The sequence below is a fragment of the Balaenoptera ricei genome, chromosome 11, assembly GCF_028023285.1.
Source record: "Balaenoptera ricei isolate mBalRic1 chromosome 11, mBalRic1.hap2, whole genome shotgun sequence".
NCBI lineage: Eukaryota > Metazoa > Chordata > Mammalia > Artiodactyla > Balaenopteridae > Balaenoptera > Balaenoptera ricei.
In genome coordinates, this window is record NC_082649.1 from 25,883,103 (window position 1) to 25,954,020 (window position 70,918).

General features: G+C 44.2%; 2 protein-coding genes and 1 long non-coding RNA gene across 3 annotated transcripts; 2 read left to right on the forward strand and 1 right to left on the reverse strand.

Moving 5' to 3' along the window:
- Positions 1-1,655: 1,655 nt before the first annotated feature.
- On the reverse strand, positions 1,656-24,971 carry LOC132373952 (uncharacterized). The gene is made up of 6 exons (XR_009505566.1): positions 24,642-24,971; positions 12,996-13,692; positions 12,450-12,545; positions 5,666-5,783; positions 3,815-4,827; positions 1,656-1,726 (listed from the first exon to the last, which is right to left on the reverse strand). It is a non-coding gene; the product is annotated as an uncharacterized LOC132373952 (long non-coding RNA).
- Positions 24,972-25,326: 355 nt separating this feature from the next.
- On the forward strand, positions 25,327-43,029 carry MCM3 (minichromosome maintenance complex component 3). The gene is made up of 17 exons (XM_059937426.1): positions 25,327-25,518; positions 26,401-26,513; positions 26,942-27,150; positions 27,619-27,749; positions 30,012-30,250; positions 30,715-30,823; positions 31,518-31,671; positions 32,009-32,140; positions 32,754-32,962; positions 35,247-35,421; positions 35,763-35,889; positions 36,685-36,835; positions 39,286-39,426; positions 39,917-40,020; positions 40,525-40,610; positions 41,040-41,109; positions 42,283-43,029. The coding sequence occupies exons 1-17, from the start codon at positions 25,441-25,443 to the stop codon at positions 42,479-42,481; spliced, it is 2,427 nt and encodes an 808-aa protein (XP_059793409.1). The 5' UTR covers positions 25,327-25,440; the 3' UTR covers positions 42,482-43,029.
- A 15,665-nt stretch (positions 43,030-58,694) lies between these two features.
- IL17F (interleukin 17F) lies at positions 58,695-64,512 on the forward strand. Its single transcript, XM_059937428.1, has 3 exons — positions 58,695-58,721; positions 62,344-62,549; positions 63,722-64,512. The coding sequence occupies exons 1-3, from the start codon at positions 58,695-58,697 to the stop codon at positions 63,984-63,986; spliced, it is 498 nt and encodes a 165-aa protein (XP_059793411.1). The 3' UTR covers positions 63,987-64,512.
- The last annotated feature ends 6,406 nt before the right edge of the window (positions 64,513-70,918 follow it).

Here is a 70,918-nt window from a genome sequence, read left to right on the forward strand (position 1 = left end):
TTTTTATTTAGACAATGCCTTTTGCTTATTATCATCAGCAAGTTAGAAATGTGTAGACTGGAGGACATGGATTCATAGCGAATTGAAAATCTATTATTTTCAAATTAATAAAGAATTTAAAATTTCCTCGTTTCCAGGAAAAATGTAATTTTTTTGGTTATTTACTTTAAAAAATTGAGACAGTTGTAGATTTACATGCAGTTGTAAGAAATAAAACAGAGAGCTCCTCTGTACACTGTCCAATTTCCCCCAGTGGTTATATTTTGCAAAATTATAGTACTATTTTACAATCAGGTTATTGACACTGCTGATCTGATTCTGATTTCCCCAGTTTTACTTGTACTCATTTGTGTGTGTGTGTGTGTGTGTGTGTGTGTATTAAAATCTATATAATTTTATCACCCATGCAGTATTGCCTATCCACCACCACAATCAAGGTACTGAAGAGCTCCATGTGAAAAATAATTTTTAATGGAGCAGATGGAATTTTAAGTAAGCCTTGAAGGACAAAGGAGAGAAAAGAATATTTCAGAAGAAAGAAGAGTGAAAAAAAAAAAAACCGGGACATGGATGAATTTTGGATGTGGGGGAGGGCACTAGCTCTTTTAAAGGGAGGGATGGCTAATGAGAGAAGAGATAACCAGGTTAGTTAGATAAGATGCATAGCCACATTATAAATGGCCTGAATATCAGCGATCATATTGCTTGTATTTAAAAACGGAATTCCCTGTTGGTCCAGTGGTTAGGACTTGGTGCTTTCAATGCCATGGTCCGGCTTCAATCCCTGGTCGGGGAACTAAGATCTTGCAAGCCATGTGGCGTGGCCCCCAAAAATAAAAATAAAAATAAAAATAGTATACCTGCTAATCAGTGTTTTTGCACTTGCTGTTCCCTTTGCACAAAACACTCTTCTCCACAGATACTCAGGTCTGGCTCCATCTCATTATTCAGGTCTCAGCTTAAAGGTCACCTCCACAGGGGAGGCTTCCCTGATCACCCATCCTAGAGTGCCCAGCCTGCTCACTCTGCTCCACCTCCCTGCTTTATTTCTTTCATAGAACCTACTATTTAAAAAAAAATCTTATGTATGTGTTTAATTACTTGTTTATTATTTCTTTTCCCCCACTAGCATTTATGCTTTATGAGAAAAGAAATCTTGACTGTTTTGCTTACAGCTGTATCTGACTGCCAAGCACAGCACCACCACTCAGTAGGTGCTTAATAGTTGTGGAATGAATAAACAGGCTGCCTGTAGAAGTTGTGGCATATACAGCTTTGAAGCTTCCTTGGTCTTGCATCCCTCTTCCTATTTTCCTTCCTATTCTCTCTGACTTCGTGGGTTCAGAATGCACAAATATAAAATGGAGGGGATCATCATTACTCCTCTGTAGGCTTCCCAAATTTCACTTCAAACCATACAAAAAGCAGATGCTGAGTAGTAAGAGGATAGAAGGGTATTATTTGTTAATATGTGATCATGCCCCATAAAAGGCCATTCATTGATTTACAGATTTTGTGCCCATACTAAGTACTAGGCAGCAGCCAGAGAGACCCTACCTTCAAAGAGCTCAGAGCCTAGCGTGGGAGAGAGGTGTGGAAAGGGAATGTTGCCTGTCATTCCAGTAAACAATGAATGTTGCCCACAATCAAGCCATCAGCCACTGCAGCTGACCCTGACGGTGTGTCCTTTGGGGAATTCAGCATGGAGAAAAACAGGATACTGGCCCTACAAAGTTAAGATGAATATCAAAGGAATAATTTCAATGAGCCCAGACTCTTGCATCTTCCCACATGTAGAAAAGCACTAAAATCATTAACTTGAGATGTCTGTGTTTTTGTATTTAGCAGTGATCTTTTGATGCTTTTTTTTTTTCCCCAACAAAAACTATATACAGTGGCTCCTCCCTCACCTCTTTGGAGCAGATCCTCAGAGTAACTGAGAGGCTGTCTCCCAGGCTATAGTCCTCATTCAGGTCCCTGAATAAAACTTAACTTGAAACTCTTAGGTTGTGTTTTTCTTCTGTCAACACAGGTATGTAAAATTACAGTAATCATGAAAAGTGCAGCAATGGAGGCATGAACTAGGTGCAGTGCTGCAGCCACTTAACATCTGAATCAGAAAAGGATTCATAGAGGAGGAATCACTGAGATTAGGACTGGAAATAAGAGTAGGTATTTACCAGGTAATCAATCAGAATGAGGGCAGCTTTACATATTCCTAAAGGTAACTCTATCCCTCTCACCACCATTTTTCTTTTCTTCCCTTCTCCTTTTCTCTCCCCCCCCACCATTTCTCCTATCCTTACTTCCTATCATTTAATAGTTTCTGAGCATCTATATCTCTCTGGAGAGATACAAAAAGGCAGACTCAGTTCCCTGACCTCAGGATGTTCCAAGGCACAGACACCAGAGCTCCCAATCTGGAATCACACCCCGGGTTCAAATTCCAGCTCCACCAGTGCTCACTAGCTTTGTGGCATATGAAAGGAACTTGACCTCTCTAGGCATCAGCTTCCCCATCCACAAAATGGGGATATTAACAGTACTAACCTCACTGTTCCTTGTGTATGGTAAATATTCAATAAATAGAGCTGTAATTATTATTATTATTTTCAATAAACTTAAAAGTCATGGGACTAGAAGAGGGAAAGAATGAAGCACAGGATACCAATGTTAATCACAACCATATCCTCTCATATGTCTTCTGATAGTTTTTTATCAACTCCTTTTCGTCTATGTTGATGAAGTAAAATTTGTTTAACTGTCTATGACCATATTCACTTCCTTTTCTCATCACTCAGTTTCCAGACGTTTTATATCAACTGATGGCTTCAACCTGGCTTCCCAAAATATTTTCTCATGACTTGGCAGAGGCAGGTCAAGGTACCAGAGTCCCTGGGAGGTATGAGAGTAGGCTAAGTGCAGAAGATGAGGGTCAGCCTTCTGGGGAGGAGTGCTCCCAGAGAGCAGAGGAGTAGGGCAGAGGCCCACACTCAAATGCTCGCAGGGACCTGGCAGGAAGCAACGTGTGCATCTGCTGCAGATGCAGTAAGGACTGCATCTAACGTATCTAATAACTGTCTTTTGCTAATATGTGGGGAATAAAGGTCCAGTGGTGATGGAAAGAATGAATCTTTCTTTCCCCCCAAAGCTGAAAATTGAGATTTTTATAAGAAATCTAATATTTTAAGGTTAGCAACTAATTTTTAAAAATTAAAAGAAAACAAGTCTACAGGCATGTTGGAGACAGGAGGGAAGGCGTCAGGGCACAACCTTTAAAAGAATGACATAGGCATTGAGGATATGACATCAACTGGTTAGAATCCATTAGGCCCAAGATGGCAGCAAGATTCAACTTCCAGTAGACCTTGAGCCTCATTATACACTCGTAATATATTAACATGCTAAATGACACACCCACAGGCACCACGATGGTTCTGAGGCCAACCATAAAAGGCCAAAAAGTGGGTGGTGACCCAGTTCCTAGAAAACTCTACCCCTCCCTCCCAAATAGTTAGAATAATCCTCTTACTCATTAGCCTATGAAATTACCCAGCCCATAAAAACTAACTATCCCGTATTCCTTTGGGGTCGCTCTTGCCTTCTGAGAAGGACCACATTCTGTCTATAGAATGTGTATCTCTGCTTTCACTTTACTATGGCTCTGCTCTTGAATTCTTTCCTGCCTGAAGCCAAGGACCTCACTTGACGGCCTGTCCCAGGGACTCATCTGAGACCTGGGGCATGACCATCCTCTTGTACCCTATTTTCCTGTAACCTCTTTACAAAGGTTATTAATAAATCTATTTCTTACCTATCACTTTGCCTCTCACTGAATTCCTTCTGTGCCGAGACATGAAGAACCTGAGCTTCATTAAGTCCTGAGACAAGTTGTGTGGTTTCAGTTGGAAGACTGTGGGTTGGAGTCCCATCCGAGGTGTGCGGTTTCAGTCTGAGCCCCCGGCCCATGAGCCTGGACTCTGAGAGTGTTCAACGTCCCAGGTGCAGACAGCCTCCCAGTCGTCTACACTGGACTCTGGAAGCCACACAGCTGGTTGTAGAAGCAACAGAACTAGAACAGCGCTGACAAAACCTGAGTAATTTTGTCGTTACAGGTTGATTTAAGCCTATGTTTCTCCAACAGTCTACGTCCCCTGGTGGCCGACTTCTTGCACCAAGGACTATCACTTATGTGAATTTTGTTTTGTAGTCGCTCAGGGAAACCTTTACTGCAAAGAGAGGAAGTGGGAAGCCAGAACGTGTAGGTTTTGTTTTGTTTAGGTCTTTGTTTGTTCTTTCCTTGGAGAACTTATTTCTCTCTTCTCTCCCTGTTCTCTACTTTTTTCATTCTAGCTTTCCCTTGGTGAGCGCCAAGTTCCCAAACTGCAGAATCCAATTCAGGTGGTCCCTGCCAGGCGACACCCTCGCCCTGGACCTGTCTCTAAGGATCAACTCTTCTTTGTGCGAGGATCTGCTTTCAGCTAAGAGTCTGACTGGAAAAAAGCTGATAAACTCACTTCAAGTGTGAATAGCGGCAAAGTCAGCGGCCCAGGGTTTCGACGTCTAAAAAGGTACTCGAAGTCATCCCTCCTGAGGAGGGTTTTGCAGTTCTTTAACTTCTTTAACGTCAAAGTCAACTTCCCATCCCTGGAACTGCAGGGCCCTCAGTGGGTGGCCGGGAAAGACCTCCGGGTGGCCTGGTGGGGGAGAGAGGGCCCCTCCTACTGAGGGTAAAGGCCGGCAAATGGGGCAAAAGGAGACAATTGGCGAATTTAGGTAAACGGCAGGAGGGGATTCCTCTGACTCCTTTTGAAACCTTCCCGTTAACTGGAAATTAAAAAAAGAAAAAAAGGTACTTTAAAAAAGTGACTCAGGTAGGCCTGGAGGAAGCGAGGAGGAGGGAAACGAAGAACGAGAGGGAGGGAGAGAAGAGAACCTGAGGAGGGTCAGAGATAGTAAGGCGGGGGTGGGGGGGCGGGAGGAGGAGGAGGAGCGGAGCGGGGCGGGGCGGGGCGGGGCGGGGCGGGGCGGGGGGAGGAGGGGCGGGGCGGGGCGGGGGGAGGAGGAGCGGGGCGGGGCGAGGAGGAGGAGGAGCGGGGCGGGGCGGGGGGAGGAGGAGGAGGAGCGGGGCAGGGAGGGGCGGGAGGAGGAGTGAGGGCGGAGCGGGGGCGGGGCGGGGACGGGAGGAGAAGGAGGAGCGGAGCGGGGCGGAGCGGGGCGGGGCGGGGCGGGGCGGGGCGGGGCGGGGCGGGGGGGGAGGAGGAGGAGGAGCGGGGCGGGGCGAGGAGGAGGAGGAGCGGGGCAGGGAGGGGCGGGAGGAAGACTGAGGGCGGAGCGGGGGCGGAGCGGGGGCGGAGCGGGGACGGGAGGAGAAGGAGGAGCGGGGCGGGGAGGAGCGGGGAGGGGCGGGAGGAGGAGGAGGAACGGGGGGTGGGGGGGCGGGAGGAGGAGCGGGGGGGTGGGGGGGCGGGAGGAGGAGCGGGGGTTGGGGGGGCGGGAGGAGGAGCTGGGGGTGTGGGGGCGGGAGTTGGAGGAGGAGCGGGTTGGTGGGCAGTCTGGGCTGCAGGGTGGGTGAGGGCTGCAAGTGGACAGCTCGCGGACCGCCGGCTTCCAGTGCCTTGGGGATGGGGGGGCTGTGGGCGGGGCGAGGACCGCAGGTTCTTACCTGCCTCCGCTTGGAGCCTGAAGTTCAAATTCAGTGAACATAAGTCCCTCTCGAGGTGAACCAGGGAGGAGGGAAAGCGAGGCATTTTAGGTCAGTCTTTTCTGTTCATCGGTGGCACCTGCATTGCAAAGACGTAGTGCAGGTTTTCAAGTTTAACAAAACACCTTTTCCTTTAGAAACTGTGGGCGGCGGGGTACGGGGAGGGAGAGGAAACCTTTGGCAGAACGGAGGGATTTGAGAAAGGGGATCTGGGGACCAGCTTCTGTGAGAGAAGTTTCGAACCTAAATGGGAAAATAAAGTTCTTAAACCGTCTTCATCCATTTTTTTTTTTTAAGGTGTGGGGCGGGACCAGGTAGGAACTTTCATTTTCCTTTCTCTTTTCACCAACCAATTAGTAGAAAGCGGCTTATTAGCAGCAGAAGCACTTGCTTCGTATGTAGGCAATGGGATGGGGAGAAAATTAGCTGGAAACTCCCCTTCACCTCCATCTCTCCTCATAGGGTCTAGTGAGATCAGTCTGGGACTGCTCAGAGGAAGTTTAAATGATTTGTGAAAAGCCCTGACATCTAGGATAGTAAGGTGTTAGCAGTAACTAAGGAGGAAGCCCGGAGTTGTGAACACGTTAGGAGGAGGTATTGCGGAAGATGGGTCATGAAGACGTCTCACACCAAAGGAAATCATAAGGCAAAGAAAGCGGAAGAGAAACTCACATTTCCTCTTGATCATTGGGGGTTAGCTACATTGTCATTTCCAAGTGGAAGATGCCAAAAGTTTAGTGAGAGTAATTTTCCTGACGGGCAGGGAATATGCTATTACAGTGAGACTACAGTCAGCCCCAAGGTTGTGACAGTGACCAATAAACTCTTCCCCAGATAGAGTTTTAGGAAATATGTTTAATTACTCCATAAAAGGAATCATCTAAATCATTAAAGACTTAAGTGCCAGAATATTCAGTCCTGCCCAAGTCAAAAATTAACAGCAAGCAGACTTTTCAGTTACAAACAGCTACATAGAAGGGGATGACTAAATACTGCATATTCCTTCTCCAAGCTGCTGATCCAAAAACCAACATGAAATTTAGTATCTGTGATGGCTATTTCACTTTATCCTCTGTGCCTATTGTAATTCCTTAAACATAATAAGGCTCAATAAATATTTGTGGAATGCACTGTTCAGTTAATCATGTTTACCACATTATATTTATTAAACTACCTGGAGACAAGCTCTGAGATGTAGAGTTTCAGCCACCTTCTCAGCTGACATCGAGTGGGATCTGGACTTTGAAATGAACCTGAGGATGTTAGCGCAGCAAGGAACTTTAGGGTTAGGTGAGTTAACCTATTTGTTTTCACTTGAAAAACAGAGAGGGATGGTAACTTTCCTAAGATCACACAGCCTACAGAGCTAGGATACAAATGCATCATCTTCTGACTCCTAGTCCTGTCTAGGATGGACACTGGCTCTTAGAGAAAGAGCAGCCTAAAGGACACATAATATTATGGAAGTCAATTTTCATTAGGAGGAAAAGCATCAGGAAAGGCACTGCAGTGGTGTGAGCAGAAGTCCTTTGAAGCCTCTTAGCTCCAGCTCTAGGTAGCTCATAAGGGCATTCCATGTGAGTTGGCAATGCCAGAACTCTCAGATCTAGAAATAGCCAGTGCTAATATTAAAGTCTGTTCTTCCTTGTGGTTGTTCATCCTGAAAGCTCTAAGGAATAATTCATCTTTCCTTTTTCTGCATTCCTGTGAAGCAGGCCCTTCTTCATAATAATGAAGTCAAAATCCAGAGTTAAAATTTTAACTAAAAGCCAGGAACCTGAGATTGAAAATGATCTTGTCTTTTTGTCCAAAAAAGTACTATCTTTTCATGTGTTTCCTTGTGGGAGCACTGCATGATCAGGGCAAGTAAAACCTGTGAAACAGTCTGGTTTTTCAGGGCACTCTTTCATTTCAGTGTGTGGGAGGGGACTTTCCATAGCATTTCACCAATGTGTTTGCTTGGAGAAGAGAGTCAGAAGGCCTGGTGAAATTTAAAGTCCTTTAGAAGGAGTCATTAAGGAGAGGAAGTCTGTCTGTGAAGAAGAGAAGACAGTCTGAAATCCCCACTAAGAACCTAGTTTTATTTGCTCCGAGCTATTTTATCCTGGCTCTTTGTATTGCTGAGTCTGTAAGAAAATGGGCAGAGGATGAAGATGTGTGGTTTACACAGATGTAATTACATTCACACCCTTAGCCGGTTCATAATGGCAGGCCTAATATTCATCAGCTAACTCAGCCTTGAGCTTCCTGGTGCCCACACCCACCTGGGGGAGAAGAATGTCACTGACCATCATGAGGAAAAGCATACACACCCACACATCGCTGCTCAGCTCAGCTCAGCGATGCCCACCACTCCCAAGCACACTCGGTGATCCAGCTGGGGAGTGGCCGCATGGCTGCCACACTGTGGCTGAGGGTGGGGAGGCTGCGAGGTGGCTGCTCTGACCCCACTGAACCAAGCCATCCTCCATCCGTGGTCAGCCACGCTCTGCTTATAGAGCCACCGTATCCTGCCTCCTTGCAAGAAGAGCCCCCAGGACCAGGGCTCTCTCCACACTGCCTCATCTTTGGCAGGACCTCTGAGTGTGTAGACTAAGTCCCACAGATGGAAGCAAGCCTTCCGGATGTCTCAGGAGACATTTTACTGTATCTGCAAAAAGCTGGGCCCCCAGCTTCAAACGGAGCCCGCCCACATGAAATTGCCTCTCTCTGTGCCGCAGAAAGCAGCTGTTGGACCCTATTGGCTGGCTTCCCCGGTGCCTCTGACCGTGTGGGTAGATCTAGGGCTTGGTGTGCCTTCCATGACATCGGGGTTGCCATCTGTGCTACCTTTTGGCACCTCCAGAAAAGGTGGCTTGACCTAGAGGAGGTCATGGAGAGGGCCCGATGTGTGCTGGGGCTACTGGAAGCACATGTAAAAGGACTATCTGAACAGCTGTCGGTGCCTTTCAGTAATTCTTTATGTCGTGCTGGTCCTGACCTTCATTTCAGCCAAGTGTTTGTCAGCTGCCCGTGATCCGGCCATAATTCACATGTGTTGGAAGCAAGTCAGCTTTGCCATAGGGGAGATGCAGGCACTCTCTCATCCACCGTCCAAAAAAAGAAACAGGGGGGGGCGCCACAGGGCTTGTCCCCGTGGGTGGTGGAGCGTACCCTCTCCATCAGGGGCTGACAGCCCGGTACCAGCAACCCATCACCCCCGAGGACCTGTGTTTCAACAGGCGCTCTTGGCTGGCTGGGGCACTGTGGAGCAGGCCTTCAGGCAGCTGAGAGGCCGGGGGCAGTGTGGTCAGGGTAAGGCGCGGGGAAGCAGAGTGTATCTGTGACGTGGTCACTGGCTGTTCCTGGCTCCACAATCTGTGTATTGTCTGAGGAGAGGTCCAATGCCCAGAGCTGGACCAGAGCCTCCACCCTCGCTATGGCGTGGAGCAGAACCAGCCTGCAGAGTGGCAAAGGATGAGGCACAAAGGCCGCTCGGGTTCCAGGTGCATCAAGCCATCAGCTGGCACCTGGCATTCCAGGCCGGGCCAACTCGGGGTGCTGACTACCCATCCTGCTTTTTCACTTGAATTCCACCTTCAGGCCCTCTTTCTTCTTTCCATGTTAGCCCTCCCTCCCTTTTCCATTCCTGAGGATTATTCTGTCGTTGATGTTTGTAACGCTCCAAGGTGTTGTATCTTTTTATAAAGTGCCTGGAGAGGGCATGCAGGCTGGTCAGGGGCGTGGCTGGTTTATAGCCCAAGCAGTTGATAGTGGCCCATCTAACAACTTTAACTTTCCTGAGCACTGCTTTTATCACCCATAAAGCCATAAACATTTATCTATCTATCTATATTTACACTTGTGCACACAAACCTGCCCTTCTCTGCACCAACTCTGTTCAAAGAATAATCTTTATTAGTTTCCTGCTGCTGCTGTAACAAATTGCCACAAACTTAGCCACTTAAAACAACACAAGTGGGACTTGCAGAAGGCACAGGGGTGACACACTGTGGTCCTTTGGGAGAATGGCAGTTAGTTCTGCAGGCTGGAGGGCATGGTGGGAGTGGGAAGGGAAGTATGGGGCTGCAGAGGTAGGCAGGGGCCGCAGGCCAAGCTAAGGAGGTTGAACGTATTCCTAAGAGCCAAAGGGAATCACTGATGGAATTTAATCAGGGGATGACGTGATCACTTTGGCCTTTAAAGAAGATAACCCTTAGTAGTAAAGAGGGATGAATTGGAGAGGAAGGAGAGGGAGCTGGGGGCAGGAGGACCAGCTAGGAGGTGAGCAGGGTATGTAGGAAGGCTGGAGACTGAACTGTACAGCCATGTGTGTGGAGGGTACTCAATCAGAACACACAGAAACTTCTTCCTTGTTAAGCACCCACCCTCTTCTAGTGGTGATTGGCCATCGTAGGACTGCAGCCCAGTAACTCATTGGATGATGGGGCTGTCCGTTCTCCAGGCTGGGTTAACCTGAGGGATTACTGGGAGAGGTAGTTTCTGCAGCTGCCCTGCCCTTTCCAGCAGTTTTCAGAAGGCAAGAACCTTTCCTCTGCCCCTCTCAGCCCACCTCCCGGCCCACCGTCGCCCACCCAGTTGATGCTGAGCCGCAAGAGTGAGAGGCAAACCGCAGGCTGGAGTTCTGCAGAGCTGGACAGGAGCCTTGGCTTCCCCATCTTTAGGAATGGAGCTGGACCACCCCCAGACCCAGCTGTAATTTGATTTTGCTGTGTTTACCGTGTGCCCCTCCCCTTTTCCAGTTTTCTCTCCTTCCCTCAACACAACGTCCTAGAAGTGAAAAACCTCACTGGAGGGTGGGTGGGTGTGTGTGGAGGGAGGGTGGGAAAGTGGGTAGTGGGGTGTGGGGAGGATTACAGGGTGAAGACTATACCACAGTGAGAAAGCTCTAGGAGTTAAAAAGTGTCATTTAAAAAAAGTTTTCTTACTCTTTTTACCTCCTTTAAGGTTTATCGGTTGGGAGCGGTGGTGGTGTGGTAATAGGTGGTTTTTAATATTAACGATGAAAATAAGGCAGAGAAGGAAGCCTTTGTTTTGCTTAGGGGACACTGCTGAGATGCGGCAGGTGTTTATTTACTAATCTGGGGGTCAGAAGGAAGAGGAACAAGCCTAGGCCTGAGCTGTTTCAGGCTTGAGGTGAGAGGAAGGCTGGTCTTGGGGCCCCAGAACCCTAAGCAGCTGGAATCAGTGACCAGTGGGGAGTGGTGGTACTCAAAGCTTGATCGGGAGAGTAAAAGCACACCTCAGGCCCACGTTTCACTTGCACCCGCACTCTGCCGAGAGAATACTGCTGGGAAGATAGGAGTTGGGGGTCTGTTGAGATTAAAGTAAGCTTTGGGTGGACCCTAAACTTGGACAAGTTCTGAACTGGGAAGTCCATCTCCTAGGACCCCAAGGTCCTGGAATCTCTCCAGGCCTCAACTTCTCTCTCTGTAACATGAGCGAGCCCCACTGAGATCAGGGAGCTCTGGCACCGCTCCACTTCCCGTGCGAAAATGTTGTCACTGTGCTTGCTCACCGTAGACCCAGCAGCGTTCTCTGGAGCCTCAGGGAGTTTGGCTGATGATCAGAGTCAGTCCCAGTTCCTGGGTGGAGCTGGGTGGCAGTAGAAGGGAAGAGGGAAGGGGCCCTGCTTCTCCTGTCCCTGCCATTCTCAACCTTCTGGAACCACAGAAGGCAGGTGCCTACCTAGAGGTCTGGTCATGACCTCAGTGAGGCCTGGGCTGAGGGGGGAGTTGAACAATGGAGCAGAGGTTGAGACAGTCAAAGGCACGGAAAGAGAGAAACTCTCCCATGGCTTTACCATCATTTGGTGAGAGAGCATCACAGGTAACTGTCTTCCCTTCAGGGAGTTTGAAAATATCCACTAAAACACCTATCCCCATGGATTAGTAGTTGGAGGTGAGCATTATGAGTTATCTGTGTATTCTACTCTCTTTACTAATCACCCTAAATAAGACACCAAGGATGCTTTGAGACCTTAAGGCCTAAAATAGGCAGTATCTATGCTTACAAAGACTAAAAAAATTCATACACAAAATGCTTACCATAATATCACACAATTAAGAATGTTCTGGACTTCCCTTGTGGCGCAGTGGATAAGAATCCACCTGCCAATGCAGAGGACATGGGTTCGATCCCCGGTCCGGGAAGATCCCACATGTGTGGAGCAACTAAGCCCAAGCGCCACAACTACTGAGCCTGCGCTCTACAGCCCGCATGTCACAACTACTGAGCCCGTGTCACAACTACTGAGCCCACACGCCACAACTACGGAAGCCCACACACCTAGAGCCTCTGCTCAGCAACAAGAGAAGCCACTGCAATGAGAAGCCCGTGCACCGCAACGAAGAGTAGCCCCCGCTTGCCGCAACGAGAGAGAGCCCGCGTGCAGCAACAAAGACCTGACGCAGCCAAAAATAAATAAAAATTATATCTTTTAAGAAAAAAAGAAAAGAAAGAATGTTCCAGTGTAGGTTCAGGCAGTTAGTTGTCACCCTCAGCCCATTCTGTCCTGAAGAATGGCTACTGCCTCCTGGGGCTGGGTGTAGGTGGACCATCTGGACCAGGACGGCCATGTGGGAATTGTGCTGGTCTCAGTGGCCCTGCAGCCGGGCAGCTGATTCCCAGGCCAGTTTACTGGCCAGGCGCCTGTTCGCTGCCATATCAGTGGCAATCATGGCAACAACATTCAGGTGGCACCTAAGGGTCAGGCTCTGGGCTGGAGCTGGTGCACTTGGCCTACCTGTGCTCTAGGGGGCACTGTAGACACGCCAGGAGCTGATGACGAAGTTTCTCTCTGAGGCTGGCTTCTGTCTGGAGACTGGTCCCCTCTGGACTTCTGTTGGAGAAGAGAGAGAAATACTAGCTGTTCTCCTTATCCCATTTTTTCCAAGCCCCAGTTTTAAGACTGGAAGAGATTACCATGATGCCCCATTATAAAGTACATTGAAGGCAAGAGTCAAGTTATAAGCTGGTGGAAGGATCATTGTGCTGGGGTTCTAGTGTCAGCCTTAGCATTAACTTGTAGTGTCTGTCACCTTCTGCAAATTACTTTCCCCTGGCTTAGTTTTCTCATCTGTAAAATGTAAGAGTCAAAGATGGTCTCCCAGTGTCCTTTCCAGCTTTAATATGCAGGCTCCAACACCAGCAGTGAAACCATGCTTTCTTAAATTTTCAGGAGCCCCAGGTCCTTTGAGGGGATCTCAGCCTGGGTTTTATCACTTGTGACTTCCCTCTCCACCCAGTCCCATGGCATTAGGGCTTTGGTAGAACACATTTGGCCACTTACCTGGCCCAGTTTCTTAGGCATCCTAGCTAATCTCCATCTCGGTTGTCTTGTTGGTCTGGGTACCAGCCGGGCTTTCAAGTCGGAGGTCACTGGTCAGCTCCAACACTTCCACTTCCAGCTTAAACTGATGCTCTGTCTCCGTCTTCCACCTCTGGTTCTGGTGCCTCTGCTGCTGCTGCGGCTGAGGAGAGCACCTTTCTGGCCCATCTTTCGGCTAATGACTTTTTTTTTCTTCCCTGGGTCAGCTGGTTGTGGTGGTCAAGATCCCATGGCCGGGTCCTCTCCCTGAGGTTGGCTGGGCTGGTGCACCCAATCCATCTCTTGATCTGCAGCACCCAATCCATCTCTTCATGGAAGGGGCAGTCCTGAGGGGCTGGCCCAGAGCACAGAATAGCCATGTGGGCCTTCCTGGAGGCACCCTGAGGGCCTTGAACTTGATATGACAGTGGTGTGTATACGAGACATATTCCTGCACCGGAAGACACCCGGCCACATCTTCATAGACTGAAGTGTTGAGTTGAATCATCTTCAGGCACCTCTTGATGGCAGGCTCCTCCATGATGGCAAGCAGGTGTCAGCACTCTGCTGGGGCCCAGTGGACCCCAGATGGATCCTGCTGTGGCGCCTGGGATGTCCTGCTGGCTCCTGGCCTGGGGGTGTGAGGGCTGAAGCCATCAGTGGAAGTCCTGGACTGACCCTGTTAAAGAGAAACAGCACCAGACACTTGTTGAAGGCGTAAGACAGATTTTATTCAGACTACTGCAGTAGGGAAGCGAGACCCAAAATAAACTGGGCTCAACTCCAACTAAGACAAAGGTGGCTGAAGTTTTAAAAGGGAGAACAGAGAGGTAACTAAATGCAGCTATAGGGAAGTGAAAGCCGGGAACAAAAAGAGGCTAGGGAAATCTGTGGGAGCTAAAAAGGGGGCTATGGGGAAATGGAAAATTACAGAAGGGGGTGTGAATGGAAAATAACTGAAAACAGTTCGGCAATGTAGGTTGGGACTAAATATATCTTGTGGTTTGGCAGCACTGCATTTTCTTGAGCAAAGACAGCAAGGGGCTGGGGTCCCTTTAGCACAGGTAGAAGCCAGGCTAAAATTGGTCAATTGCTGGCTGACCAATGAGGAAGTAGGTGGGGCCAGTCACCCTCCATCATACCCTTTGCACAAACATCTTTGTTGGAAAATCCCTTCAATGGAAATCAAACAGATCAGTTCCCACGGCACAGCTGACAGAAATATCTTGCTGGGCCAGACTGCTGTCTCTGCTAAGATGCCTCCCACAGCTGTAGCACCAGCTGACTCCTCTTGAAAAGACACGACTGTTACGAAGAACAGGGCTGGCTTTGGAAGGCCAAGGCTGGGTGTGAGAAGGCTGTTGGGGGCTCCACACTTCAAGCGGGGACACAGGGGAGGAAGAGCATGAACCCTAGGTGTCAGGAACTGCCACATCCTTTTCTGCTAGCCTCTTGACCATGGCTCCCTGCCGTGGCTCCCACAATAAGACAAGTCAGGTGCAGGATTCTGTGGTGCTTCTGGGGCCCCCCAGAAAGTTCCCATTTCCAGACATTGTCCTTAGTCTGTCTCCCTTGTTTTCCTGACAAAGCTCCCCCAGAAGTTAGTCTGAGTGTCCCAGCTTAGGGCTGGAGGAAGAAAAGGCTTCAAGGTTTCAACTTTTTTTTTTGCCATGCCTCGCGGCATGCGGGATCTTAGTTCCCTGACCAGGGATCGAACAGAGCCCCCTGCAGTGGAAGTGCGGAGTCCTAACCCTGACCGCCAGGGAAGTCCCCAAGGTTTCAATTTTTGAACGTCTCAAAGAGGACCCATGAAGGCAGTGAAGCAAGAGGGAAAGGCTTGGAGGGCCTAAATGAGAGGCCAGGAGATCATTTATATAAAAGGTACTGTACATATCTTTTGGTACCTGATTTTTTCACTCGGCATTCTCTTGATTAAACTTCTGTATTCCATTATAAGAATAAACCACTTCATTTCTTATTTATTCTATAATAGTTCTTATGCTTTCTATTTACCCAGCTTTTCTTTGATTTTTTTCCCCACCTCTTTTCCTGTTTTCTGTGTATCAACAGTGTTTTCTTTATTCCTCTTTTCCTTTTATTGCTTTGGCAGTGATAAATTTTATTTCAATTTTTCTAGTCTTTACCCTTAAATTTTTAGCCTAACTGCCTTCAAAATGTCATTCTCCTTCCAAATAAATAAAGACCTTAAAATATTTAACTTTGATCAGCTCTAGCAATTTGCCATGTTACTATACCTAAAGTTGCGCTGTGTAACACGGTAACCACTAGCTACATGTGGCTACTTAAATTTAAATTAATTGGTGTTAAGTAAAGTTAACAATTCAGTTCCTTGGTTACATAGCCACATTTTAAGTGCTCAGGAGCCACAAGTGGCTAATGGTTACCATATTGAACTGAGCAGATATAGAATATTTACATCATTGTAGAAGGTCCTATTGGACAATGCTAGTTATTTCCATCTAGTTTCTGTCCCCCTCCAAATTAGTCATTATTATCAGTATTGCTTTTTATTTTTTTAAATGTATTTATTTTTAAAATTTTTATTGGAGTATAGTTGATTTACAATGTTGTGTTAGTTTCAGGTGTACAGCAAAGTGAACCAGTTATACATATACATATACCCACTCTTTTTAGATTCTTTTCCCATATAGGCCATTACAGAGTATTGAGTAGAGTTCCCTGTGCTATACAGTAGGTCCTTATTAGTTATCTATTTTATATATAGTAGTGTGTATATGTCAATCCCAATATCCCAATTTATCCCTCTCCCTAATACCCCCTGGTAACCATAAGTTTGTTTTCTACATCTGCAACTCTATTTCTATTTTGTAGATAAGTTCATTTGTACCCTTATTGCTTTTTAGAGTCAATACTTCTTTAGATTTACTTTTATGTTTACCAGTTTCTTCGCTCACCGTTGTTTTTGCATCCCATTCCTTACTTCTGTATTCAATTTCTTTCTTCCTGAAATGTATCCTTTGGGAGTTGGCTGTGGGCTGAATTGTGTCCCTCCAAAATTCATATGTTGAAGCCCTTGTCCCCAGTTTGACTGTATTTAGAGATAGGTTCTTTCGGAGATAATTATGGTTAAATGAGGTCATATGGGTGAGGCCCCAATCCACTAGGACTTGTGGCCTTATGAGAAGTGTAAGACACAGAGCTCTTTCTCTCTCTGCACATGCTCAAAGGAAAGGCTATGTGAGGACTCAGCAAAAAGGTGGACATGTGCAAGCCAGGAATAGAGCTCTCACCAGAAAGCAAACCCTTCCAGATCTTGATCTGGGACTTCCAGGCTCCAGAACTGTGAGAATAAATTTCTGTTGTTTAAGCCATCCAGCCAGTGGTATTTTGCCATGGCAGTCCTAGCAGACAAATACAGAGTCCATTCAACAAGAGCCCAGAGTGTTATTCTGAAAGTATTTTGCCTCTTTGTTAATAGTTTAACAAGGTATAGGGACTTCCCTGGTGGCGCAGTGGTTAAGAATCCGCCTGCCAATGCAGGCATGGGTTCGAGCCCTGGTCTGGGAAGATCCCACATGCCACGGAGCAACTAAGCCCGTGCGCCATAACTACTGAGCCTGCGCTCTAGAGCCCACACACCTAGAGCCTGTGTTCCACAACAAGAGAAGCCACCACAATTAGAAGCCTGCGCACCGCAACAAAGAGTAGCCCCTGCTCGCTGCAACTAGAGAAAAGCCCGCATGCAGCAACAAAGACACAATGCAGCCAAAAATAAATAAATAATAAATAAATAAATTTTAAAAAATAGTTTAACAAGGTATAGAATTCTAGGTTGTCAGGTTTTTTGTTTTTTGTTTTTGGACCTTTTAAAATATTATTCCATTGTTTCTGGCCTTTGTTATTAAAGTTGGCCTTTGTTCTGGCCTTTGTTATTAAAGTTGAGAAATCTGCTGTCAGTCTAAAATGTTCCTCTTTTCTTTGGGATTGCTTTTAATATCTTCCCCATATTTCTGGGTTTCATTACAGTGTGTCTAAGTGAAGGTTTAATTTAATATTCCTTGCTTAGGATTCATTGCGATTTTTTAAACTGAAGATTCTTTGATCAATGTTGGAAAAATTTTAGCTATTATTTCCTTTGTTCTTCTCCATCTGAAATCCCCACGAGATATATTTGAACCTTTTCCTTCTATCATTCATTTCCCTTAACTTCTCTATATATTTTTCATTTTCCCCATTTTGCTGCATATGGCAATTTCCTTAGCTCCGTGTTCTAGTTTACTATTTCTCTTTTCAATGTGTCTCTTCTTTTAACCAGTCTTGATTTATTCTTTAAATAACTATACTGTTCAATTCTAAATGTTTGATTTGCTCAAATCTACCTTTCCTTCAGGGTCTTGTTGTCTCCTGAGTATTTCTTTACCTTTTAAAAAAATCTCTACTTTAAATATATTGATTTTAGAATCTAACTGGATTTCTTTGGACTTCAGTTGTCTAGATTATAAAATGAGGTTTTAGACTAAATGACCTCTAAGGTGACTTCCTGCTCTGCAATTCTAGCATACACCCTGATATTCATTTATTTTTAATGAACATTGTTGGCACACTTTGCATTTCCATTAATGAAGGTGGCATTGGAACATGGCAGTGAATAAAGGATAATTATTTTAAAAGCCACCTTCCCCAGACCTCTAGGGCTCCAAGCCAACACCTTCCAATTTCTCATATCCCCTTCCTGTATTCGCACAGAGAGAAACAGGTGGCTAACCAGATGAACACAGGCCAGGAAAAATATCCATCTGGGTTTGGTTTCAGATCAGAGATATTTTTTGGAGGCTTATCAAAGAATCCAGTGAAAGGCTTGGGAAAGAAGTAAACACTAAACCTCTCACCTTCTCAGAGATTTTTGTTTTGAGCATTGTAGCACTTAACATATAAAATTAGAGTGTTAACGGTTTTTCTACACTCCTAAAACCAACAGAATAGCGCAGGGCTGGAAAAAGGATAAAAAACGCTTGTATTTCTTTTTATCTAAAGATTCCCACAACCGAGCTAGAAGAATGTAGGAAGGTACTGGAAGTGAACTGTGGGTATGAGCTGGGGGATGGGGCATGGAGGAGGCGACCTTAGTATATTTCTGTAAAGGGCAGATGAGTGATCAGTACAACCATTTTTGAAGCTTGTATACCAGGGTTTTTCACAAACATCTTTCAAATTCTGCTCCTATGTTGTTGAATGTTCAGTGAGTAGAGAATGCAATGAGATTCAGTCTTTCCAAACCCTGGCCTCTGGTCTATCAAGCTGATTGTAAATGCTGTGGACTGGAACTGTGGGTTTTTAGGCAAATGGCATGGAGCCAATTAAAATTAATACTCAGCTTGCTTCAAAGAACACCAGCCCTTCTCCTGCCCACTAGCTGACCACACGCAGTCATGGTGCTTTTATGATTTATTTTCTTTGCTTAGATTTTTAGAATAAACTTGCTTGAGGCATAATTTATATATATTTGACTTTACTGAGGTATAGTTTATATATACCTTGTTTTAAAATTCAACAAAATAGAAATTTCCTTCCTTTTCCATACTGTCCTAGAAAAAGTTGTGGAACTAAATGTCAGAGTTGTATTCCTCTCCTGACTACTGGTGTTTTAAGGATACCTGCTTGTCTCTTAAGTTTGTTTTTCTATGTCTTAACTGCAAAATAATTATTCATTCTAAATAAAGATCATTAGCAATTGTATGCTTTTTGTAAGCCCTTGAGGCACTATGTGTGAGGCCTGTGTGTGAGAATGTATTTATTCTACATATATGTAATTTCTCTCTCTCTCTCCCCCTCATTCCCACTTCCATCCAAATAGCTTTTAGATCTGTTCTTTTTTACTCTGGAATGTCTCACTCTCATCCTCTTCTTTCTGTCCCTTCTTTGAATACGCTTTCCAGCCCTCCTTTCTTTTTATCTGATTAAAATCATCATTTCTACACATCCTCTGTCTAGATTAATCTTCCTGATGCACGACTTTAATATTGTCTCTCCTTTGCTCAAAAGCCATCCATGGCTCCCTTTTGCCTACTAACTCCAGCACAGTCTTCTTACTCTGCTGGTGAGTGTCTTCTACAGTCAGGCTCGATACACCTGATTGCTTCCAGTCCTACCCACCTGTCCCACTGACCCTTCATTCCAGCCACCTCAGTCTCTCCCAAGGAGTTGGTCATTGTTGCCTTTACATTTTGCTTAGAATGTCACTGCTGTCACATTTCCCTAGAGGAAATATTGCCCACCTTTTGATCCTCAAATCAAATACTACCCCCTTTCTTTAGCTTCCCCTCATCACTCCTGTGCAAATTTATGTCTGCAGCTTGTACCCCAAGGTACCTCACAAACATACGCATAAAAATCTGCCATTTTTATTGCATATGGCACCTTGTACCACGCCTAGAACACATGTGCCTTTTCTCATGGTTACTTATGTTTGTGCCTTATTTTCCATACTGGATTATAAACTTTTCATCTTATTCATCTCCATATCCCCCTAAATATCTTGCATACAATAAAATACCAGTAATATTATTTATAGTATGAATAAATATCAGCATCTCAAAGCTCTGTTGGACGAATAAAGACAGGCATTTAAAACATTTTGAAACTTCAAAATAATGATGTACAGTTTACTTGAAGGATAAGATAGAATAAAAACTGATTATAAATAATATCTAATTTACTGTCTCATACATAGCTCACACATAATTGATTAAATGAATGAATAAACAAATGTTACAGGACACATACAGATGCTAGCCCAACTTTTTTTTAAATTGAAGTATAGTTGATTTACAATATTGTGTGATGCTATGCCATTTTAAATTATCCATCGTATCCAGAGAAGGGTCCCTCTATACCTTCAACAGTAAAATGAATAAGAAAAACTATAATGTACTAAGGTAAAAATAAAATCCACTGTCTTTTTAACTCAAGTAAAGTATTTTAGAATATAAAATATCTGTTTGCTTAATATTTAAGTAAATTCTACTGAGTCTTTTGGGTTAGATTCTGCATTTGGATCTTAACATACTCATTTGTTCTTAAATGCTATTTGATAAAGACATATAGATTGGGGCCAAATCCTGCCTCTGTCCATTACTGGTATGGGAATCTGGGATCTTTTAAGCTGTAGTCTTCTCACCTGTAAAATGAGGATTAAAAATAACCACATCACAAGGTATTGAAAAGATTAAATAAGATTACATAGTAAAGTACTTAGCATAGTGTCTGGCATAGAGTATATGTTCAATAAATTGTTGCTATTATTTCAAGCTAAATCATAAGCTATTTCAAGAGATAGATTTTTATACTCTAAGGCTGTGCTGTCTGATATGGTAGCCACTAGCCACACGTGGTGATCGAGCCCTTGAATTGTGGTCAATCTGAATTGGGATGTGGGTAAGTATAAAAATCACACTGGATTTTTAAGAGTCAGTATAAAAAATGCAAAATACCTTATTAATACTTTTAAAACATTGATTACATGTTAAAATGATATTTTAGGTATATTGGGTTAAATAACATATTGCCAAATTAATCTCACCTGTTTCTTTTTACTTTTTAAAATGTAGGTACTAGAAAATTTTAAATTATATATGTGTCTTGCATTGTATTTCTGTTGGGCACTGCTGACCTAAAGTCTCTGGTCAAGGACAGAATTAGGTATATAGGTGCTCAACTAATATTTGATTGGTTGATTTACATGGCTAAATCTCTTCATTTCATCACATTGGCACAGTTAAAAGCTTAAAGGACTGTATTTTTTTAAAAACTGCACACAAATCTAGACAGATTTACAGAGTGGAGTTATTAATAGACAATCTCATATACTGTATTCACTCAGCAAGTTTTTGGTAATTTCTCCCTGTAAGTCTTTAAGGACTGAAGCAAACCTCTTCAAACAGAGCTTCTGTGAAATTTGTGCAATTAAGAATGGGGATGACCTTTTATTTGTCAATTATACCTCAATAAAACTGAAAAAAAAAACCCCAAAAGAATGAAGATGACTTTTCAGGGACTAAGAAACCTGGCTGCTGAAATTAACCTTGGCAAATGACAATGAATCAACTACGCTGATTGGCAGGTCAACTATGTTGTCAAATCTAATGGGCAAATCGGATCTCTGATGCTCTCTGGTTCCTGGCTTTTCCTGCTCTCTGTAGCATATCTAAGCCAAAAGATTACAGGAAGCCAAAGATGGGGCAGAGGCTATGGGGCTCTCCTGTCTTTACCAGACACGCTGGCTAACTCCAGGAACCATTTGGTCTTCTTCCATAACGTTCCTTAAGCATGAAGTAAACGCCTCTGATGGCTTTCAACACTGGCAGAACCTGAGCCAACCAATACTCTATGAATACTCCTGTAGGCAATTTGCAGCAAAGACGGTCTCACTCAAAGAAGTGTGTGGATTGGTTCCATTGTAAGCTTTGGGTGCGAGTGGGAAGGGGGCTTGAATTTGGCTGTTTGAATCGTTCCAGAATGTGCCAGTGTGCTTCCTCTCCTTTCTCCCCAACATCTCTTGACCCCTCTCCAAACACTAATTACCACCAACACCACCACTATCACCACCACCAATGGTTAACATTTATTTAGTGCTTACTATATGCCAGACATTTTTCTCAATATTTTCCATCTGCTATGACTTCACTGAATATTCAAACCATTCTTTGAGCAGGATGCTACTTCTGTTCTAATTTTGAAGGTGAGAAAACTGAGGTACAGAGTGATTAAGAGGGCTTCCGCAGTCACATAGCTAGTGAGCAGAGCAGTCAGAAAAAGAAATGAGTCTGCTTGTCTTGGTGCTCTTGACTCTAGCTACAGCATCGGGAGAAGGTTCTGACTAGTCCCTATCACAGAAGAAAACAGATCTGCTTGGTCAGGGAAAGCCTGGACCTGTAGGTTATTCTTTAAGCTGCTCTGAAACCTAGAGGTGTAAAGTTTTTGACCTCCAAAATTTTGTGGTCTTTGAGTTAATGTCAAAAACTATAATGGATTATGGCACTTTCCTGAGTGCCTAAAGCTAGGGTTTTGTGTGTTCCAAATATTCCTTTTATTTTTACTTTTATTTATTTATTTTTAAAATTGAAGTATAATTGACTTACAATATTATATGAGTTCAGGTGTACCACATAGTGATCTGATCATTTTATACATTGCAAAATGATCCCCAGGATAAGTCTAGTTACCATCTGTCACCATACAAAGTTATTACAGTATTATTGACTATATTCCCTGTGCTGTTAATACTAGTTATTAATCACAGGTGTTGTCTGAAAAGTTCTGCAACTTATAATATTGTTCATTGGTTTGAACAAAGATATATATCATTTAGTAAGTATAAATAATATTTATTATGGGTTTGTTCTGTGCCTTTGGGACTTTTTGGTCCTTGAGGACATGGAAAAATGTAAGTATTACATATACTTTGTAATCTGTTTTTCACCGGCTTCCTGCATACTTTTGCTCTACAAGGAGCGAGACTGGTTTAGGTCTAGGGTGGAGTGAAAAGGGATGCAGAGGAAAAGCAAGAATGTGAGCAGATATGGAAACCATAGATGCCGTGCTTCATCAGGTGACACCTGCTTCTTCATTCTGGTAGAGGAGGGCGTTGGTTCCACTGGACTCTATGACATACATACAAATGCCCCTAACTTTTTTCTTTTAGCAACCTGATTGACTGGCCTTTCTGAGCAGTTTGGAGGAGCAGGGAATAATGAAGGAAACACTTTCTCTGCTCAAAGATCTCACGCCCTAATGAAAGGGAGAAATACCAATTAAATATCTGAGTGTCACCAACAAGGACCTACTGTATAGCACAGGGAACTCTGCTCAGTACTCTGTAATAAGCTAAATGGGAAAAGAATTTGAAAAAGAATAAAAACATGTGTATGTATAACTGAATCACTTTGCTGTATACCTGAAAGTAACACAACATTGTTAATCAACTATACTCCAATATAAAATAAAAATTAAAAAAAACCTGAATGTCCTTCACAGATGAAGATAATGACATTAAGGGAAATCAAGTATTTATCCAGAACCATGGCAGGATGGTTCCATGTGCTGAACTCCACAATTCTAAAAGGAATTGTTGGGAATTCCCTGGTGGTCCAGTGGTTAGGACTCCATGATTTCACTGCCGGGGGGCCTGGGTTCAATCCCTGATCGGGGAACTAAGATCCTACAAGCCCCATGGTACGGCCAAAAAAAAAAAAAGGAATTGTCTTTACAGTTTCCAAATTTGCCATAGGTTCATGGAATGTTACAGATTTTCTAATTTCCTCATCTTTTATATGAGAAAACTAAAGTCCACAGAAAAGTGTGTTAGAGTCAAAGGTTTGGTTTTTATATTTCTACTCCTTTGGACTTTCCATTGGAAATAATTTGATTTCTTGTTTGAACTAAACTTCCTGGTTCTTTTAGTGTTAATTTCAAGTTGTTTCCAGAGAAGAGAATATTGTCTGCATTACCTTCAATATAGTCATAAAATGACAGTATGATCAAGTATGATAAAGGCATTCTCAAGTTAATGAGTAATTATCTCTTACTACATAATTGCAAACAGAATCTTCATCTAGAATTCCTTTCTTTCTTTTTTCTTTTTTTTGGCCTGTTAATATAAAAAAAAAAGGCAAGCAGGCAGATGACAGCCTTTTTCCTTTGACTAAGGATTGATGTATCTGCCTGCTAGGATGACACAAAAAATATGCTAACTATAAACTGTAAAATAGGACTTCCCTGGTGGTACAGTGGTTAAGAATCCGCCTGCCAATGCAGGGCACAGGGGTTCGAGCCCTGGTCTGGGAAGAGCCAACATGCCGCGGAGCAACTAAGCCCGCGCGCCAAAACTACTGAGCCTGCGCTCTAGAGCCCAAGAGCCACAACTACTGAAGCCCACGCACTTAGAGCCCGTGCTCCTCAACAAGAGAAGCCACCGAAACGAGAAGCCTGCGTACCACAACAAAGAGTAGACCCTGGTCGCCACAATTAGAGAAAGCCCGCGCGCAGCAACGAAGACCCAATGCAGCCAAAAATAAAAATAAAAATAAATAAATAAATAAATTTAAACTGTAAAATAACTAAGAATATACATACACATACAAATAGATGGCATATATATTGATATGGTTTAGGCAGCTTATACTTAAAATATTTATCGGGGCACAATGAGTCCTGGAGACCTTCGAACATAATTTAATAATTAGTTGGCCTAAATTTCAAATATAGAATTACCAGGTGTCTAGACCTGTTCAGTAAAATTAAAAATACATGCAGGGACGATGGGACTGCTCCTTACTGTGCACTGGGTGGTTACGGGGGTGTATACATAATAAAAACTCATTGAGCTGTACATGTAAGATTTGTGAATCTTACTGTATATAAATTACACCTCAAAAATAAAGCTAAAAAATAGAAACAAATCGCAATATGTAATTGGTCTTTTAATTATTTATCATTTCAGATTTGCTATATTTTAATTACTAATTGATACTTAAGAGTGGCTTGAAACATCTTTTTTGTTTCTCCTTGTGTCTTTTTATCTTTCAATAAACTAAGTTTTTCAAAAAGAACTTGTGATTTTCTCACAAGGCGAGAAAACCTTTAACTTACCCGTTTGCAAGTAGGATGGTGTAGTAATTACGTCCAGAATTTCGTTTTTTTATGGGGTACTTCAAGCCACGGTATTCAGATGGCAAACGGGTCTCACTGAACTAAAGAACCTCTCCCAAAGATGCTATGATTCTATTTTCCACCCCCAGATTCTCGAAATTCACATTTTCCCCCTGGATGCCACTAGAGGTTGGTGGTTTGAAAAACATATCTATGCACACCTGATTTAAATATATTTTTAAAACAATTTGCCTTTATGTTTGTATTTCCCTGCGTTCTAAACCTCCACGCTCTCACGTCTAGTCTACTTTCAGTCCAATCTCCGGGCTGAGTTTCTTTACTCTGCGGCAGGTCAGGGAACCACAACTTGAAAAAAAAAAAACCCCTCTAAAACATCCGGAAAAAAGAGGAAAGACTACGACTCCCAGAATGCAGTGCTCCCAGGTCACGCCGGCTCTCCGGCTGCCCAATGACCGGGCTCCGCGAGCATCCTCTCGTCCTATTGGTCAGCTTTCCCGTCAGTAAGGGCGGAGCGGAGAGGGCCCCGGATGGTACATTTCCCGCCACAGCGAGGCACAGCGCGGAAATCTCGGAGAAGAAGCAGCTCTCGATTGGATACTCTCTATTCTCGCGTGAGAGGATTCAGCCAATCAGAATGTAAATACCCACAAAGATACCCCGCCCCTTCCTCGAGGTTACTTTTCTTGGCGGGAAAAGTTGGGACGTTTTCGCGCCGGGGCGGGGTCGGTCTAAGGGCCTTCCGCACGGCTTTGGCGGCAGAAGTTTCCGTGCGGCGAGCATGGCGGGGACCGTGGTGCTGGACGATGTGGAGCTGAGAGAGGCGCAGAGAGACTACCTGGACTTCCTGGACGACGAGGTGAGAGAGGCTCCGGGTCGCGAGACTAGGGCGCTGGGAGCCTCAGGGCCGCGCAGGGGCCGAGGCAGGCCGCGGGGCTCCAGGCTGCGGCGGCGGGGCAGCGGCTCGGGACCTTCCGCCCTGATCTCGTAGCTTTCCTAGAGGCGGAGTCAGTGGTTAAAAGCGATCCTGTGACTTTTTCCCAGGTACAAATTGTGGCCGGGTCTCGCGAAAGGCAACAGGTTTCCTCCAAGTGCAAACCAGCTGCAAAGACCACGTTGATGACTCCCTGCTCTCTTAATTTGAGGGGAGGGTGAGGGGAAGGACGGCAGGAAAACGGTAGTGACCCGCCGCGTTTTAGGGTCCCCAGGTTTTAGTGACTGACTTCTTAACCGGAGATTTAGCCGCAGTCTTTTTCCATATCTAGAGGGTTGCGGAGAAAGAGTATTGGTATGCAGATAAAGGGGGTTTTACATGCAGTTTAAGACTGACAGCCGTGGAATGTTGGTAAAAAAATCTTGAAGTGTTGATAGTGCTGTTTGTAAATGTAGCTAAGGCTCCCTACTCCTAGGTCCGGAGTTTGACAAAGTTTTTATTTGTTGTCCTCGTAGACTTACGAGCTCGTTTTAATTCCCCATTAAAGGTTGAGAAATGACTGCACACAGAAGAGCTGTTGGTGATAATAGGAATAATATGGACCTTGAGGAAGTCATTATAATTCATACACTGGCCTCTTAGGGCGTATTTGGAATCCGAGGCTAGTGAGTGAAAACGTGGGGGAAATTGGGGTTCAGATGTGCTGCAGAGATGGATATATTTTTCTTGCTGTGAGAGCTGCCTCTGTTTAAAAACATCTGATTTTTGAATTTGTGGCTGCTGTGGCATGCGGTGGCTATTTTGCAGGAAGACCAGGGAATTTATCAAAGCAAAGTTCGGGAGCTGATCAGTGACAACCAGTACCGGTTGATTGTCAACGTGAATGACCTGCGTAGGAAAAACGAGAAAAGGGCTAACCGGTGAGTGTGGCTGGGGGTCTCCAAGGGCACATCCTGGCCCTGAGTGAGAATGGCTCCCCTCTCTTCCCTGGATTGGAGCAGGCTTCACAGGAGAGGACCTGGATGAAATGTTTTTGACCCTGAAGCCCTTAGTGTCTCACCAGCTCTTGTGTTTTTTTATCTCTTCCCAAAGTGGGTGGTGGACATTTTCTTCTCAAGAGCTCCTCCTTCCATGTTTAACTGAGTGTCATTTCTCCATCATTGAATTAAAAGTTGACCCTCAGTTCTGATGTATTGTACTGGACCTTGTAGGATGGCAGGAGAAAGTAGAAGCTAGATTTTGCCATCAAAGCTCTGATGATCTAAGAATGACCCACTTCCGTTTTGTGGGTCAGTTTTTTGAGTTCTGCCCTCTCTGCCTAATGATTCTTTCTCTCGCCCGTCTGCAGCCTCCTGAGCAATGCCTTTGAGGAGCTGGTTGCCTTCCAGCGGGCACTGAAGGATTTTGTGGCCTCCATTGATGCTACATATGCCAAGCAGTATGAGGAGTTCTATATAGGCTTGGAGGGCAGCTTTGGCTCCAAGCATGTCTCTCCCCGGACTCTTACCTCCTGCTTCCTTAGTTGTGTCGTCTGTTTGGAGGGCATTGTCACTAAATGTGAGTGGGCTAAAGTGGGGGACTAACGGAATGGAGGTGGCATAGGCTTGGGGGGCTGGAAGGCAGGAGAGGCGGAGTAGAGTTGGGGAGCTAATGGCTTCAGAAAGGTGGAGCACTGAAATTACGGGGTGAAACTTGGAGGAGCTCAAGTATTGCACAGTAACTAGGGGGACTTTGAGTGACCACCTGTGCCAGCAGAACGATGAAGTTTGCTGAGAGTGGAGGAGGCTTGGCTCTTGGCCGTCTCCTCATTCTGACCCTGAACTCCTACTTCTTCTCAGTCAGGATCAGCTGTACTTGAAGTGTTACTTGGATTATGGTGTTGTTCTAGGTACAAAAGTGAATTAATGACAAGGAGTATTGAAATTGCTCAACTAGTTGGAAGAACACAGTATTTGGAGTCATCATGGGCTTGCCTGGGTTAGAGCCTCCTTCTCACTGTCTAGTTGGGTGACTTTCCATTCCTAGGCTCTCTAGTTCGTCCCAAAGTCGTCCGCAGTGTTCACTACTGTCCTGCTACCAAGCAGACCATAGAGCGACGTTATTCTGATCTCACCACCCTGGTGGCCTTTCCGTCCAGCTCTGTCTATCCTACCAAGGTGAGGAGGATGAATTGATTGGACCTCTTTAGAGGTTGGGCTCAAAGATGTCTGTTTTAATGCAAGTAATTGGGTAATATCTGATGTCTTTCTTCTAGATGTGAATAGGGTGAAAAGTAAGGGTTAATCTGAAGGAAAGATTGATTGCTAGTCAGAGTTTAATATGGAAAGTCCACAATTCTTTTTTGTTTTTTAAAGAAAAAATATTCTCTTTAGAAAATTTGGAAAATTATGGAAGAATTGAAAGAAGGAATAAAAGTCATCTAATGTACGTTGATCTTTTAGCAAAGTTATAATATCATATGATTTTGTAATCTACTTAGAGTAATATGGAAAAATACTTAGGCAGTAATGTTACTCTGAAATCTCTGCAAATATTTTACTGTGGATTTGAGAGAAGGTTGACATAGAGAATGGCTTTAGTCTTGGTGTTCAGATTGGTCTGAATTGAGGATGGTGCGAGGTCTTCTTAGAGACAAAAGAAGATGACTAATACTGATTACTTGATGTCTGAACACATTTTATCCCTGCCTGTCCCTGCCATCAAATTTTTTTTTTTATAGGTGCTTTTCTTTGTTTTCTTTTCTTTTTATTCATCCATTTTTGGCTGCATTGGGTCTTCGCTGCGGCGCATGGGCTCCAGTAATTGTGGCACGTAGGCTCAGTAGTTGTGGCTCGCGGGCTCAGTAGTTGTGGCTCGCGGGCTGTAGAGCGCAGGCTCAGTAGTTGTGGTGCACGGGCCCAGTTGCTCCGGGACACGTGGGATCCTCCGGACCAGGGCCGGAACCCGCGTCCCCCGCATTGGCAGGCGGACTCCCAACCACTGCGCCACCAGGGAAGCCCCTGCCATCAAATTTTAATTGAGAGCAACTGTATCCAAAGGATTGTCTGGCACTGAGGAGGACACAGATATAAAGAAGACCCAGTCCTTGTCTACAGTTTTATCAACTGGTGGAGGAATCGTAACATATAAACAAGACTGAGTTTCTTAGAATTGTAACTGAGTCATACTTGAGAACCATTTAGTCTATCTCAGGTGAAATGTGAGGCTCGGCGAGGTTGCTTATGTTCCAGTTAGTGATGGCCCTGAGGACAGGAGCCTGTCTTTTTACTCTCAGGCCAGTTGCATTTCCTCAGTCACCCGGCTCTCTTCTTCATTAAGATTCCTACTTTCTAGAATTTATTCTCCAGGAATTACTCAGGGGTACTCTGCTGATTGCTGTGGCCAAGCTTCTTTGCTCAGGACCTGAAATACACCAGACCAGGTCTCCTGGAGGTTGTCAAGTGTGGTTCTTAAGAGCATGGGCTTTGGTGTTTACTGTGTGACCATGGAGAACTTCTTTAACCTCTCCCAGCCTCAGTTTCCTTATTTGTAAAATGTGGAAAATACCAGCTTTGGGGACTGAGTTGTGATGATTACATGAGATAATTTCGTGAAGTTACAGCACAGTGCCTTGCACATAGTAGGCACTCCACAAGTGATAGCTGCTGTGTTTCTAGAAAATTCAAATGGCGAGGAAGTAAAACTTTAAAATGTTTTTATTGAAGTTTAATATACAGAAAAGCTTACATAAGTGTACAGCTCAGTGAAATTTTATAAGCTGAATATAAAATCAGCATCCAAACCAGGAAACGGCACCTTACTAGTGCTCAGAAGTCCCTCTTGAGGCCACACTGCTCTCGAGATCCTGACATCTAGCAGCTTCGAGTACTTTTCCCTGTTTTTATATTTTATCCAAATGCTCATCTGTGTTGGGCTTTTTTTGTTCAACATATGTTTTTGAGTTTCATCCATGTGTATAGGTGTACTCCATACGTTTTCACTGCTGTGTAGTATTCACTCATGTGGCTATACCACACTTATTTAACCATTCTGTTGATGGCATTAGGATATTTTCTAGATTTTGGCTATTTGGAATAGTGCTGCTGTGAACATTGTAGTGTGTGGCTTTGGGTGAACATTTGTGTTGGGTATTACCTAGGAGTAGAAATACCGAGTCATAGCATAGGGGAAGTAAGGATCTCAGTATAGATGTTAATACAGCCGTGGTCCCTTCTGGCTGTAGATCACCCCTTCCATTAGATGGTTGGTAACTAGAACAGACAGGAATGGAGAAAACTGGAGAAGATATTTGGGGTTTATTGTTCCTGGATACTAATCTCGTGAGGTTTATCTACAAATTATATTTGTTTCCTACAACAAACGAGTGTGGCATTCTAAGACAGGGTCGAGATGACTGCCTCTCTGTGTGCCTTTTCCAGGATGAGGAAAACAATCCCCTTGAGACAGAATACGGCCTTTCTGTCTACAAAGACCACCAGATCATCACCATCCAGGAGATGCCGGAGAAGGCCCCCGCTGGCCAGCTTCCCCGCTCTGTGGACGTCATACTGGATGACGACTTGGTAGACAGAGTGAAGCCCGGTGACCGGGTCCAGGTGGTGGGGACCTACCGCTGCCTTCCTGGAAAGAAGGGAGGCTACACCTCAGGGACCTTCAGGTAGATGGTTCGTCCTGAGGTGTTTGGAATGCTGCTGGCAGAGTACGTTCTGGTAGCAATCTTTCTCCAGTTTGCCATCTTCCCCAGAGTTACATTGGACTGGTGAAACACTCTACCTGCCTGGGAGATAAAACTCGCCATACTGTCTTATGCTAGAAGTGGGAGTTACTGGTCACATGGTTACAGCCTCCTGGCTTACCTGGGGGTTTCTTGCATGTTCCCACCTCCCTCCCATACACTGTCCCAAGCTCTGTGGGTCAGCAGGAGGTAAATTCCCAGGGTGAGGCACCATCAACATATTTGTGTCTTAGATGAAGAGAATAAGTAGTTGAATTCAGAACAGCTTTGCTTCTCTGTTTTTTCTTTTCTTTCTTTGTTTATGATTTGCTGTTCTAGGTTAGGAGCCTAAGAAGGCTTTGGTGTTAGGAATTGAAAATAGCCTCTTACTGTCCTCTCTGTCCCAGGACTGTCCTGATTGCCTGTAACGTGAAGCAGATGAGCAAGGACGTTCAGCCTTCCTTCTCTGCTGAGGACATAGCCAAGATCAAGAAGTTCAGTAAAACCCGTTCCAAGGTCTGGCGTCCTTTGGGGATTTGAGGGTGGGGATGGATTTGTTAGGGTCGTATTTGGGTGTGGCCATCTTTGTACTGCATCAGGAGGAAGGTCAAGGCTTTTTCTCTGAAGTATTTGGTGCCAGCTTCTAGTTTTGAGTCAGTAAGCAAAAGGGTGTTTTTGCTGTTTTTCTTTAATATTTCTGTTGTGCTACCTGCTAAGTGAACCTAATACAAATATTAGGAGTTAGAATATTAGTGTACCAAGGAGTCTATACGGAATACACCAGTGATACATTGTTACTTAAAGATAAAATATGTTATTTTTGTTTTAGTTCTCTAATTTATTTTTCTTTAAAAAATTTCTCCTTTTAAAGACAGAATGTTCACATTTAGAATTGAACAAAAGCTGTGCATGTGTGACAGAGGTTACTGCTGAAGCATAGTACATATTCTTATTAAACCTAAAATGTTTGGAGCCTGGAAACACTTTTTTTCCTAAAGATTAAAGCTCCGAGCAGGTTTTGGAATCCAGGCTTCCTCTGTGTCTGTTCTGATAATGCTCTGATGGGTGTGAAAGTCTTAGGGAAGAAGCTTTTACAGTTAAGAACAGTGTATTTCTTCAACCATCTTCTGTGGGCTGAAGTATGAAGTGAGTTCATCCAACCCCATGGAGGCTCCTTAGGCTTTTCACTCCGTGGTTGTCCTTCCTCCAGGATATCTTTGACCAGCTGGCCAAGTCGCTGGCCCCCAGCATCCATGGGCATGACTATGTCAAAAAGGCAATCCTCTGCTTGCTCTTGGGAGGAGTGGAGCGAGACCTAGAGAATGGCAGCCACATCCGTGGGGACATCAATATCCTTCTAATAGGTACGGTGTTGGGGATTTTAGTCTCCTGGTCTCCCCCTGTGGGGTGTGGTTGCAGGAATCTATCATCTGTCAAATTGTGTGTCTGTACCTGGCTGTATTTCAGTCCCATCAAAGGGCAAAAGTCTAAAATGAATTTTTAAAGTTATTTTTATTATTTCTGGGGTTCGTGATTTATAATGTCTAAAATATATTCTTCTGTGAATGGGAAAGGGAAAGAAATAATATTAACAACCTGTTACTATATATTTCTATTGTGTCAAGAGCTGTGCTAGAAAAGCAGCACTTGCTGGGGGGCAGGGGAGTTTCCAAGAGTCACTGCTGCCCCGTCCCATTACAGGAGACCCATCGGTCGCCAAGTCCCAGCTTCTGCGGTATGTACTGTGTACCGCACCTCGGGCCATCCCCACCACCGGCCGGGGCTCGTCTGGAGTGGGTCTCACGGCCGCTGTCACCACAGACCAGGAAACAGGTATGGGTGGAAGGGTCCTTGGCAGAGGTCCAGCAGTGAGATGAGCATAGGTGGTTTGAGCTTGCTCCAGGCGCTGGCCTGTATTGGGAAGATACACTTGAGAGGTTAGTGTGGGCCAGATTGGAGAGGACCAAGTATCTGGCAACAATGGGTGAATTATTGAAATGTTTGGGTGGCCCTCTAGTGACAAGAATGTCTCCTGGAAGGCTGTTGGAAAGAGCTGTGAAGGAGAAAGCTTCTGACATTTGAAGGGAAATAAAGATGAAGATTGTACTGCTTTACACGTTAGAGGAAGAGATTTGAAGACCAGTGAAAAGAGAACAGAGATCTAGTTGGGAAATGGCTTGAAGATGAGGATAAAGAGAGGAAGTCTGTGAAGGAAGCGTGTTGGAGGTTAGCTGCTTAGGTATCAAAGTGGGACAAGGAATACTGTTCAGATAGGAGCTTGAAAAGCTGACCCCAGGGTTTCCTCTGAGTCTAGAAGCTGACACCTCTTAACTACACTCTCGTTCTCATGTATGGCAGTGCGAGGTGCTTAGGAAGGAGGTTGACATCTAGCCCTGTCCCCTACAACCTGGATGGTAGTGTGTGTTCTTCCCTCCCCACCTCCCAGGGGAGCGGCGTCTGGAGGCGGGGGCCATGGTCCTGGCTGACCGAGGCGTGGTTTGCATCGATGAGTTTGACAAGATGTCTGACATGGACCGCACGGCCATCCATGAGGTGATGGAGCAGGGCCGAGTCACCATCGCCAAGGCCGGCATCCATGCTCGGCTCAATGCCCGCTGCAGTGTTTTGGCAGCCGCCAACCCCGTCTACGGCAGGGTGAGTGGGACCAGGCACTCAGCTGTTGTCCTCACCTTCATTTGGCTTTGCTGAGTGACTGGGCTGCGAAGTTTATTGCAGGTGACCTGGGGAGTAACAGGCCACAGACTAAAGTAAGCTTGTCATCTTGTTACTGTCCTTGGTTTAGGGCAGTGGTTCCTCACCCGTTCATCCATGTCAGAATACCCTGGAAAGTTATTTATTTAAAATAAGTTTTTAAAAATACAAAGAAGAAAACAAAAGTGACCTGCAGCCTCACAACCCAGTTAACCTACATTGACACTGAAATAAGAGTACTGCATGCAGATGGTCGGAGGATTTATGAGCAGAGCAGAGAGATATAATAAGGAAATTAATAGCCTGCCTTCTGTCTCCTGTTCCTTTCCCAAGAGATGACCACTGACAGCTCTTGAGTGTTTCAGGAAACAAAAACTTTATCATGTGCCAGTAAATACACTATCTCCTTTTTAAGAATTAATCTATTTATCTTTTTTTTTAGTATGACTATGATGTGCTTAGGTGTAATCTTTTATATTTATCCAGCTTTGGGTTTGCTGAGTTTAGGCGTTTTGTTTTTGTTTTCTTTTAAGCAGCTGTCTAGTATTCCATTGTATGGACTTACAATAATTTGTTTAACCAGTCTCCAATTGATGGGCATTTGGTGTTTTCCCTTTCCCCTCTGCTATTATGAATGAAACTGCAGTGAACATCCCTTTATGTGCATTTTGTTAAACATTTGGGAATGAATACTCAGCAATGGAATCACTGGATTAACAGTTACATGCATTTTTATGGTAGAGGTTGCCAAATTGCCCCTTTTAAAGATTGTACCATTATAATACTATTAACTAATATTTACAGATGCTTTATATTTATTAACTCCTTTCACTCTCACAATAACCTTGTGAGGTAGGTAGGTATTATCCTCATTTTACAGATGAGATAATGAAGGCATAAAAGGTTAAGTAACTCGCTCAAGAGTCACAAGCTAGAAAACGGCAGAGAGGATTCGAACCCAGAGCCCATGCTGTGCTCTGACAATTTATGATCCTGCAGTGAATGAGAATACCTGTTTTGGTGGCATTTTTTAAACATACAGGTGCCTAGTCCCCAGCCCAGAGTTTCTGAATCCAAACCTCTGAGTTGGGGCTCTTGGTAGCTATGGTTTAGAAAGGCTCCGTAGGTTGGTTCTAATGCATAGTGTGGGTTGAGAACCATACAGTTTTAGATTAATGGTAACATGTGTTACGTCATTCTGAAGAATTTCTCTGGGGAATGTAGGGAGAAGATGGCAGGTCCTGAAATGTGAACGTGGTCAGAATCGTTAATGTTACCTACGAGGTTGTCAGGCCTCTGACTGTGGGGAGGCGTCAGCTCGTAGGCCCAGAGTTGAAAGATAAGAGTATAGGCATTCTTGAGTCCCAGGGAAACCTCCCTTGATCCTTAAGGCATTATGGTTTATAGATTATCACACGTTTTTGTTGAGACTTTACCCAGTACCTTCTGAGTAAGGAAGCCAGAGGTTCCAGGTGTTTCTGGCTTAGCCAGCTCGTCATGTCTTCATAATAGGTAGGGAAGAGGGACTCATCTTCCAGAGCTGGTCCTGCCTGGGAGTGAGGAGCAGAGTAAAGCTTGGGAAGGAGAAGGCTGTTTTTTTTTGTTTTTTATTTAAAATTTTTTTAAAAATTTATTTTACTTATGGCTGTGTTGGGTCTTCGTTTCTGTGCGAGGGCTTTCTCTAGTTGTGGCAAGCGGGGGCCACTCTTCATCGTGGTGCGTGGGCCTCTCACTGTCGCGGCCTCTCTTGTTGCGGAGCACAGGCTCCAGACGCGCAGGCCCAGTAGTTGTGGCTCACGGGCCTAGCTGCTCTGCGGCATGTGGGATCTTCCCAGACCAGGGCTCGAATCCGTGTCCCCTGCATTGGCAGGCAGATTCTCAACCACTGCGCCACCAGGGAAGCCCGAGAAGGCTGGTTTTGAGACCCACAGTCAGCTTGCTAGAGGCACCGGAGCGAGGAGGTGGGGCTCTGTTTGCTTGGAAGGAAGGTTGTGGGGCTCTGAGCTTGCTCAGGTCAGCTGAGCGTCAGTTAGAGGAGGGCTGCACGTAGAGGAAATGAATTCAGTTTCTTAGTAGCTTGCAAATGCTTTACATCTTCACTGCTTATTCGCTTTGCATTTGAAGGTCTGGTCTTCTGTTCTCACTCACATAACCAATCTGGCCTCCTTGTTCTTTCTTCCCATTGCTGTTGTCTCCACTCTCCTTTTTTCTTGTGTTCCCCACCCAGTACGATCAGTACAAGACCCCCATGGAGAACATCGGGCTGCAGGACTCACTGCTGTCCCGATTCGACCTCCTCTTCATCATGCTGGATCAGATGGATCCCGAGCAGGATCGGGAGATCTCAGACCACGTCCTCAGAATGCACCGCTACCGGGCGCCTGGCGAGCAGGATGGTGACGGTGAGGCCGGGGGAAGAGAAAGGCTGACTGAGGGGAGGGCACCTAGACACAGGCCGCGCTCTCAGACCCAGCCTGGGGTTGGTGGGCGTAGTAGCGTCTGGGGTGATGTGGAAGGTGCCCTCGCCTCCCTGGTTCCTACAGTGTGTCTCTTGTCCATTTCAGGGTCTGGGAACACCTTTGAGCATCTTCTGTGGGCCAGATGGTTCTGCCTCCTTGTTTGTGGGGCTCACGTGTCTGCTTCCTTCTGGGTCCTTGCTTTGTGAGTCTTGTATCTCTTCAGAAGAAGCAATTTCCCCTGGGTTCAGCTCTTTCTTATTCTTTCTTCCGACTTGGTTTTCCAGCTATGCCTCTAGGGAGTGCCGTGGATATCCTGGCCACGGAGGATCCCAACTTTAGCCAGGAAGACCAGCAGGACACCCAGATCTACGAGAAGCATGATAGCCTTCTGCATGGGGCCAAGAAAAAGAAGTGAGCGTTCTTCACACCTCTTCCTGGAGGGAACTTGAGATTTGTGTAGAGCATGTTTATATGTGCTGCCCAGGCCAAGATCATGCTTGGAGTCGTAATCATGGGGGCCCGTTTTCTCTTCTGGATCCACAGATGCACGCTTTTTCATAGCCACTTGCCTTGTGAATGTGGGTGATCAAGCTTAGGTTCTGGTCTTTTCCTAAAATGGAAGGCTTTGACGACCCACCTAACTGATGGTGGGTGTGTCATGTTACCCGTGTACATGAAGTGTTGCACAAGTCTCGTGGCCATTCGTGGTGAGCTTTTGTTGAAGGGGCAGTAGATCACAAGCACTGGAAAGGTTGCAAGTGGATTTGGATAAAGGAGACTTGTGCTTAGTGCCTGACATGTGAGATCCCATTTCTCTTTTTGGCCTTGGTGCAGTCGGAAGCACAGTGTAATCTTCAAACTTATTGGATTAAGAACGTGGAATTTGGAGTCAGAAAAAGAAATTTGAGTCCACTTAAGATTCTCTGAGCCATAGTTTTCCCACTGATAAAATAGGACAGATAACACTTTGTACCTAAACTACCTACTTCACAAGTACTTCACAAGTACCTAAGTAACACCATAGAATTAAAGTATGTGAGAGGGTCTTGTACATGTTGTGTATAAATGGGGTTTGTGACACTGGGTTCCAGGCTGTCTCTCTGCTCTGTCACGTGACCTTGACTTCCCTGAGGAGGGGCAAGGCTACGACCCCTGGCAGGTGCTGGGCTGTGGCAGGGGAGTGAAATTTGCTGTGTGCGGGTCCAGGGAGAAGATGGTGAGTGCGGCTTTCATGAGGAAGTACATCCACGTGGCCAAAATCATCAAGCCCGTCCTGACGCAGGAGTCGGCCGCCTACATCGCAGAGGAGTACTCATGCCTGCGCAGCCAGGACAGCGTGGGCTCGGACACCGCCAGGGTGAGCCTGCCTGTGGGACGGTGACCGGAGGGTGACTGGAGCCCCTCAGGGTGAGGCTGCGGAGGGAGTCCCCACTCCCTGGGAGCACTGGAAGCATTTTAACTTAGTGATTCCTTACCTTTTTCTTTCTGGCCTGAAGGGCTTCCTGTTACACTACTGTAATCATTTCCTTTTACAAAGGAAAATGCAATGCGAACCCCAGAGCTAACGTGTTTCTCATGAGTTCAGATGACATTGGCCTCCAGAAGCTGTGATTCATTCAGCAAACATGTGGGACTTCCCTGGCGGTCCAGTGGTTAAGACTCCGCACTTCCACTGCAGGGGGCATGGGTTCGATCCCTGGTTGGGGAACTAAGATCCCGCAAGCTGTGCGGCATGGCCAAAAAAAGAAAAAAACATTCCGCAAACATGAGCGACTTCTGGGAACTGAATGAGTCTCTGTTCTTACGTGCAGTCCCCCAAGAGCTCAGTCCTGGGCCCGGGAGGCAGAAGGTAGATGAAAAGGTCATATATACATATTTGTAAGTATATACCACAGTGTAGTACCCAAAGGGGAATGAATGTGAAAGACAGTTGGAGTGTGGATGCAGAAGCTGTTAATTTTTCCTTCAGACTTTCCAGAAGGGATATGAATGTCAGGGAAGGATTCCCAAAGGGTATGATATTTGGGCTGGACTTTGAAAAAAAATTAGGAGTTGGGTAGCCATGATGATCATCCAAGGCTATTTCTAGAAACCTAATACACCTGCCCGTGAATTTATCGAAGTCTTTTGGGGCAATGTAGTTTATATAGGTAGGATTTCACAGCAGAAAGACCCAGGTCCCAAACCATCATGATGTGATAGAGACATAGACTCTTGGATTCAGACATGACCCCAGATCATCTATTCCAGACTTACACCCAGACAAGTATTCCATCTTCCGGAATTCCTGCTGGGACTTCCTTGACACCTCCAGTGACAGCATGCCTAGTACCTCACTGCATTGAAATGTTAGAATATTCTTCTATTTATTGATCTTAAACCTGCTTGTCCGTGACTTCTACCCATGGGCCTTAATTTTGTTTTCTGGAGACTGTGTATGACTTATTTTCTTCAGATTAAACAGCCCTCTGTCTTTTTAATTGTTTTTCCTGTCACATGAACATGTTCCAGTGTGTCAAAGACCCTCTCACTGAATACAATACACTATCTTAGTTGTGGTCTTAGTGGGATTGGTAAATCTCTCAGTTTGGGCTCTGTAGTTCTGCTCGTGTAGGCTAGGATTTCATCAGCTTTAGGTTATTCAAGAATTGGAGTTTATGATGGAATGTATAAGCTGCATACTCTGGTAGCTTTCTAAATCATCTAAAAAATTGGTGAATTTATTTGAATATGAATGTATTTGTTTTTGAATGTCAGATTGGCTGTAAGTGATAATTTAGAAAACTAGAAAGCAGAAGTGACCAGATGCATCCCTGAAGCATCATAGGATGGGGGACGGGAGGTGTGGTGGAAAGAACCAGCCCTGGGCTCCGACCCCAGGGCTTCAGTAACGTTTGCACCTTGTACACATCCTTTCACCTCCCAGGTCGCAGTTTTTCAACCCATAAAATGAGAAGGTTGGATAATGTCAGGGCTGCTTACCTAGGAGGGCACATCAGAATCATCTGAAACCTTTTTTGTTTTGGCTGCACTGCGCGGCTTGTGGGATCTTAGTTCCCCCGACCAGGGATTGAATCCATGCCCTAGGCAGTGGAAGTGTGGAGTCCTAACCACTGGACCGCCAGGGAGGGAATTCCCTTTTTTTTAAAAGTACACATGTCCAGTCTTAAACCAGACATTCTGATCCGTTAGACCAGGGATGCCGTTCAGACAATAGCATTTTAAAAAGATGAACCCTCCGCCACCCCCCACCACCCCCATTTGGGATACACCCACCCCTTTTGGGAACCACTTGATAAGAACATGTCAGGATTCTGCTTCTCCTCTGGACCTAAGTGAGTTTACCCAACTTTAGAAAGTTTGTCCTCAGATAACCTCTCTCACACCCCCATAGTGTGACATTGGACAAATTATTGGAAGCTCTTCGAGTCCCATTTTCCTCATCTGTAAAGCTTCTCCAGGTTATTAAGGCCGTTGACTGACACAGTGAACATAAAAGTGGGATCCTGGCGCGTTGCAGGCCTGCGGCAAAGGTTTTTCTTCTCACTGTCCTATCCAGCTGTAAGATGCTAGATCGTCTTCTTCCCCGTTCACCTCGTTCTCTCTCCCTCAGCCCTCTCTCAGTCATGTTTCCTTGGTTGTTTTTATCTTTCTGAATTTTACCTACTTTTTCTGGCTCCATGGCTTGGTTTTTCCAGAGCTTTTCTGGTGGAGTCTTTCCCTCTCTGTGCGGTGGGAGTGACGGGCATGACCGGCGTGCCATGGGGGGATCCTGGATGAGTGGACCCCCCTTGTCTTCTCCCCCAGACGTCTCCAGTGACAGCCCGGACACTGGAAACTCTGATTCGATTGGCCACGGCCCACGCCAAGGCCCGCATGAGCAAGACCGTGGACCTGCAGGACGCAGAGGAGGCTGTGGAGCTGGTCCAGTACGCTTACTTCAAGAAGGTGAGCATCCAGGTGCTGGGCCTGAGGCGCCTCTGAGTGAATTGTCGGTGCTCGCGCCTCACAGCCGTGCACGGTTGACGCCTGTATCTGGGTTGTTGGCAGAAAGCAGCGTCTTTCCACTGGCCTCCCCCTGACTTAATCTCTTTGCTAGCATGGGGGTTGTCTTAAATTTAAATTAAACACCTGATCTATAAAGAAATGAATTGTTTTCCACCTAACCATTATGGGATAAACTTTTTTCCATTCATTTCTGTATTCAGTGAACGCTCCTTGAGCACATACTATGAGAAGGGTATGGCACCCAGCTTCCAGCAGATTTAAGGATGGGTCGCAGCCGACCCCCTGCCCCTGGTCCTGGACTCAGGAATGAGAGAGGCCAGGTCATCAGACCCAGAGAGTCACTGCTATCGATGGTGCAGGAGGGACTGTTCTTTACTCAGTCCCCGGCATCTGTGACCCTCCTGCCCACCCACGTGTGGCTTGGTCCTAGGTTCTCGAGAAGGAGAAGAAACGTAAGAAGCAAAGTGAGGATGAATCGGAGACAGAAGATGAAGCAGAGAAAAGCCAGGAGGACCAAGAGCAGAAGAGGAAGAGGTCGGATGGGGCGCAGAGGAAGGAGATGAAAAACTTAGATTAGGGCTGGGGAGGGGCGGAGGGGGACAGGGCTGCGGGGAAGGGTGACCAGACCAATGCTGCAGTGAGTCAGAGGGTGGAGGTGACTCGAGCAGAGAGGGTGACAGCCCCCTTTGTCCTCGGTGTGAAGCTTTTGGCCTCTTTCCTGCTAGGGAAGGGCTAAGTAGAGGAGCAGTAACCCACTCAGAGGCTGTTGAGTCCACATTTCAGAAGTCTTTCCTCCAGGTTATTTTCTCCTCTCACACCTGTGGTTGAATTTATGAGGGTGGGTGACAGGGAAAGAGCATTGGGAAGCAGGGCCTGCTTCTGCTCTAGTCCAGAGACTTTTGGTCTCTTTCAGAAAAGGCAGCAGTTTGTACAGACCTGGGCCTAGTGTTCCATTTGGACTGTAGATGGTTCTCTGTGGTCAGAGGTGCAGGACAGAGCTCACCAAAGCCCGTCTCTTAACTGCTGTGGGCATTTTAGGAGGAAGACCCGTCACTCGGATGCCAAGGATGGGGACTCCTATGACCCCTACGACTTCAGCGACACGGAGGAGGAGATGCCTCAGGGTAAGCGAGCGGCCCCTAGTGGTACAGAGGTGGTCCCTGACTGCTGACCCTTCAGTGCTCTGCCTATTGCGTTTGCTGGTGGGCTCCCAGTGGGCTCCCCCCTTGGGACCCTGTGTCTAAGAGGTCTGTCCACGAGAATCCCAGGAAACTCAGTCAGAACTTTGGAAATAAGCTTTGCCCCCTTATCTGCTTCCTCCCTGGTGAATTGTGCTCTTTGCCAAGCCTGGCGTGAGCGTCCCAGATCCCGTTTGCTGAGGGTCCCCTGCCTGACTTGAGGCCTTTCTCCCCGCCTGCCCTGGCCGGCCCCGAGGGCCCCAGGAGTGAGTGTTGCAGGCTCATGAGGGCGGGGTTGGAGAGGGGCCTCTGGGGTGTGTGGACATGGCTTCACCTTGTTGTCCTCCCACTCTCTGCAACCCTTTCCCCCTCAAGTGCACACTCCAAAGGCGACAGACTCACAGGAGACCAAGGAGTCCCAGAAGGTGGAGTTGAGTGAATCCAGGTGAGTAGGGAAGACCTCTCCCCGGGATGGTAGGAAAAAAGCTGTTATCAACGGAGCTCAGAACTAGAGGCCCGAGGGTTTTTAGAACATTTTCTATTCTGATGATAATTTAGAACTTGAAAAAAGTTGCAAAAATAGTGTAAAGAACTCTTTACAATCTTTACTCAGAATCCCCAGTTGTTTATGTTTTACCATTTGCTTTATAAATAATTCTCTCTGGGAATTTTAAATCGATACCCTTGTGAGTTCAGGAAGAAGGGTCGTAGAACAAGGACAGAAGTTTTGTCTCACTGTAACCTTGGGTTCCTCTCAGTAGGAGATACATATACATATATATATATATATATATATTTTTTTTTTTTTCTCCTCACTGAACTGTTGTCATTTGTTCTGAGATAAAGAATTTTTACCACTAGAGGTTCAGAAGCAGTTTTATCTATAAATTTTATGTTTCCTGGATATCAAAGTAAGTCCACGGCTAAGGTTTGCTTTTTTCTTTTAATACCTGAACAGACTCAACACAGTGTCTTCACTGAAAAAAGTTTGAACAAATTGAAAAGTATTTAGGAAAAAACATTAAGATCAAGTATATTTCCATCCCCCAGGACAACCATTGAACTATATCTTAAAGCACTTTCTGAATCAGCTCATGGAGATCTCTTTTCAGTGACTGCAGGGTTTCCATAGTATGGATGTGTAAATTTTTATTTTTGTTTTCTAATGGTGGACATTTACCCTTCATAAGACTGCTGTTTACAGTAAAACATTCTTAACATTTATCACTGTGCAGTGGTGGGGGAAGAGCTGTGGGGTTAGTTTCTAGGAATGGATTCCTGGGGTCAAAGGAGATGCACTTTAAAATTGTAGTACATGTGACTAACTTGCCTCCCAAAGATGCCATCCAAGTTTGCGTTTCTGCCGATGGTACATGGATGCCAGTTTCCCATATGCTCAGAGGCCTCTGGTTTTTAAAATGCTGTTATTTCTCGCTGTGCAGGAAGCTCTGTAATACAACAGCTTAGCTTTAAGGGGGAAGCTCGGGCGTGGAGCGGCCATCCGGGGCGGGCTGTGCAGTTGGAGGATGCCTGTGCTGATGGACCCCAGCATCGATCTGGCCTGAGAGCATGTGGGCCACTTCCTGCTCCTTCACCCTTCCTCTCCTGTCCTGGGCAGGTTGAAGGCCTTCAAGGTGGCCCTCCTGGAGGTGTTCCGGGAAGCTCACGCACAGTCGGTGGGCATGAATCGCCTCACAGAATCCATCAATCAGGACAACGAAGAGCCCTTCTCCTCTGCGGAGATCCAGGCTGCGCTGAGCAGGATGCAGGATGACAACCAGGTCATGGTCTCCGAGGGCATCGTCTTCCTCATCTGAGGGCCCTCGTCTGTGGACTGTGGGGTTCGGCCAAGAAAGTCTTCCCGTTTCCTCCTCCCCCTCCCCCCAGCCTATGCGTTCATTCCCTGAATGTCAGTGTTGAATTGAACTGAAGTGGAGGACGGGTGACCAAGCGGAGTCAGGACTTGGTGGAAGCCTGGGGATGGGTCATGAAAGCTGCTTTGGGGTAAAGAGAAGAAGGTGGGCAGGATGAAGACAATCTTCACTGCAAAAGACTGGACCACACTCCTCATGGCCCCTCCCCAAACAAGCCACACCATTGTTCGCTGTAGATAACATGACTTTTGAGTATTTGGGGGGGCACAGTTGGTTTCTGTTCATCCTTTCTGTGTTGGCTTTTTATCCCCACACCCCCGAGCACTTTGGTCTAGAACAGACTTTGGGTGGTTCTGTGCTGATGGAGAGAAGCTCTGAGGCAAGTCCTAAGGCCAAGAAAGCTTGCTTTGCAGTAGCACTAGTTAAGACTTATACGTACTTTTGACTCAAATATCCAAGACGTTGAATAAACTTACCCATTGTGACCTTAATACTGTGTGATTTTATGGACATATTTGTGTTTTTTTTCCTTGAATGCTCTTCCCTGTGGGCTGGGCTGCCCGCGTTTGGACTGAGTCACCACAAGGTGGCAGCAGGCAACTGCACTCTGGGGGTTAGGCCTCTGGGCATCAGGGATGCCAGCATTTATTGGTTAAAGCTGCAAACCCAAACAGTCGCAGGAGGCCAGTGAGTGAAAGTCCAGGAGGGTTGACCCTTTGCCTGGCTTTTCTGAGCAGGAATCAAAGCCCCTTCATGGAGAAATAATACCCAATACATCAGATGCCTCAAAATCATGTGAATTCTTGCCCGTTAAGAGATCCCCTTACAGGAGCGTTATGAAACGTTTTTAAGATTTTTTTTTTGATGTGGACCATTTTTAAAGTCTTTATTGAATTTGTTACAATATTGCTTTTGTTTTGTGTTTTGGTTTTTTGGCTGAGAGGCATGTGGGATCTTAGCTCCCTGACCAGGGATGGAACCTGCACCCCCTGCCTTGGAAGGTGAAGTCTTAACCCCCCAGACCGCCAGGGAAGTCCCCTTATGAAACCTCTTAACACCTGTTGTCCAGCCCTTAGGGTCTGTTAGTTTGTTTGCACAGAAGTTTGTGGAGGGGCCAGGGCGGGACTTCTATCCCCTGTATGGTTTAGGTAGCTTCTGAAGAACTTTTGAGGTTACTTAAATAAAAAGAAAAAGAAAGTGTGACTTGATGAGGGGCCTGGGTCACAAGGATTGGAGGCTGCTCTGAGGAGAGGCTGTGCAGGGAGGAGAGGCTGTGCAGGTTCCCAGCCGTAAGATCCGCGAGCTGCTTCCTCCCCCTTGTTGCTGAGGGCAGCCCGTTACCCTGAGGCCATGAGGCAGTAGGTGAGAGTTCAGGGTCATCTTCCTGTTTTTTCCACAGATGTGAAATCCAAGTCCTGTTGGGAGAGCTCTAGAGAGTACAGTCCAAGGAGCGGGCAGTGGTGCCAGCGGAGGAACTGGACACAGTTGCACACCGACAGTGAGTCCTGCGTTGTGCTGGGTGCAAATGGAGGACCTGATGCCCTGGAGGCCGCCAGGCTGGGGGTATATATATGTCTAATGTGTCAGTGAAAAGTTGAAAACTGCAAAATATGATTTATATGCCGAATGAGAGCACACACAGTGAGAGCGGAAGGAACTGAGGGGCCATGAGAGTATCAGGAGGAGGCGGGAGCTTCCGATGGGGTGCTGTAGGAAGAGGAGCTCGGGGCTTTTAGGGTCCCCTCAGATGAGCATTTCCGGAAAGGCCAAACGCTTTGTCAATAGGACTTTTGTCCTCTCTCCTTCACACCTGAAGAAACTGAGGCACAGGGTGGGAGAGTAATTAGGTGCACACCGGATTCAGCCACAGCTGTAATGCCACGTTTAGCCACAAGGACGGAAGGTAGCAGAGTGTATTCAGGCGTCAAAAGGGATGTCAATTGTACTAAATAACCTGACTCTTAGGAACTCAGTGAATCTTCACGTTGACCTTCTAAAAACTTGTGTGTGTTGTTTCCCAACTTATAGCAACATAAGAAAGTTGCTAAGCATTTAAAGGAAATATTCCTACTCATTGTCCAGAGGCCCCTCTTCCTGCTGCAGGGACATGAGCGAGGCTGCTGGGCAGGGGCGAACTGGTCTGCGGGTCAGTGTCCCCTGAGGGCATCACTGTGGCTTCGCAGAGATCAGAGTGGTGGCCCCGATTCACCAGGAAAAAAAAAAAAAATACACGCTTCCTTATCCACGTGCTTCCTTCCAAAAGAGAAGTCTGTTTCCATTTAGGTTTGCCATCTGAAAGAGTTCAAATAATTTGTGGGGCTTTGAGAAATCAGTTGTATCTTGAAAAATTTTATGCTTAGTCTTTAACCCTCCTGGATAAACGAAGTGTCAGTATGAGAGAGTTGTCAAAACAGACAATTGGTAAGTGTGGCTGGAATCTAGTCCTCTGCCGCTTACCAAATAACTTCAAGTGTTGAACTGCTGGTTAATTCATCTGTAAAAGGGGGATAATTCCTGCCTTTGCAGGGTGCTTGTGAGGTGACTGAGGGCAGCTGGTAGGTGCTGGCTGGCAGGGAAATACTCTATGGTACCGCCATTATCACCGCAAATTCCTGGTTTCACTAAAACAAAGCGATTCATTTTGATGTGTTTTAAAAAACCCACAGTCCTTTGATCAAAACCGTTTAAAACGATTTCCCCATGTTGAATCCCCGAGCTCGGTCCCCTTCCCTGCCTTTCCACGCTTTCCTCGATGGTTCCGGTCCTTCGGTCCCTGTGGCTCTGACTCAGGCCCGTCTTGCAGGGAGGACCTGTGCCTCGGCTTGTGACAGTGGGCTCTTGAGCCGTCTCCCAGGGACGGAAGCCTGCCCAGGGTGGGCAGTGTCACCTCAGGCCTCAGAAGAGCCCTGCAAGGTGGGGTCATCAGGACAACAAGGAGGAGGAAGAAAAAGAGGAGAAGGGCTCCCCGAAACCAAAGAATCAATAGGTTGTCCTCTTCTCATTTTCCCTGAGTTTTCAAACTACACCAGTTGTCCTACTGACTCCAGACTTTTTCTGGGGTGAAGTTTCCCCAAAGGGTGTGGTTCGTGGAATCAGGCAGGTGCCAGGGTCACCTGTGTGCTGGCTGCCCATCTGTTCCATCCTCACACCAGCTCTGAGTCCTTCCCTCCCCGCAGCTTCTCCCCTCCCTCCCCAGGAGCTGGGTGCCACCACTTCTGCCCCCCAGGAGGGGAGAGGGGAGGTGGGGCGTTTTGCCCTGGCTCTGGATGCACAGGAAATCTCCCCGGAGAGCCTAATGCTGGCAGAGGAAGTGAGCCCTGCGCTGGGCAGCAGGGGCCCTGCGTTTGAGTTCCTTTGTGGCTGTAAGTGGCTGATTAACGTGCCAGGCTGGCCAAGCCACTTCCTTATTGGTTTCTTTATCTGGAAAAGGAGGTGGTTGAACTAGGTGATTTCTGAGGTCCCTTCTGGTAATGCATGAGACACCCAGTGTCATTTCTACCCAGAAGACACGTTAGTCCTGGCAGGCAGGTCAGAATGAGTCTATCATCCTGTTAAACATACTTTTTGAGGATAGTAATATTTGTGCTTCTCGATTTTGTGGATGGAACTCCAGTATGTTTCCAATTATCTCAAGGAATTGTATTTAATTCCTAGAAAAAATTTAGAATAAAATTAATTTTTGTTTAACCCCATTTTAATTTGCTGAAATATAAGCCTAGTTCCTTTTCTTTTTTGGGTCTGCTGCCTCGGTGATGAATGCTGGTTTCTGCCTGGTCCATTATTAACCACATGGAATACTACCTCATTCTCTTCAGTGTTTCCTCAAGGGAGAGAATTAAGATTCTAAATTCTTTTCCTAAATATTTTTACTATGAAATTCTGAGTATTTTTCCATAGCCTGGAGGAGGATATTAGCCTCTGCTAAGAATTACCCTTCTGCTAATAGTTCTCCCAGCAAGTACTCTTGTAGCAAGCTAAGCCTTCTTACATTTAAGTTTCTAACATTTAACCTTGACATAGAAAGGTCAGCTTGTGCTGCTATTCTACTAATTTAAGTAGATGGAGTCCTGAATGAGAGCAATGACAAAGCTGGTAAAATCTCCAAAAACATAGCCTAAAGTTGGAATTTAGAACTATGGCCATAGTTCTATTTTTAAAAACTATAATTATGACTAATAAAACAACATGGAATATTTAGGAAAACAGAGAACAAAAAATTATCTTACCACCCTAATATAACTACTATAATTTACTTTTGGTGAACTTTAAAACCAGTTTTAAAGGTGACGCTTCACAACATATCCAGTGGTATCAGCAAGTTACAGATCAGGTGTTTTGAGACTGAGATTCATATACAACAGGAATTTAGGGATTAGTAGTTTTAAAACTTTGAACTGAAAGTCAGATTTCTGAAAATCTTACTACAGGAGAAGTGCAAAAATTCAAACTGTCACGTTGAACTTTGATGATAAAAAAAAAACTAAGCAAGTTAGAGTTAACCTAGGCATGCTGTTCCAAGCTCCCAAGCAAACTCTGACTCCCAGAAACAGCTTCTTTGTGCACTTGGTGATTGGGACACGTGAGAAGGGGTTGGCCCTGCTAATAACAACTATCATGGTTAAGGGCTTACTATAGACTAGGCACCACATAAATTATCTCAATAAATCTTCCCTGCAATCCTGTGAGGTGGGTTTTATGATCCGAATTTTATAGAGGAGGGAATAGATTTAGAGTAAGATTACATAGTTTGCCCAGGGTCTCGTGGCTAGTTGATGGTGGATTCTAGATCCAAACCCAGGGCCATTTGATTTTTGTTTTAAATTTTATTGAAGTATTGTTGATTTACAATGTTGTGTTAATTTCTGCTGTATAGCACAGTATTCAGTTATACATATATTTACATTCTTTTTCTTTTATTTTTTTGGCTGTGCCATGTGGCTTATAGGATCTTAGTTCCATGACCAGAGATTGAACCCGTGTCCCCTGCAGTGGAAGCGTGGAGTCCTACCACTGGACCACCAGGGAAGTCCCTATACATTCTTTTTCATATTCTTTTCCATTACAGTTTATTGGATATCATTTCCACTCCCACTCTCACATTTTTAAAATTGCCAAATTTACTCTGGTTAGAATTTGAAATTAATTTTTATGATCTCATACCATTCACTTCTCATATCATACCTTCAGTAACACTTGCAATTCAGTGATACATAAGTGGCTTAGAAATTCTTCCTATCATTACACATAGCAAATGCAGAAAAGGCAACTTTCTACCACTATATAATCTTTGAGAACCAGAGGTAAAAAGTTGGTAGAGTGAGGCATCTTAAGAGCTGTCATTGAAACCATCTGGCTGCTTGTTCATTTATCTTGTTAGTACACTGATAAATGTGTGTAAGACAATGTGCAAAGGCTAAAAAGTGTTCAGAATAAAAAATAAAATAAAATAGAAGATTGGTTTCATTTCCCATCCTCTTCAAAGGATGGGCAGAGTGGCTCAGGTGTCCTGACTCCAGGGCAGGTGTCGCTTGGAAGATGCTGCTCACCCTGCAAGTCTGGTCCTCTGACAACCCCTCACTCCCCACCCTGCCCTGGGTGCCTGTGTTTCAAATTTTCTCCAGCCTGCATCTGGAGAAAGTTATTTATCCTTCTCTGGGCTCAGAATCGAAGGCCTGGGTTTGAATTTCAGCTCTGCTATTTAATAGCTGTGTGGCTTTGGACAGTTTCCATGCACTCTGTCTCAATTTCTTAACCTGTGAAATGGAGAGATTTGTGGGTTTGTTGTGTGAATCAGATAAAATCGTGGACATGAAAATGCTTTGTAAGCTGTGTGGCTTTATCTACCATGTAAGGCTATTAATATTATAATTATTTTCCTCCCCTGGCAGCATTTTGTTAAAGAGAAAAATGGCCCTGGAAGAGCTGGAGAGAGGGATCCCTTTATTTGCAGGTGGAGACTAGGGGGAGTCAAGAAGCCTGGGCCCAGGCAAGGCTCCCCCGCCGGGTCTGTCTGTAGGAAAGCCATCCAACGCCCTCATCAGCGAGAGGGTTGGGCCAGATTACTCCCGAAAGCCATGATGGAGTCAGAAAGCAAAGAGAAAGAGTCATCTCCCTTGTCTTAATGGCTAATCTAACCTGGGTGCTAGGTGAAGGGGTGCTCTGGACACCTGTGGGTGTGAGAGGGTCACAGGACAGGGAAGTCAGCAGTGGGGTCCCCTCTGGTTCCTTGCTTGGCATAAAACCTGCGTGATGGACATGGTCGTGTGCGATTTACAGGAAGCCGTCTCTCCAGTTCAGATGAGTCCTCAGGTCTGCACGGCCAAGAACCTTCTGAGTCCTCGTTTTCACTTCATGTCCTTTCCCGCTACCTTCCTTTGATCTCCAGCTGGACAAAAGCAGCAGAGCAGCTTTGGGATGAGCCCCGCCCACTGGGAGCACTTGCTCTCTGCTCCACCCCTTCCGCTTTCCTTCCCGGCTCCCTGCCCTCTTCTCTCTATTGATTTCCTTCTCCTCCACCTTCTCCTTCACGCGTCCTTCATCCCCTTGCCTCAGCAAGGATGAAGAACTGTCTCTCACAGGAAACCCATTTCATCCTGTCGTTCTACAGCGTTTCTAGGAACACTAGGAGAACCCCGAGATTCATTCGTCCTTCTGAGTCAGTCCACGCAAGAGTGAAAGTGACACATTTCTCAGAAGTGTGGTTGTTTCAGTGCCTTTCTTTCCGGTCCACCTCCTCTCCATTTTATTCTCTTCTTAACCTGTATTTTCATGGGAAACATGCGGTGATGACACAGAATTATTTGAATTGAGTCATGCGATTGCTTTCCAGAAAAAGAGGAAAAAACTGAAGCTATGTTACTCCCTACCCCCAACAGATATGCACACACAAAAACACTCACACATGTGTGTGCACTCACACACACCTCTACTCCTAAGACTGAGATTGTGGTTGTGTTTAGTTAAAATATCAGTACATATTTTTTTTGGTTTTCATAGGATCCCCAAATTGGAAGAGAACTTGGAGATGGTCCAGTTCAAACAGAACCCCCTGGTGTACCATTCCTCTCTGGAATGTCACTACCATATGTTTATCAAGCTTTAGTGTGACCTTCTGGTGACTGTCCAATCCCTCTCCCTTTTAAAAATTTTCTAAATACTTGAAAATAATATTCTGTGTAAGTTTTCTTTTCTCCAAAATATCACCCTTTAATTAAGATTTTTTAAAAGTTATCTGATCTATTAGGAATTGAAAGTAATGAAGGAGAGGAAAAACTTTCTCCTCTACCCTCCTGGGTTTAGTCCCTGGGGTCCTGCAAATTAAACTGACAAAACCAGATTACCAGAGAAAGAATTTATTATGTGTGCATACAGAGGCCTTTGTAGGAAAGAAGTGAAGATTCAAAGAAGCAGTTAGACCCAGCAGCTTAGATACCATTTTAACAAAGAGTCATAAACTGTGGATAGATAATAAGACAAAGGAAGGAGGGAGTGTTGAACTTCTAGGGGAAGTAGATTAAGGGAAGGTAAGTATATGGGGGAAGCTAATCAAAGATAAGGGTTATTTAGTAAGGTTTATTATGCAGACTCAAGTTAGTACCTTTTCCATCCATAAGAGTTGTCCCCCTCTTTCTAATATGTAAACTTCCTTTACAAATGGAAAACTGTTACCTTTACAAAAGGAAATTTATGCCTGGTTTTTAGACAGAAAGGGGGAAGGCGGAGAGCTTTTCCTGAGTCTGCTGTTTCTCAATTGCCTTCAGCTCAAATTAATCCTTATGCCAAAGTGGCACCTTTTGTGGTGGCATATTCTGACCTCCCTCTTTAGCGAGAAACTGGGTGGAAGAAGAAAATGTTCATACTAAGAACTTAGTATGAACATTAAATTAAATCGGGTCAAGTGAGTAAGTATTCACTGAGCACCAGCCATGGGTAGTGTATTTGCTGGGATGGGGGTGTGCAGAAGCCATGGGTGTCTCCTTTAAAGAGTTTAAGATCCAGAGAGCAGGTTAGGAACAATCATTTGAAAACTTAAAAAGCCAAAGCACATACAAATAGCCGTTCAAGTGGACAGTAGAAAAGTTGTCTCTAGTAATTGCTAAATGAAATTCCACGAGAGCAAGTGGAGAGTTCAGAAGAGGGACAGACACTAGTGGGTTTCGGGTCAGAGGAGACAGACTTTGAGGAAGAGCCCAGGAGTTTGGGTAGAGCCTAAATGAGCAGAAGAACTGAAATGAACTTTCCAGGAAAAAGGACCTGGCCTGCAGAGGATGAGGCCTCAGAAATACAACACATTTTGTGGCGCAGAAGCTGGAAAATGAGGTTCTTTCATGCGGAATGTTTGGGAAGGTGACTTCCTTTAACAAACTAGGTTAGGGCCATGCATCAGATTTAGGCCAATGTCTAAGGAACTGGTCATCCAACCCAGAGGCAAGAGTAGAGTTTAAGCTCATCTTTCTGGGGCAAGACCCTCCACCCCAGTTCACCACCCCAGAACTTTGTGGGTTGTCAGCATGGGACTGGGGGAAAGTCCAGGAGCAAACGTTGCTGATCCCTGGTTCCTGTACGACCCTGGTGGAAACAGCTGAGGGTTTTCGTCGGAGGAAGCCAGTAACACTGGACAGCATTTGACAGACACCCACTTGGGCTTTCCCTGGGCATGGAGCTCTGGTAGTCAGTTGACTAATTCCATTCACCTCAATGCAGGAAACTGTTGAATAGCTTGGCTGATGAGTAAGTGAAAGTCTGCACGAAACCCTGAGTTGCCTGTAGCTCGCCTGTGGGTGGCTCAGTCAGGTCAACCCAAAGCAGCTGCTGCTGAATTTCTACATGGAAAGACCTCAATTTCGTGGTCTCTCCATCCCCAACCTTGCCAAGGAACCTTGCAGAGTAGGAGAAGAGGTGTATGGTTCTTAGCTTCGAGGGAGTGCAGCTCTGAGATTTAAGGCTCTGATATTCTTATCCCAATCACTTTTCAAGTGTACTTGACTCTCAATTTCTCAGCTTCAGAAAATGGAAGGTGTCCAGTGAGCCCTGCTGTAATTTTATAGGAAATCCCTCACTTTCTTTAATGTTCCCTAAAGCAGTGCAGCCCAGACTTTCATGTGATGAGAATCACTTGGAAATCTTGTAAAAAGGCAGAGTCTGATTCAATAGGTTTGGGGTGAGGGCCCAAGATTCTGCATTTATTTTTTGCATATATTTTCAGGCTTTTTTCTGAGCGTACATTTATTTAGACATATACACACACATACAAATATACATATACATGTACATAGTGTGTTTGTATCTACATCAAAGGAATGTCATGCTTTACATGAAGAACCGTATCTTAATATTTTCAAAAATTGTTACAAAAGAGGTATTTTTAAAGTTATTACATTTTCTTGGAAAGAAATTTCTAGTGGCTACATAGGTTTTATCATATATACACGCTAACAACTCACTGAACTATCAACATTATTCTACTGTTAGAAATCTAGGGTGTTTTCAATTTTCCCACACTGAATATCCTTGTATGTGGATCTTCGGGTACTTCTCTATTTCCTTAGAACAAATCCCAGGGGTAGAACATTTTTTTTAGGTTTTTGCTTCATATTATTAAATACCCTACAAAAGTTGTACCAATACACTCCCAGCCGTAATACCTGAAAGTGCCCCTTTTTCCTGTTCTCCTATTAATATGCATGGTTAAAAATCTATGCCAGTTTGATAGCCTAAATATGGAATTCTATTTTAGTTTGCATTCGTTTGATTGCTTTTGAGGTTAAACTGGGTTTTTTTTCACATATTTATTATCTATTTTCTTCTAATGCAAACTTTGCTACTTTTTCTTTTTTCAAATTGAGGTGTAATCGACATGTTATATTAGTTTCAGATATAAAACAATGATTCTATATTTGTATATATTGTGAAATGATCACCACAGTAAGTCTGGTTAACAACCATCAACTGAGATTCTGCCTTTTTAACAAGCTCCCAGGTCCTAGCAAGCTAGATGGCAGGGGTGGGGCTGGTGCTTACTTTCTCATTCCAAATTCTTGTTGACCCATTTCTGCTGCTTCCTCTCCTGAGGCTGCCTTTTCTTTCCACATCTCTTTGCTGCTGTGTGGACATCATAGGACTGTTTTGCATGTAAAGAATTTTATTTTAGGTGTGGTAATAATGGAAGAGAATTAAGGCACAATGTAGACATGGAAACAATTTGAATACTAGGCTCATGACTCTTTAGTTCCCTTGCTGTGTCAGCTACTGAAGTTTCCAACTGGCATCTCTCTCCATTTCTCTTATCTCTGGTGGTAACTCAAGTTCTTGTTATTTGTATGTGTAGTGATTTCCTTCTCTGTTTCCACCCTGGAAGAATAGAACTTCCCTCTCTGTGTTTACCCTGGATAGAGATAGGCTCTATCTTTGCACTTCCAAAAAGGCCCAAGGTAAGTTCTCTCCAAAACAGAAGTGCCATTTTGTCTAACATGAAGTTCATGGCACTCCTGGATAGAGGAAACTGTCATGATGATTTTCTTCTTTTATGGATAGTACTTTTATTTTTCTTCTTCTTATCCATGTTAAGTACCCAGCATGGCGACTGGCACAGAGTGGGCACTTAATAAATGGTGTTTTTGTTAATAAGGAGATAAAATTCTGGTGCAAATAGCTCCACGGTTCATAGAATAGATTCAGAATTGAGGGGTTCTGCTTTTGATCTGGAACTTTCTCCAGTGACCTCAACCCTATTCCATCCAGGGTTCTCACGCAGCACTCTGGGAAACTCCTTTCCTAAGTTTTCCCCCAACCTGATACTTTTCTTCTTTTTCAGCTTTTGCCTCCAATCCCCTCCCTTCATTTCTGTCCCCTGTAACTCTTTCATAGATTCTTCACCTTTTCATCAGAAGATCAGGAATTATACTGTTTTTTAGGCAATAAACAGATACACACACACCCACCCCCACGGAGGGAGGGAGGGAAGGAGGGAGGATGGGAGGGAGAGAGAGAGAGAGAGAAGGCTTCTGTGTCTAAGCCCCAAATAATTCCTATGCCCACAAACATTGGCATATGAAGACCCTGGCACAGCATTTTCATCTGAAAAATAATCATTGTAATGAACTCTGATTTTTAACCCAAAAGTAAAGCTGTTTTGTTCTTGAAAATCTTTTCACAGTGGAAATATGTTGACTTTAAAAAAAAAAGAATTGGTTGCTATGGAGTGTGATTTTATGGAGGTTCTATTAAGTACATAATGGGTTTGAATATTTGACTCAAACAAATAGGTAAAAATGAAGTAATGGATGCAAAGAATCCTGAAACTGGAAACAGTCTTTTGTATTAAAAGGGTGAAAAAAAAGAATTATGTGGATTTGTAGGGTCTGTGGCTTTATAGTTATAAGGATGCTCCATGTTTTTTCTTCAATAGGGGATGGAGAAGTAGGGTTATGAAAGGGAATGGGACATGGACTTTCTAAATGATCTAGGGACTGAAAAGGCAAATAAACCTTATATTTAATTAGATTGAATAGCCTGAAAGGAGGAAGAATTTTTGTGCTTGATGAGGAGGAGAGCTGCAAGAAGGTTGGGAATAAAAGCCATAATGCTTTGAGGCCATTCTGACCTAATGTTTTAACCCATATTCAGAGGGTCTGACTCTAACATAAATAAATCAGTGCTTCAGGGAAATTAGAAAGGCGTGTTTTAATTTCATTTAGAAAAAAGACTGGAGTTAAAGTAAATTATATACTAATAGCTTTTGTTTGGTGAATAAGATAGTGAATGATAATAATGATAATGATAATAAGATAGTGATTATTTTTTGCATTTAATTCTTTATCAATATTCTTTAAACCTGTTATATGATAACATTGTTTAACTGGCTATTTTAATGAGGAGTCAGAGCTCTGATAAACAGTGAAAATAAGCAGAAAATCCTGTAAAATTTTTAAGGTCTCTCTCAGTCAGTTTAGACTAGGATGAAACACTTCCATTTAGAGAGAGAAAGAATGGGAGATGCACGCAGTAGTTTTGATGTTAACAGCCTTGAAATCCTGTTTGGCTAACTTTGTGGGACTTCCATAGCCAGGGCATGTGGGATGTGCTTTGATCAGACCCAGATTCTGCTTTTTGAGCAGGGCTCACCTCCCTAGTACTCTTTGTGGTTGCTGGCTCCACCCAGCTGGGAGGTTTCCCCCCCAATATGCTCTTTGGCCGCATCTGAAATAGTGATGGCAAGTATAACTCTCCCTCTCTTGATTTAATGGTAGATTACTAGAACTCTACCCTTACACTTTTTTTCTGAGTCCTTTTACCTACGTAAAGGGATTTCCAGATGCTTCATTTTGATTCCCGCTTGTGGGGAATGTATTTGGTTGAAAGGTTTTACTGGGCACTTTTACCTCAGAGGCTTTTCCAATCGTATCTTTTGCTTTGGGGGGATAGAAATAGTTGTGTTTTTTCCAACCTTGCAAGGCTCTGAATTTCTGGACTGTCTTCATTCTCTTTCATTTTTGTTTGCAAACCTGCCTACTCTTTCCTGAGCTCATGTCTTTCTTGTGTTACCTCACCAAATGCAGACAATAACCTCCAACACACATAGCTGGCATTCTGTTTCCAATGTCCTCCTTTAGAGCTCTTATTGGACCTCTAGGTACAATATCTGCCTCTCAAGTTACTGCAGGCAATAATTTTACCAAATGTTTTGCCATTCATAACATTGGTCATCATTTATCTAGCTTCCAATTTCATTGCCATCACAGCCTACCACCTGACCACCATGGAAAATGCCACCGTTTCAGCCTTTTGCCGTGGAAGCCCCTCACTTCTAGGCATCGATTTCTGTATCCACATGTATACTGCTAGGTTGTGCCAGCATTTCTTGATTAGACTCCCTTTTCTTTCTTTCTTTCTTTCAAGTTGGTCCAATTTTAGTGAAATCTGTTACAGAAGACAATTCAAATAGGAACCACTGTCTGTGGTTTTAAGGCCTACAGAAATCTGAATTATGTTCTACTGCAAAATAATATAAAATACATTAATTCAAACTACGGTGTAAAAAGATTTTATTTATGAATGTATGTCCTCATTAAATTAAATATTTGCAAATGTTTAGACTCCCCTTTCTTGAATGAAGATGAAACCTCTTGAGGGTTGGATTTGTAAAACTAAATGTGTTCATTTAGCTATCAATATCCCCAACAATCCCATGTCGTTATCTTATTGGTTAATATACGTGTGTTTGCTTTCGTTCCATAACTATATTTTAAAATCATTAAGGTAGAGACTCTACTAGTACAGTCTATTACCTATAATGCAGCACGGCTTCCAGAACATGGGAGGGCATACAAAAATCTTGCTAAATTGGATGTTTGAACAGCTGTAATATTTTACGACATGGAGGTTGTGTGTAACTCATTCATACAACTACAGAGTTTCCTGCTGTCTTTTTCTGTGGGCCCTTGGAACTGTGTGTAGAGCGCTGTAGCTGTCGGTGTGTTGAATGATAGCTCCACTTGGATTATTGAAACTCTTAAAGCCAGCAGCAGCTTGGGCCACAAGTGGTACAGGGCCGGTTAGTGAAGGGCTTCCACCATAATCAGCTGTGTGTTCATCATATATTTATTACTGGGTCCCCAAATGTTAGCCCATGATTTACAGTATAAGAAGGGTTTATCATTGTTAGACGAAACAATGATCTGGATCCATTGATGGAATTCAAACTTGGTGATGGTTGATTACTAGTTTGACATCCTGATAAGTTAGTTATTTTTACCTTGATGGGGGAAAACTTATGTGACCATTGGGCACATAAAAAATCAATGTTACTTCCTTCTTACATAAAAAAAAAATATTTAATTTTCTCTGCAACCAGCAAATCCTTCTGTATTGAATCAGGCATTCTTAATTCAAGGTGATTTCCTTGTTTCTTCTTTCAGGAGAGCTGCTGAGGTCTTCTCTGCATTGAGGTATGGCTCTGCATGGAGAAGAGACTGCCTCAGAAAGTGAGTGATTCAGTCCACTCAACTTAATATGCTTTTAAGGGTCTATTGCACATATTGCTTTGGTAGCTTGTGTGATACAAGCAAATCTGAAAACATGACTCTTGATTTCACGGTGTCAGCTTCACTGAGTATATGGAAGAATGTATCCAGAGAGGCCTTGAAAATTCTCTATATGATGGACTCAGGGCTTCAGTCTGCCCTGAAATGGGTTGCCTAGGGGACTTGTCTTGAAATGGTGTATGCATAGAAAATATACTGTCTTAATTAATTTATTTATTTTAAAATTAATTTTTATTGGGGTTTAGTTGATTTATAATGTTGTGTCAGTTTCTTCTGTACAGCAAAATGAAACAGTTATACATATACATATATCCACTCTTTTTTAGATTCTATTCCCATATAGGCCATTACAGAGTATTGAGTAGAGTTCCCTGTGCTATGCAATAGGTTCTTATCACTTATCTATTTTATATACAGTAGTGTATATACGTCAGTCCCAATCTCCCAATTTATCCCTCCTTCCCTTCCCCCTTGGTAACCATAAGTTTGTTTTCTACAGCTGTGACTCTATTTCTGTTTTGTAAATAAGTTCATTTGTACCACTTTTTTCTTTTTTAGATTCCACATATAAGTGATATCATATATTTGTTTTTCTCTCTCTGACTTACTTCACTCAGTATGACAATCTCCAGGTCTATCCCTGTTGCTGCAAATGGCATTATTTCATTCTTTTTTATGGCTGAGTAATATTCCATTGTATATATACACTGTCTTAATTTAGATTGTATACTTGGGGATATATATTTAGAGAAGGATGCTGACAGAGATTACAGGGCGGAACTGAAGTTACCCCAAGTCCATGAAGACCCCAGAGAACCATCCTAAAACATATAAGCATGTGTGAGGTAGACTAAAGATGAGCACAGAGTAACGAGGGAGGGAACGGTGATTCAAGGAGGTCTTCTTAGGGGGGTTACATTGCTGATTGTCCCAGAGGGGAGGTGTAGAGAAGAACGCACAGGCATGGGGAGGAGAAACACGGGTGAAAGACTCGTGATCACAGAAGAATTTTGATCAATCTTGGAGGGGCTTCATGAACCCAAGAGCTGTTTCCTCTTTATTTCCTACATTTAAAGAAAATGGGGCAAACTTGTTCAAGCACGTGATGGAGGAGAGTAACCTTACCCTGCTAGAATGTGCCCTGCCTTATTAACAGAGCATGTGTAATTTTACCTGATCTTAATGGGCATTAAAAAGTGTAAGTTATTGTTATTTCAGAAATGTCTGTGTATCCCTAGGCTGTAATGCCCGGCATACAGCAAGTGCTTAATAAATGTTGACCTGAACTGAACTAAGATAAATTAACTTTTTGCAGGTCATTTAAAATTACACATCAGAGCATTTAAAGGTTCTACTTGCTAATCCATTTAGTTTAAAAAATCAAACCATCTTCAGTCAGACACAGCCAAGATAATAGTTGTTTATATGTTGTATAAGTAATGATTATCAATCTATTAAACACTGGTAGGAGTCTAACCATGGGGTTAAAACAGAATTAGTTCAGGGAGACCATGAAACTAACTGCCTGGGGATATAATTTCTGAATCTCTCACTGATGCCATTCATTTCTTTGGTTTTGTTTTTTCCATTCATAAAGTAGAGCTAAAGATAGTCCTCTGTTTAATACCGAGCCTCCTCGAAGGATGACTTATCCACTTAAATCACAGTTCACACTGCATGACTGGAAAGTAGAACATAAGGTGCGTGACTAGAGTTCTTAGCCATTTTGTGGAGGAACGTGAAAGATCATGGCAGCAGTTTGTCACTTGGTTCATCTCTGTAGTACATAAGTTAAGAAATTTGCTGTAGTGTGAAGACAATGGGGGTGGGAGTGGGGCAGAAGAAGAGGAAGATTTGGTTCTTTTTTCATCATCCCTTTTTAGGGTACCCCTTCGACTCCCCTTCAGGAAGTGGAATAGGAAAAAAAAAAAACACTACATTCGTCAGTAACTCTGGGGCAACCACAAGTTAGACAGTAAGCAGGTCAATTGAAACAAGGACAGAGATTGCTATAAAACCGACAGTGCTCTCGTTGATACCACACGGGCACACACAAGGCAACACAGCACAGAAAGAGCTTCCTGCACGAAGCAGGTGACCAGAGCAAAGTGACAATGACATTGCTGCGTGACATGGCCGTGGTGAGTAGTCAGGATCATTCTTGTGTTGGTACAGTCATCCCTAGGATTTCAGGAAAGCAGATTTCTAAGGAATGATGCTAGATTGGGGTCTTTTGTGGGGTCATTTCTTTAAAAAACAGAGCTGACTTTAATGCTGATCACTGTCTGGTGGAGAAAAAGAAAAAATAACCAGAAATTATAATGGGGTGTAAAACCATAGCTCTTCACCAATGGCTCTGGCATAGTTGGTGTTAGCTTGTGAAGTTCTTGGGGTCACAAACTGGACATGGTCTCTCTTGTGGCCACCATTGTAGAGTTAAGTTGGCCCTCATCTCATGGGGGAGCTTAGCCAGCCTTTTAGGATCTGTACATGTTTATTTTAACCAAGGAAGCTGGGGCCCCAATAGGGGTAATGATTCCCCCAAGACGAGCAGATGACAAGGAGTGCCCTAGATGCAGGGAGCGAAACCACCTGGTGATGCACTTGGACAGCTCCTATGGGAGGGACATTTGCCCCATCTCTGAGAGCTGATCATTTTTGCATTGTCTCCTTCCTCCTGGAGGAGAGGCAGATGTTAATGTGACGGAAATCTACATCCCCTGGATCTAGAATCTCACCTGGCAGTCGTCAGGTAAGACCTTCGAAGAATTTAAAATACAGCAGCATGAAAGCAGGGCTTGGGAAATCACTCACCATATTATTGGTTTAAATAATCCTTTTCTTCTCTCTTTTTACAAGCCATGCAACTTAAAAGAGCTCGGATTTCATAAATGATCATGGCCTATGGTGATGATAATACTATGTTATATTCATATATTGTTTTAGAGATGGTATGAAATGCAGCCAAGCGCAGTAGTTAAGGGGGCATGGGCTTTGGAGTCAGGCAGACCTGGCTTCACCACTTACTAAACGTGGGATTTGGGGTAAGTTACTTAACCTCTCTGTGCATTCTTTTTTTTTTTTTTTTTTTTAAAGAAGAGATGATCTTTTTTTAATTTTTTTATTTTTTATTTTTGTCTGTGTTGGGTCTTCGTTTCTGTGCGAGGGCTTTCTCCAATTGTGGCAAGCGGGGACCACTCTTCATCGCGGGGCGCGGGTCTCTCACTGTCACGGCCTCTCTTGTTGCAGAGCACAGGCTCCAGACGCGCAGGCTCAGTAGTTGTGGTGCACGGACCTAGCTGCTCCGTGGCATGTGGAATCTTCCCAGACCAGGGCTCGAACCCGTGTCCCCTGCATTAGCAGGCAGATTCTCAACCACTGCGCCACCAGGGAAGCCCCTCTGTGCATTCTTATTCCTCTTATCTGTATAGAGGAGTAATAATGGTCTCTCCCTCATGGAAGGATTAATCGATATCATTGAGAATGACTAAACCTATTCTCTGAAATAGCAGATATATGCAGGCATGGCTTTTAGTTAACTTGGCCATTTTAATATAACAACCAATAAGGATAGAGAAAGCATTCAATAAATTTTTTTTAATTGAAGTAGAGTTGATTTACAATGTTGTATTAGCAACATTGATAAATAGCAAGTGATTCAGTTATATATAACTGAATAAATAAACCATAATTTCCATTATGGTTTATTACAGGATATTGAATATAGTTCCCTGTGCTATACAGTAGGTCCTTGTTGATTATCTATTTTATATATAGTTGTGTCTATATGTTAATCCCAAACTCCTAATTTATCCCTCCCCCACCCCCTTTCCCCTTTGATAATGAAATTAGAAATGATTCAGTGACTATGATACAGAAGAGGAAAGAGGAAACACAAAGGAGGGATTTACTTAAGAAACGTAAGGAGGTGATGCTTGGGAAGCTAAAGACCGTCTTGTCTAAGCAGGCATCCTTTTACTTTTTACAATGTCATAATGCTTTGTCTAGACAGAAGTTACATGAGGGCAAATTCCACATCTTTCCCGTCCACTGTGTATCATTAGGACAATGTAGACTTAACAATAGTACCTATACTGAATACTCTCCATGTCCCAGCCCTGCTCTTCATGCTATATATGGATCCTATCATTTAATCTCCACATTTGCTGGTGGAGGAAACTGAGTCACAGCTAGTAAGAGTCCAGGAACTGAGTTATGGACCCAAGACTTTTGACTCCAGAGCCCATGTCCTTTATCATCACACTCCAGAGACAGGAAAGAGTTGTTGAATGAATGAATGATTGCAGGAGACAAAAGTAGACACCTGCTGATTATCTGGAGGCAAATCAGCCTCATTCAGGCTTATCTGGGTCAATCTTGCTCTCAGCTTCTTTTTAGTATCAGCTACATTAGTGCAGCACTTGATACCATGACCTTTTTGTTTACTCTTTTCATTTCTTGCCTCCAGCACTTGCAAAAGATAAAAAGAAGGTCCTTTAAACCAACTTGTCTAAGCACCTTCCCAACCCTAACTCACGGAAGGTGTGAGCCTGAACGACACTGAGCCCCGAGGATGAAAGTAACTCACTTTCAGCCCTGGGTCTGCATTATGTTGAGTATCGGTGATGAGGCTTGTCCATCCCCAGTGAGGGTCGGTGGTCACGGTGGGGTGAGCAAAGCAAGTCGTGAGAAAGGGAAGCTGGAGAGATTTTTATCTCTTCCTTTATTTTAATTAGGTCTTCACTGAACTCTTTCTTTGTGCACTCCTGTAATACCAGATAAACTGGTATTTCAATGTAAGTATAAAAAATATATTTTCTGGAGCTAAAGAGAAGTAGTTTCCATTTCTCTGTCGTGCATCCTTAGTGCCTCTGCTTCCTTCAGTCAGCATGCGTCATTGGAACTCTGCTACAGTTGGTTTTGCATGGTGTTTTTCTGAATGCGTTGAGCTTAACTATGTTGTTAATTTAAATGGATTGTTTTGTTCATGCATTCACTCACCCGCTCTTTCATTCATCCAGAAAGTATTTTGGAACACCTGTTCTATGACATGTTCTCCTGCAGGAACTTACCATCTAATAGGTGTAGGTCTGCATGAACACAAATACTGCATGTCCAGACAATAAAGAAGGGCTGCTTGAGTGCTAGATGGTAAAAGCTTTATGAATGAACTACTTTCGGGACAGTTCCTGGAGGAGACCGAGTCCTAGTGGGGCCCTGACGGAAGGGGAGGATTTGGATGGATAGAGGTGGGGCAGTGTATTCCAGGTGGAGAGATGGCTGGGACGAAGAGTTTTGTGGAGGATTCATGGATGTGAGGTTGGAAATTAAAAGCAAGAGCTATCATTTCTTAAGCCCCTATTTTTATTGTAGGTGCTTTACAAAGAACGTTTTATTTAATCTTGTGACTATTATTATGAAGCAAGTGTTATGCTCTGGCTGGAAAGAAGAGAAAACAGAGGTTCAGTGAGGAGACCAGGTCAGGATTTAAACCCAGTCCCAGATCCTGACGTCTTTCTTTCTCCCTGTTCAGGAGCTCTCGGACTGTAGAGGGCTCAATCACCAGGCTAATGAGTTTAGTTCTCAGGTTGGTACCCTGGTATCTTCATGTATGACTGTTCCTGTTGCCAGGTGAGGACCTGAGGTTCAGAGAGGAGCCCTGCTCCCATCCCAGGGATGCTGAGTTCAGCTGAAGCATGACCTGTCCCTTGTCAGCAAGTGACACCAGAGTCGCTAACCAGTCCCATTCTCATCTATTTCCAGGTCAAGTCCCTGCTGCTGTTGACATTGGGGCTGACCCTCCTGGGGGAGGTGGCAGCTCGGAAAACCCCCAAAGCTGGGGACCCTGCCCTCTGTCCCGCTCCGGAGGACCACACTGTGAGGGTTGATATCCGCATCCTCAGGCAGACCCAGGGCGCTCTCCTCTCACACGACTTCCAGAACCGCTCCAGCTCCCCCTGGGATTACAAGTATGTGCCAAGGAGACTGACCTCCACGTTCTTTTGAAAAACATGTTAATTTATTCTAACCATAAGTAGAAAATTTCAAAAACATAGAAAAAATAATAGTCCTTACATTCACTCTGAAAAACGGAAATTCCACGTTCCCTGGGTGCTCACATTTTCTTGCTATTTTGGGCTAAGTCCTCTTATGTGGTCGAAGGTCTATTTTGCTTCCAAACTCTCATCGACGCTTTGCCCTTTTCTGCTTCACGCAGCCCTGGATTTGGAATTTACAAACTTTCTGTGCTGGAAGAGAGGACTCTTTAAAGCAGCCTACATAATGGTCTCTGCATGGAGATAAGTGGGAACCAGAAAAGTCAGTTCAGAGAGAGCCACTCAGATTGGATTTCAGTCTTCAAGGAGTGGGGAGGAGGCCAGAGTGGAGGAGAAAGGCCAGTTTGGGAAGGGGATGTTCAGGGTCCAGACTTGGGATTTTGTCTTACGTGGAGGTTCTCGGAACAGCAAGCACTCATTTATATGCTCTAAATGTAAGTATGAAAACAGAGCCCGAGGACCATTAGAAGTGCTTCCGGGGCTGCCCGCACCGCTTGCCTTGGGAAGCGAGAGTGTACGCTGGCCAGCTGGCTGGGTTGGCTTTGCTGCCTTTATTCCCCCTGGCAAGGGGGCTACTGAGGGAGAAATTGAAAGAAGGCATTGGATTCACCGACCCCCCGGGGCTTTGGTTTTCTTTCCCAAGCAGCAGGCTTTGTAGACTGTGTACTGGGGGACCTCCTAGTGAGGTTCAGTCTCTAACCAAAGGATGAATGATGATTATAATAATAAAAATGAAAAGGGAAATGAACGAAAAGATCTAACATTCATGGAATGCCAACGTTTTACGGTGCGGCGTTTCATATGCATTTGTATCACCGAGTGTTGGTAACAATCCCACGGGAGAGGAATTTGCGAACCCCCATTTTAAAGTTGAGGGAACTGAGGCCTAAGGAGTTTAGCACCCGCCACGGGCCGGCGTACTGAGTCCAGGTTGTCTGCTCCGCGCCTGCGCTGCCGCCCTGAGTCGCCCGGCACCGCCTCCCTGCAAGCGGACGCCCAGTGCCGCGGGGCCCCCATCCTTTGTGCCTCTTTCCCCGCCTCCCACCCCCGGTCTCACCGTCGGCTTCTCCCTGCTCCTCCTGCAGCATCACCCGGGACCCGCACCGGTTCCCCTCCGAGATTGCAGAGGCCCGGTGCAGGCACACGGGCTGCATCGACGCCGAGGGGAAGGAAGACAGCTCCATGAACTCCGTCCCCATCCAGCAAGAGTTCCTGGTCCTCCGGAGGGAGTCCCAGGGTTGCTCTCGCTCCTTCCGGCTGGAGAAGGTGCGGGTGACTGTTGGTTGCACCTGTGTCACCCCCATCGTCCGCTACGTGCGTGGCTTGAGGGCGGCGGATCAGCTCAGCTGAAGAAGCTGTAGAAACGCCCCTCTTTACCCAGCACTTTGCCATGAGTCCTGTGTGGTTCCCAATTCTCTCCACTTCCCAGGTCTCTTCATAAGATCTGCATGGGACTCTCAAAGCTCTGTATTAGATAGAGTAACTTTCTGGGGCTTCAGAATCTTTATACAGTCCTGAGATGTTCCAGTGTCCCACCCCCCTGAAAATAGATGGAGGAGAATGCAGGACCCTCACCTACTCTGCTTATGTGCTATCATGACCGCCTCCCAGCCATGCAGTCATTGGGTGGGTCCCCCTTGGTAAAATGGGCTTCTGCTCCACAAAAGGCAACAAATAAAATAACCACAATGTAAGAGTGTGTGGGAGGGTCTGTGCAGGATGGGGTGGGCGGGAAGGATGGGGATAAGGATCCAGCACCTGTTTATTAAGCATTTGCTAAATATAGATGAGGTTGGCCTGATATTTATACCTATAGGGAAACTGTCCATGTATTTATGATGTATTGATTATATAAAATTGTAGGAGAAAAATTAATATATCAAGTACTAATATAATAAAGTATTAATGATTGAAAAATGCTTCAGATGTTTGTTTCCAGTCTCAGCTTGTACTCACGAACCTTGTGGACCTGAAGACAATGAGATTCTATACACCTGTCATCTGTTTTTCATATTTCATCAGAGTGCTAGTGTCAGAATTTTTATTATTATTATTTGTGTGTGATCTTGGTAATATTAGCTTTTCCCCCCAGCTTTCTTGAGACATAATTGATAAATAACATGGTGTAAATTTAAGTGATAACAAGGTAATGATTTGATACATGTATATATGGTGAAATGATTACCACAATAAGGTTCCTTAACACCTCCATCCCTTCACATAATTCCTTTTTTGTGTGTGTGTGATAAGAACATTTAAGATGTACCCTTTTAGCAAATTTCAAGAATACAATACAGTATTGTTAATTACAGTCACCAGGCTGTACATTAGATCCCCAGAACTTATTCATCTTATAATTGAAAGTGTGTCCCTTTCATCCAACATCTCCCCATTCCCCCACACCCTGCCCCTGGCAACCAGCAATCTCCTCTCTGTTTCCATGCCTTGGAGAGTTCCTCTATTATTAATGGTTCTTGGGGGTTAGGAGGAGAGTTAAAGAAAATGGTGCAAACAGGGCTCGCATTCCCTAGTAACTCTTTACTGCTCTGTCTTCCTGGCTATATTATTTTACAACGTGAACATCTATTGGCCACTGTGGTAGCTACTGGAGACACGAAGAAAAGTAACAAATGCACATGGCGGGGTCCATGGTCTTGGTAGCGGCTGCCTGCAGAGCCCCTGGTCACTAGGGCCATGGCGGTCACTCTGCATCTGGAATCACTGGTGGTCTTTCATGAATCTCTTGTGCTTCTTGAGGACACAGGGGCTTCCAGATTTTGGTCTCCCTACCACTCAGAGGCTCACTGGTCCCTCTCTCGCCCAGATGCACCACATTTCCTCCTTCACTGCTACACTACCGGTTCAAGGCACATCTGTGTTCTTCTGCCTTTCAGTCCCGGAGAGGGGATGGGGCATCAGTTCTCACTCCCACCTGCAACTTGGCTTGAGGATGGGCAGCGGGCAGGAGCCCGGCACCCATTTTTCACTCTTTAGTGGGGGCAACTTTTACCTAGTCTGTAGGTGAGGGTGAGGATGGAGGAGCTGGTAAGCGGGCTCTTCTCTTTGCTTCAGAGTCTTTCACGTATGGTGTAAACATTGACGTTTGTACTTAAAATGCTCAGCCTCTTGGAATCTAAAAACCATTTTCTCTCATAGTTATCAGCTTCGTAAGTTTGCTGTGAATCCCACAAGTCCATACTGGAGCAGAAATCTGTGCAATGAATCTTCCTTTCCCTGTTCATTTTGGCAGTAATAGCTTTACCCTGAGGGTAGTACACACACAAAGCCTCAATCTGAGTGGTGAGAGAAGTATAGAGGTGAAGGACATTGCAGAGGAAAAAATTATGCCTCTGAATGTATCAAGATATTATCTTGTTACACGTGGTCACATGTAATTTCAAAACGATGTGCTAAGTACCATGATCAAGGTCTGAGATTTAAAGAAGACACAGAGGATGATAGCTCACCAGGAAATTTCGGAAAGGAGATGACTTTTGCACTGGGTTAAATAAGAGTTGCTCTAGAGGAAAATGAGGGAAGGGCATTCCTAGCAAAGGGAACAGTATAAACAAAAGTGCAGAGGCACAAAAAAGCTTGGTGTGTTAAGGGAACAGCATATGCCTGGGATAATGTGGACACGGGGACACAGTGGAGGATGCATAATAAATATTTCTTGAGAGAACGATTGAAAACATGAGTGAATGAATGAACATGGCAGTAAGCAAAGGACAGTAGGCAGAGGGCCCCCTTGTGGATGGTTTTGTATGCTCTATTACAGATGTTATAAGAGCACAGCTGTATTTCATACGAGAATTTTGGTGGTAAGTGTATAAAAGGGATGGAAACCAGAAGGCCGGTTACAAGGTCAGAGGGAAGGCAATTTCTCCTGTGGTAGATTCACATAGTTAGAGCTGGAGGGGCCCCTGTAGATCACCTGTCGACCTTTTTTATTTGCAGATGAGGCCCAGATGAATTAGGTGGCTTGCTCAAGGTCACTTGGGTAGTTAGTGACATAAGCAGGTTCACTGACTCCAAGTTCGTGACTTTTCATGTTGGTTCTATAGCGTTTCCGATAAGGGCTCTGGGAGCCGTGATGAAGGACCTCCCCAGCCCACATCTCCAGGTACATTGTACATGGCGCCCCCTGGAGCCTGGGGCCCTGAGTTACAGCTTCCCTCCGCGGTTGGCTGCTGTTCAGGAAATTGCAGGTCTTCTCCCACTCACAGGGTGGCACACTGCGCCGGTTTGTCCCCAGATTCCCTAGCATAGGCGCCTAGGGAATGATGGCTCCCTCCTGGGGGACTCTGTCTTCCCTGGCAGCCACCTGAGACCCTCCTGTGCTCCTCAGCTCTGCGCCCAGCTTTCTAGGACTTGGAGGTACCTTGTTTTGCCTGTAGGAGAAGTGGTCAAGCTGAGTGGTTCAGGCGTCCAAATCCAATCACCATATAGTGTGTGGAGAGAGGAACTTTTCTTTCCACATGGAAACTTGAAAGCATATAGACTTTTCTTTTGATATCCAGTTCATACTTATGAAGACTTGGCTGAAGGGAAAAACACATTCTCAGTCTCTCTCTTTCTCTCTCCCTCTCTCTTCCTCCCCAAACCTGGATAGAAGTCACCTGTATTTATGACGTCACATGGGAGAAGTTTCGCTTGTAATTTACAGTGAGGAAAATGGTTATGAAATTTGTTTGTCTTTCTTTCTAATAGGAGAGGTAGAAAAAATGTGTTTAATATTTAGACAGCTCTTGATTTTGAATCTTGGTTCTACTATTTTCTGGTTGTATAAATTTAGGCAAATTAGTGGTTCTAAGACTCAGCTTCCTCTATGTTAAGTGGGGATAATAGCTATTTTAAAGAGTAGTGTAATATAATCGAAACAAAAAACGTAAAAGACAATTGAGTACCCAGGAAATTGTAGGCACCTAGTTACCGGTAGTTATTATCCCAAGAGGCACAGAACTTATGTTTCCCATTTTGCTTGGCCCCAGGAAACTCACAACCAACTTTTATGCTTAAACACCACAGTTATAATATTCCTCGTGGTTATTAAATTTATATTCTCTATTTACTCTCTGTATACACATGTATTCAATATATAATTTAAGGTAGTTTAAACAAATGACCTATATATTGTTAGTATGTTGTTATTATAAAGATGGGTTGTTTAAACACCTTAAATTAAGTTGAAAAGAGTAGAGGAAGCTATAGATTTTTTCTTTCAGTTTTATTGCGATAGAATTGACATGTAGCACTGTATAAGTTTAAGGCGTGCAGCATAAAGATTTGATTTACATACACCACGAAGTGATGATCACAGTAAGTTTAGTGTACATTCATCATCTCAGATAGATACAAAGCTAAAGAAATAGAAAAATAATTGTGTGTGATAAAAAATTTTAGGATTTATTCTCTTAATAACTTTCATATATAACATACAGCAGTGTTAACTATACTTATCACATTGTACATCACATCACTAGTACTTATTTATCTTATAACTGGAAGTTTGTACCTTTTGACTACCTTCATCCAGTTCCCACCCTCTCCGCCCCCCTCCTGGTAACTGCAAATCTGATCTCTTTCTCTACGGAGGAAGCTATAGATTTAATACATTAAAAAAATTCCCCTTTGTCCCAAATGTGCATTGTAGCCTATTCTACCGATATAAAGCATTTTGGTTCAGTAAGTTGCAGAAGGGGTACCTGTTCAACCTGACTCCCCTCAGGTTACAAAGGAACACACATTTTCTCAAACACTGAGATATCAATTTTTTTTTTTGGCACCCTCTTTGGTGTCAAGGAAAGAATCTTTGGAAAAAAGGTAGCTTCTGAAGCTGACGAGCTCTAAGCCTTGCTTGTGCATCTCCAAGTGTCATAACAGACTACAAAAACATTCCTTCTTCCCTAAAGAGTACCCAGGAAAACAGAGTCCCTCCAGTCAGTGAGAGATCAGGTGTGGGATAGTGGAGAGAAGCACCTATCCCTTATATCTGTGAATCTGAAAATCAGGGAGGTTGTACTTAGCAAGTCGTAATTCTGCATCTTCTTATGTTTGTGATAGGATTTAATGTATTTGTAACGGAATCTTACTTTTCGTATCTGGAGTATTAATGTGACCCAGGAAGCTAAACCCAATAACAATTCTATTGAGGGTTGTTAGAAAGAATGAAAATGATAACAATGACAGCAGCTTGTATACACTGAGTGTTGGCTGTGTGTGTCAGCCACTGTGCTGTTTTACACGCATCTTAGTCCTTACAACAGTGGTGTGAGTTTGGAAATATTATTATCCTCGTTTTACAGATGAGGGAACTGTGGAATTAATTACTTGCCCAAGGTCACAAGAGCTAGTAAATATTAGCCTCAAGGTTTAAACTCCGGTCTCTTGGACAACATATCAGATCTCCTATTGCCTGATCATCTAATCAGTTTACCTGGGTAAACTTGGATAAGTGTCTTAATATTTCTTCACTGGAATCTTTTCCTATCTGGAAATGAAGACTGATTAAAATGCTTCTTACATAGGTCACTGGAGGTTCTCAGGATTAACCCTTGATCTACAAATAGCACTACTTGATGTCCTTCTAGAAACACACCTCTGTTTACTAGTAGCAGGTGTGTGACCTTGGTCTTGTGATTTTATAACGGGGGCTGTGTGAAATGTATGCTTTAAAAATTGTGACCTACTGCTGGCACACTAGCAGCTACTTACCCGTGCTGATTTTGAGAATTTTGCTCAGTGGTGAAGAGAACATATTTCAAAACTAAAAAGAAAAAAAAGAGTGACACCCATTTGAACACGAAGACTTCTTACCTGCAAAATGTTCATCTCTTCTCTTAAATTGTATGAGCATCATAGCAATATCAGAAACCACACCATAATGACTAAGCATGTAGGTGTTGGAGCCAAATGCCAGCTCTGGCACTTACTGGCTGCACCAATTACTAATAATCTTGGGCAAGTCACCTAACCTCTCTGTGTTCCTCTTTTCTCAATTGTAAAATGGGGATGATCGTAGTGCCTACTTCACAGGATTGCTGAGAGGCTAGAATAAGATAATATATATAAGGTGCTTAGCAAAGTACCTGGCATGTGTTGTCTGGTGTGTTATTAAGAAAGGGAAAAGCCATCCATTATCCCACAATAATAACATATCACTTTTTTTCTCGAAGTATAGTTATTTACTATATTGTGTTAGTTTGAGGTATATAACAAAGTGATTCAGATATATATATATATATATATATATATATATATATATATATATATATATACATATTCTTTTTCAGGTTCTTTTCCGTTATAGGTTATTACAAGATATTGAATATAGTTCCCTGTGCTATACAGTAAGTCTTTGTGGTTTATCTATTTTACATAAGTAGCGTGTAGCTGTTAATTCCATACTCCTAATTTATTCCTCCTCCTGCCCCAAACCATAAGTTTGTTTTCTATATCTGTGAGTCTGTTTCTGTTTTGTAAACAACTTCATCTGTATTTTTTTAGATTAATATTTTGCTTTCTTTTCTGCTCATTCATCTCACAGATACATGTTTTATATAAGGCTGTAACTGCAACATATGTGCGATCTATATTTTCTACTTAATATTATATTTTATACATTTTCTGTTTCCATATGGTTCACAATGATTTTTAGTGGCTACATACTACTCTTTCAAGTTGACAAACCAGAATTTGTTTAGGTATTTCTTTATTTGTGAACCTTTAACTATTTTTGCTTAGAAAAATTAGATAATGCCTATACCTGTTTTAATTACTTTTTTTTTTTATTTTTATAACTATACTTTTACATCATTGTATTCATTGCCTAATATTTGGTCCTACAGATAATTTTTTTTTTAAATTTTATTTATTTATATTTATGGCTGTGTTAGGTCTTCGTTTCTGTGTGAGGGCTTTCTCTAGTTGCGGCAAGCGGGGGCCACTCTTCATCGCGGTGCGCGGGCCTCTCACTATCGCGGCCTCTCTTGTTGCGGAGCACAAGCTCCAGACACGCAGGCTCAGTAATTGTGGCTCACGGGCCCAGTTGCTCCGTGGCATGTGGGATCTTCCCAGACCAGGGCTCGAACCCATGTCCCCTGCATTGGCAGGCAGACTCTCAACCACTGCGCCACCAGGGAAGCCCCCTTAATTACTTTTTAATGTGATACATACACTATAGACAGAAGAGTGTACGTCTTTATATATGTACAGTTGCCTTCCATGTTAAAATTCTCTCTATGTGCATTCTCTCTATTCTCTCAGAGACTTCCTACTCCACT

Excerpts from the sequence above, each read along its gene's own strand:
- MCM3 (XM_059937426.1), top strand. The coding sequence starts at position 25,441 with ATGGCGGGGACCGTGGTGCTGGACGATGTGGAGCTGAGAGAGGCGCAG. Across the intron at positions 30,251-30,714 it reads TACACCTCAGGGACCTTCAG|GACTGTCCTGATTGCCTGTA; the intron begins GTAGATGGTTCG and ends TCTCTGTCCCAG. Across the intron at positions 30,824-31,517 it reads TCAGTAAAACCCGTTCCAAG|GATATCTTTGACCAGCTGGC; the intron begins GTCTGGCGTCCT and ends TCCTTCCTCCAG.
- IL17F (XM_059937428.1), top strand. The coding sequence starts at position 58,695 with ATGACATTGCTGCGTGACATGGCCGTG. Across the intron at positions 58,722-62,343 it reads TGCTGCGTGACATGGCCGTG|GTCAAGTCCCTGCTGCTGTT; the intron begins GTGAGTAGTCAG and ends ATCTATTTCCAG. Across the intron at positions 62,550-63,721 it reads AGCTCCCCCTGGGATTACAA|CATCACCCGGGACCCGCACC; the intron begins GTATGTGCCAAG and ends CTCCTCCTGCAG.